Genomic DNA, 72,089 nt, shown 5'->3' with positions numbered 1-72,089 from the left:
AAGCCCCACCTCTCTACCAGAAGGCATAGCCCCATTCCGTTCCCCTAAAATAGTGTAAACTGGGATTATCATAACCTAGACTCTAGGTCAGCACCCTTGCTGTTCATGTCCTCTGAAACGATCTTCTTGCTGTCCATTATGATTGAGAAAAGTTCCCGGCCAATCGGGACCACCCATCCGTAGGACGGACCCATGGCCACATCCACCGTACTTTCCTCAAGTTGTTTGAGTTGTCTAATTACCTACCACATTTAGTTGGACACGCATCAAGCAGCTTCCTTAATTAGCCCATTAGGCACCAGTTCCTTCACGTAATCTTAGCACTTGACATAGAAAAATAGTGTCAAACAAGTTCCTTTTCAACAGTTTATCATATTTATCTTTGGAATACATTTATAAAGTCTAGCCCGTAGGCTTATCCATAATCTGCCCGAAGGCTATCCAGCAATCCACAGGGATTACTAATCCAAGATTCCGCCCGTAGACTAGTATGCGGGCCTCGAGATCCAATCCCGAGTCATGTTGGCCTCTTGTGCAGGGCCCGGAAGGCAAGGGATTTATGGCCAGAGCTTCCCTGGCACCCAAGCGTCCTCCTGCTCCAAGTAGCGCTCAACCGAGAGACCTCACGCTGCGGGTTCGGTCCACCTTCTCGGCGTAGCTAACAATCCCCTTGGTTAGGGTCAGGCAGATAGTCGGGGGTAACTGAGGCTGCCTCTCCCTTCAGGCCTTCAACTTGAAGCATTAGATATCTTTTCATCTTTTAGTTCATTGAGCAAACAAAGCAAACAGTGCTCTCTAAACTGTTACAACAAGCACAATCATTTCCAGTGGTCGTTAATTTGGCCAACTGCTAAGGAGCGAATCTTTCTCTCTGAATGCTTCCAGCATTCGATCCGGGATCAATTGCGACTTGGCAAGATCCCCAAGGGATTGTTTGTTAACCCTTATGTTCTTGGGTTAGGGTTGTACCCTATTAATCCAACTGAACCAATACCTTAAGTTCTATTAACAGAAAATATGTTGCTCCAAATTATTGATTGGTCCTTTGCTTCCAAGCAAATATCTAATCCCCTTATCTTGGTCACTTTTCCCAAGAAAGGTACTATATCAGGACGACTACTCATCCTCTTGCAAGATAAACTTGTGCAAGAATCTGCCAATCTCATTCCAAGGAATTGGCCACTCTCTTGTGATCAAATCAGAAGATCATGCGACTCTGCAATTTGTTGTACAAGTGTCGCATCTAATCCATGGGACTATTTTACCCATTGAACGGTGTCTTCGAATCACGGAATCATGACTGGATAAGAATAGGGTTTAGGATGTTTTCATTTCCAATTCATTTCCGATTGCACTAGTCCAATTCCATCAGTCCTAGGGTTCCAACTCCATCTGAGTTTCATCTTTTTAATCGAGCGATCCTTAGGGTAGAACACTAGATCGTTTCTTGCAAGTATGTCCTATTGTCCCTACATTCTGTGAATGTGGACAAGACTTTAGGGTATGAGAGTTTCATCTTTGCAATAAGTGCGACTAGGTCACATCCTCAACGTGCTAAATCCTAGTTAGCACTTGGGATATGTTGCATCGATTTAACCATTCCTAAGCGAGACCTTTGTGGTTCAGGTGTTTAGGGTAAAACAATATACTTGTCTATTTATGAAGATATTGTCTTGATCAAAGAGAAGAAAAACTAGTTGCATTACGATACCATACACGATTCACTGCCTATGTATGATTAGATTTACAACCCTTAAATTTTCTAGTTAAGATCAAAGTGTATGTTAAGTTGCGGCACAATTTCCATTGATGCATTCACGATTCATGCTGCTAAGCTTTTAGGGTTTATGTTAAAATGAACCATGCAGCCTTTTTCTAATTTCATTTCTGAATGAATTATTCGTATGCTGAATGAGCATTACACAACCTTTCATAACTACTTACGTAATTGATTGAGATTTATGCCAACTGACTAGATTTTAATCTACTTCATGCAACCCTAGAATCATTTCCATGCCTTGCAAATTCCTATGGTTGTTAGCAATCTTCTTTAATGAATCCTTGCGAAGAAAGAGATGTCTAATAATGCAACATGCGATTTTATCTTTCCATGCATAATCGAAGTGTACAACAATAATTTCGACTTTGTAAAGATGATCATTAGTTGATCTAAATTCGTTACATTGCAATGCATAAAAATAACTTGCTAACAATGCATAGACATCTTATGTCCTTCTTTCATTCGTTTCTTTGAAAAATTACAAATGATTGATTCTTCGATTGTGAGTTATTTCCTTTAAAATAGCCAAAAGTGCATCCTAATTCCATTAATTATCCATGCACAATTGCAATATTTCAACGTAAACCAAAATTAGGAAGAAAACCTGGACTTGTGGATTCGGTGAAATGTCCACATGAATGTTAGGAGATGATCCTCCTGCGGTTGCGCCTTGTGCCTTTTTAGGGGCCATCGTGAATTCGACCTCCTTGCCTTGGCCACAGACTTATGATCTTGGTCCATCTCCCTCACAAGCGCAATTTCTTTTGAGATTCGGCTTCCTTGACCGATGCATCGTCTTGCGGAATTGGGCTTTGGAAGGCCTTATAGGCTTCCACCTCGAAGCTCGGAGGAAAGAGAAGTTAACTTTAGGAGGGTTCAATGGGAGAGCCCTTAAACCCGGCAAAGAGTTTGGGCTTGTGATGGGTACAATGGGAAAGACTTTAAATCCCGGTTATAATGGGCTTACATGAGTCCACGGGAAGGACTTTACAACCGGCAAAATGGCTTTTGGGGAATGTAAGGGAAAGGGGACTTGGAAATTCCGGATATAATAGGGCCTTCATGAAAAGGGATACAATGGATTTAAAAGACTTGTGTGGGAAGGGTTTTAAAAGGAAACTCGGGGGTTTAAAATGAACTTGTGTGGGGATTTCAATTGGAGGCTTTAAAAGGAAACCGGGGTAAAGAGGCTTTGTGGAAATGCTAAGAAAAGGGTTTTAAAACTGGCTAGTGCGAATCCACGAGAAGGGGGTTTAAGAACCTGGGCTAAGGTGGCTTTATAGGGAATGCAGGGGGGGAAAGACCTAATCTTCGGGGGGTATAAAAAACCGCTTGAGAAGGCAATAGAAAAGGGGGCCTAGAGAGCCCCCCCCTTAGAAGCTTCCAAGAAGCTTCCAGGAAGCTTATGGGGGGAACATGATGAAGACCACGTGGACAAAGGGATGAAGGCAGCCGATTTTGCAGCTGGCGGCGTCACACTAGAGGTGGCAGCAACAGGGAACTTCTACGGCAGCTCCTCCTCACGGCGCAGCCTCACGACTCCCCTATTCTGCAGCAGCTTGGTGCAATCTTCTCTTTCTCATGCCCTCCTTTTTCCTACCCCCCCACAGGGGATTTTTATAGGTGAAGGGAGGGGGACCTCCCCCCCCCCCCCCCCCCCCCCCCATGCGGCCTGATGCATGGCCTAATCCCCCCACAACCTGCAGCACTAGCGCTTAGTCATCCCCGCCTACTCCCTCTCCTCCAGCATAGCCTTCGGCTGGGGGAAAAGAAGGGTTTATAAAAAAATTTGCCATAAATCTATCAATTATCCTTTTGACCTCCTCCCAAGAGGAGGTTCACATGTAGATATGTGGTTTTTTATTAAACCTTAGTCTCAATTTTTTGCCAGTGGAGGGTCATGTTGTGTACAACATAAAGATCGCACTATTCGTATTTTCAATGCCAGAATTATCATTGCATGAGACTCGTGCAGCTCGTAATATTTTTCAACAAAAATATTACATTCTCTCCCCCTTGGAGGAATCGAGATGTCCTCATCTCGAGATAAACTAGGGATATTGATGGTTGAGAGTGCTTTCATCCATCCAAATGGCATCCTCCTTGGCTTTCAAACATCCTTTGTATTGAGCAAGCCTAACCTGGCAATCCTCGTATTCAAGCCACTTAAGTAACTCTTCTTTGGGCGTATGCAAATGAAGACCATGTATCCTTCCTCATAGATTCTATCTTGACACTTCAAATCCGCGTATGCCTTCTGTCTATCCTTGGTAGCTTGGATGTCCTCTCTTATTAACTTTACTTGGTCATCCATCTCTTCCAACATCTACCTTGAAGCTTCAACCCTCAAGGTTGGATCTGAGAAGTTTAGGAGACTTTGACAGTCATGACCATACAATGCTTGAAAAGGGGTCATCTGAATGCTTTGTTGGTAAGAAGCATTGTAGGCAAATTCAACCAAAGGCAAGTATTGAATCCACCTTTTTGGTTCACGACAGCAGTGTGCCCTTACCATATCCTCGATGACTTGATTGACTCGCTCCATTTGGCCATCAGTTTAGGGATGGTAAGTTGTACTAAAACAGAGTTGAGTCCCAATGGCTTCAAAGATAGCTCTCCATAAATGTGATGTGAAGAGAGAATCACAATCACTAATGATTCTCCTGGGTAGCCCATGTAGCTTGAATATCTCCTTGATAAACAATCTTGCAATGCTTGAGGCTTTATAATTTGTCTTTACTGGAATAAGGTGTGCAACCTTAGTAAGCATGTAAACCACAACCATGATGGAGTTGTATCCTCCCTGAGCTTCGGGTAGGCCAATGACAAAGTCCATACTGATGAATTCCCATTTCATTTGGAGAATGTCGAGTGATTGTAACTTTCCTGGCATTTTGACATGTTCGGCTTTGATATGTTGACAAGACAAGCACTCAGTGACATATTTGAGAATGTCACCTTTAAGCCTCTCCCAATAGTAGCTCTTTCTAACTGCATTGAGAGTCTTGGCATAGCCAGGATGTCCTAAGAAAGGGGAATCATGAGCTTCCCACAATATCTTCTGCTTAAGTGACTGGCTTGCCGGTATACATACTCTCGTTCTATAGTAGACAAGTCCACTATTGATAGAGAATTCATGATACTTAGCATGTAGCTTTTGGTCCTGGTTCTTGATAGAGATCCCCCTTAGCATCTTTTGATAGGATGAATCATGGCATGCTTCTTCTCTAGCTAGCTCAAGTATTGGGTTGTTTGGCATGGACACCTTTGTGGCTAGAGATCTAGCTGTTGATGGATTTTGCAAGATTAGAGAATTAAGGAATGCCTTGCGACTGAGTGCATTGGCAACTACATTCTCCTTTCCCTGTCGGTATTTGATTTCAAAATCATACTCCTCTAGCACTTCAATCCACCGACGTTGCCTCATGTTAACCTCATTCTGCGTAAATATCCACTTGAGACTTTTATTATCAGTCACTAGAGTAAACTTGTTACCCAACAGGTAGTGTTTCCAAAGCTTTAGAGCATGGATGATAGCTAACAGTTCTAGATCATGGGTAGCATAATTCTTCTCATGGTTCTTCAGTTTCCTTGAAGAGTAAGTCACAGGATGACCTTCTTGCATGAGCACACATCCTAAGGCAAGCGTGCTAGCATCAGTTACTACCTCAAACTTCTTACTGAGGTCTGGAAGTTTTAGGATAGGTGCTGATACCAAACTTTGCTTCAATCTATTAAAGCTAGATTGTTCGGCAGCTGACCATGCAATGGATGTTTGCTTCTTCAGTAAGTTCATTAGAGGTGCTGCAATCAAAGCATAATTTTTTATGAAGTCCCTATACCATCTTATCAATCCAAGAAAACTGTTTATTTCTTTGACAGTTGTTGGTATTGGCCATTCTAGAACATCTCGGATCCACTGAGATTCCTTTCATTGATATTCAATCTAATGTTTGAAGAATGCACACTTCTATGAATCCCAGATATTCAATCTGACGTTTGAAGAATGCACACTTCTTCATCTTAGCATACAGCTTGTGTGCCCTCATTGTCTCAAGGACAATCCGAAGTTGGGGTTCATGATATTCTTCCTGTTTAGAATAGACTAAAGTGTCATCGAAGAAGACGAGTATGAAGTCATCAAGATATGGCCTAAAGATATCCTGCATTAACCTGTTGAAGGTGGCAGGCGCATTCGTAAGCCCGAATGACATGACTAGAAACTCAAAGTGTCAATATCTTGTGTTGAAGGCCGTCTTTGGGATATCTTCTTCCTTGATCCTTATCTGATAGTAACAAGACCTGAGATCAATCTTGGAGAAGATCTTCGCACCTTGAAGACAATCAAGAAGCTCATCTATTCTAGGAATAGGGTACTTGTTATTAACAGTTGATTGATTCAACCCTCTGTAATCAATACACAGTCGAAGCGTTCCATGTTTCTTTTTCTGGAACAGTACTGGAGCTCCCCATGGTGAACTGCTAGGACGGATGTAGCCCTGATCTAGCAGTTGCTTGAGTTGTTCCTTCAGCTCAATTGCTTCCAGGATGGACATTCTATAAGGTCTTTTTGCAATTGGTGCAACTCCTGGCACTACCTTGATCTCATGATCCACTTCTCTTTGAGGCGGGAGTTTTGTCAACTCTTCAGGAAATACGTCCACGTATTCCTTTAGCCATGAAGGTTCTTCACTAGATTCCTACTTCTAATCTAACTTATTGAGCTTAATTAAGTAGACAAGTAGTCCCTTTCTGGCTCCCTTTATAATCCGAGATGCTTTGACCAATTGAATTTTTGCCTTTCCAGCCTCACCTTGAGTTGTGACCAATTCCCCTTCAAAGTTTCGAAAAGAAATTTGGCCCTTTCCACAATGAATGTAGGCGTCATTAGGTTTAAGCCAATCCATTCCGAGTAGACACTCATGGATACCTAGGTTCATGACTTTGAATTTGATCAAAATCGTCTTTCCTCCAGAAAGAATTCCACCTTAGCAGTTTGCCTGGTACAAGTGACCTCACGACCATTTGCTAATTCCACAAGCAAGGTAGGTGCTTCTACTATGGATATTCCTAATCTTCTTGCACAAGCTAGTGAGATAAAGAAATGTGTACTGTCACAATCAATCAAGGTCTTGAAACCTTTACCTTGATAGTCCGACAATGTCTGAATCACCGAGGAACTGGCGATTCGGGCCATTCTTGTGTAGAGCGGCATGGACTGTCGCCCTTTCAAACTCTGCTTCCATGGTCGGATCTTCTTCTTCGCACATTTCCTTGTTGGCAATGCAGGTGGTTCTTCCTCTGCCTTGGGTAGCGGCTCCTTGGCCACGGCCAGTTCCTTGGAAAGGTGCTTGGGGATGTCCTCCTTCAAGCTTGGGATATTGCCTCTTGAAATGATCGGGCTCGTTGCAGTGGAAACAATGGAGGTTTTGATCATTGTTTTTAGTAGGGACAAAGTTGTTGACATTATTAGTCCTTGCTCTCTTTCTTTGTCCCCGATTCTGACCTTGAACTCTCTTCATTTGAGGCCTTTATGCTCCTCTATTTGGGTCATTATAAGACCAAGTTTTGTTACTTCTTGGCCTAGCCTGCACCTCCTAAATTATAGACGCACCTGGAATGAGTGCATCCTAAAGATCTGATGGGCGCATAGATTCGAGACAGATATTCACTGGTGGGTTTAAACCAGCACAAAATTTTGACACCTGCTGTGTCATGTCCATCTGTGGCATATACTTAAGAAGTGAGATGAATTTAGAGTAGTATGCATCAAGAGTGAGTCCCAGCTGTTTCAACTCGTAGAACTCATTCATTTTCTGCGTGCGATACGCAGGTGGTAATTATCTTCCTTGCACAGCTTTCTTCAGTTTTTCCCAAGTAACGGATCCTTCCGCGATCCCTTGATCTCTGCACCATTGTTTCCACCAAAGCCTGGCTTTGCTGGTGCAGCTTGGCGAGCATAGCCTAGTTGGCAGGTGCAGTACGGCTGCTTCAAAGTAATCCTCCATGGATTCAATCCAAATTTCAGCATCCGCTTGGACAGTCCTACCTTTCCCATCAAATTCAGGTGGCTTAATCTGCTTGAGAAGAAACTTCTTCTCCTGGATTACGGCAGTACTTGATGTACGAGGCGAACTAGGAATCTATACCTAGGGTTGTGCCTGGATAAAGGACTCTTAACATTATAATTTGCTAATCATTATGATTTATATTTCATACCCAATTCAGCTATCAACCAAGAATCCTAGCCACTTAAATTTTTATCAATTCTCATGGACAAAACATACATAGATAAAAAGAAGTCTTATTGCATTTATATGGATCTAGCCCTTTCAGAGTATAATATTTCCTGAGATGATAGGACAACTATTTACATTTAGTTTGGGGAGAATAATGTTGTATTACATTTATCTACGGGAACTGGATAATAGTATGGTTTTGGGTCATGGATCTTTAGGAATCGATAAGTCATTGGAAGATTAGGGTATCCTTTCCTTTGGAACTCATTCTTCTCATAGTGCCCCAACACCTTGATCCTGTTGGCGGGGATTACACGGGTCACTTCCTCATATACATATGATTTTAGCTCAACCCTCCGACCTTGAATATGTAAAGTTGAGTTTACGTGAGCCTCCACAAAAATGAACAGCTTCACCGTCCTCAGGTCTAGGATGGATTATAGATACCCATCCATCTTCGTTCCACGTACAAAGGCGATGGATTATAGATACGATCTAGGATGTTCATCATTTCAACCCTTTATCGATAATTCGAGGAATGCATCACAGTCGTAAACATGACTCAGAACACTAAGAACCTATTCCACACTTCATAATTCTGCAAGACATCATCGAAAGTAAGGAAATGTTTGGAACAACAACATTTGCTTTACTTCTTCTTATCAAGATTTCTTAAGAATAAATCCTTCGTTGGTTCTCGCTCTTATACCAACTGTAATGTGTCCACCTATTCCCTTTAGGACACATCTTAGCAGCCCATCAGAAAAGAGGTCTAGAAAGCTCCACTCGGCACTCCCATGGAATGTCACAGGGTTTGCGATCTAGGACTTTCCGCATCTACCACGTAGCGGAAGTATTCTGGCCATTCCCAATTAGGACCGCCAACCTGAATCAGGGTTTTTCCTAATGGTCATTTCCTAAACGACAACTAGCGTCGAACCCTTAGCGAACTACTTTACACAGAAACGCCAGGGCCGAAGCGGTATCACGTTGCACTTGGTTCAAGGAGAATGGGAAACGAGAAAGATGCAAAGATCGACCTCTCTTCCATATGGCATAGCCCCATTCCGTTCCCCTAAAACAGCGTAAACCAGGATTATTATAACCTAGACTCTAGGTCAATGCCCTTGCTGTTCATGTCCTCTGAAAGATCTTCTTACTGTTCATTATGTTTGAGAAAAGTTCCCAGCCAACCGGGACCACCCATCCATAGGACGGACCCATGGCCACATCCACCGCACTTTCCTCAAGTCGTTTTAGTTATCTAATTACCTACCACATTTAGTTGGACATACATCAAGCAGCTTTCTTAATTAGCCGGTTCCTTCACGTAATCTTAGCACTTGACATAGAAAAACAATGTCAAACAAGTTCCTTTTCAACAGTTTATCATATTTATCTTTGGAATACATTTATAAAGTCCAGCCCGTAGGCTTATCCATAATCTGCCCGAAGGCTATCCAGCAATCCACAGGGATTACTAATCCAAGATTCCGCCTGTAGACTAGTATGCGGGCCTCGAGATCCAATCCCGAGTCATGTTGGCCTCTTGTGCAGGGCCCGGAAGGCAAGGGATTTACGGCCAGATCCCCCCTGGCACCCAAGCGTCGTCCTGCTCCAAGTAGCACTCAAGGGAGAGACCTCACGCGACAGGTTCGTTCCACCTTCCCGGTGCGGCTAACAACCCCCTTGGTTAGGGTCAGGCAGACAGTCGAGGGTAACTGAGGCTACCTCTCCCTTCAGTCCTTCAACCTGAAGCATTAGATATCTTTTCATCTTTTAGTTCATTGAGCAAACAAAGCAAACAGTGCTCTCTAAACTTTTACAAGCACAATCATTTCCAGTGGTTGTTAATTTGGCCAACTGCTAAGGAGTGAATCCTTCTCTCTGAATGCCTCTAGTATTCGATCCGGGATCAATTGCGACTTGGCAAGATCCCCAAGGGATTGTTTGTTAACCCTTATGTTCTTGGGTTAGGGTTGTACTCTATTAAGCCAACTTAACCAATGCCTTAAGTTCTATTAACAGAAAATATGTTGCTCCAAATTATTGATTGGTCCTTTGCTTCCAAGCAAATATCTAATCCCCTTATCTTGGTCACTTTTCCCAAGAAAGGTACTATATCAGGACGACTACTCATCCTCTTGCAAGATAAACTTGTGCAAGAATCTGCCAATCTCATTCTGAGGAATTGGCCATTCTCTTGTGATCAAATCAGAAGATCATGCGACTCTGCAATTTGTTATACAAATGTCACATCTAATCCATGGGACTATTTTACCCATCAAACGACGTCTTCGAATCACGGAATTATGACTGGATAAGAATAGGGTTTAGGATGTTTTTATATCCAATGCATTTCCGATTGCACTAGTCCGATTCCGTCGGTCCTAGGGTTCCAACTCCATCCGAATTTCATATTTTTAATTGAGCAATCCTTAGGGTAGAACCCTAGATCATTTCTTGCAAGTATGTCCTATTGTCCCTACATTCTGTGAATGTGGACAGGTCTTTAGGGTATGAAAGTTTCATCTTTCCAATAAGTGCGACTAGATCACGTCCTCAACGTGCTAAATCCTAATTAGCACTTGGGATATGTTGCATCGATTTAACTATTCCTAAGCGAGTCCTTTGTGGTTCAGGTGTTTAGGGTAAAACAATATACTTATCTATTTATGAAGATATTGTCTTGATCAAAGAGAAGAAAAACTAGTTGCATTACGATACCATACACGATTCACTGCCTACGTATGATTAGATTTACAACCCTTAACATTTCTGGTTAAGATCAAAGCGTATGTTAAGTTACGACATAATTTCCATTGATGCATCCACGATTCATGTTGCTAAGCTTTTAGGGTTTATGTTAAAACAAACCATGCAGCCTTTTCCTAATTTCATTTCTGAATGAATTATTCGTATGCTGAATGAGCATTACACAACCTTTCGTAACTACTTACGTAATTGATTGAGATTTATGCCAACTGACTAGAGTTTAATCTACTTCATGCAGCCCTAGAATCATTTCCATGCCTTGCAAATTCCTATGGTTGTTAGCAATCTTCTTTAATGAATCCTTGCGAAGAAAGAGATGTCTAATAATGCAACATGCGATTTTATCTTTCCATGCATAATCGAAGTGTACAACAATAATTTCGACTTTGTAAAGATGATCATTAGTTGATCTAAATTCGTTACATTGCAATGCATAAAAATAACTTGCTAACAATGCATAGACATCTTATGTCCTTCTTTCATTCGTTTCTTTGAAAAAATACAAATGACCAATTATTCGATTGTGAGTTATTTCCTTTAAAATAGCCAAAAGTGCATCCTAATTCCATAAATTATCCATGCACAATTGCAATATTTCGACGTAAACCAAAATTAAGAAGAAAACCTGGACTTGTGGATTCGGTGAAATGTCCACATGAATGTTAGGAGATGATCCTCCTGCGGTTGCACCTTGTGCCTTTTTAGGGGCCATCATGAATTCGACCTCCTTGCCTTGGCCGCAGACTTATTACCTTGGCCCGTCTCCCTCGCACACGCAATTCCTTTTGAGATTCGGCTTCCTTGACCGATGCATCGTCTTGCGGAATTGGGCTTTGGAAGGCCTTATAGGCTTCCACCTCGAAGCTTGGAGGAAAGAGAAGTTAACTTTAGGAGGGTTCAATGGGAGAGCCCTTAAACCCGGCAAAGAGTTTGGGCTTGTGATGGGTACAATGGGAAAGACTTTAAATCCCGGTTATAATGGGCTTACATGAGTCCACGGGAAGGACGTTATAACTAGCAAAATGGCTTTTGGGGAATGTAAGGGAAAGGGGACTTGGAAATTCTGGATATAATAGGGCCTTCATGAAAAGGGATACAATGGATTTAAAAGACTTGTGTGGGAAGGGTTTTAAAAGGAAACCCGGGGGTTTAAAATGAACTTGTGTGGGGATTTCAATGGGAGGCTTTAAAAGGAAACTGGGGTAAAGAGGCTTTGTGGAAATGCTATGAAAAGGGTTTTAAAACTGGCTAGTGCGAATCCACGAGAAGGGGGTTTAAGAACCTGGGCTAAGGTGGCTTTATAGGGAATGCAGGGGGGGAAAGGCCTAATTTTCGGGGGGTATAAAAAACCGCTTGAGAAAGCAATAGAAAAGGGGGCCTAGAGAGCCCCCCCTTAGAAGCTTCCAAGAAGCTTCCAGGAAGCTTATGGGGGGAACGTGATGAAGACCACGTGGACAAAGGGATGAAGGCAGCCGATTTGGGAGCTGGCGGTGTCACGCTACAGGCGGTGACAGCACGAAACTTCTACGTAGCTCCTCCTCACGGCGTAGCCTCACGACTCCCCTAATCGGTTGTAGCTGGCGCAATCTTCTCTTTCTCACGCCCTCCTTTTTCCTACTCCCCCCCCCCCACAGTGGATTTTTATAGGTGAAGGGATGGGGACCTCCCCCCCCCCCTCTCCCCCCACGCGGCCTGATGCATGGCCTGATCCCTCCACAACTGTTGAGATATCGAGCTCCACTCGTGATACGCCAGGGTGACCTTTGTGTATTTATGTCACCGACTTGTCAATTGTTTGCAGATGCGGTTGGTACACCGCCCATGAATAATAGCTACATGATAGCTATCCTTATTTACTCTAGTTCGTGGCTCAGTTAGTATGCCACCTTAGTTAGTTGAGTTTGGTTTGAGACCCATATATAGGGTTCTTCTATTTCTTTGTATGAGAGTCCTTTTTGGCTTACACAACTAAGAAGAGAAAAATTGTTTTCAGCCTCCATCCTTGAGTGTATTCTCCCATTTGTGCAAGCAAGAAAGCTACAAGTGAGACTCCTTCCTTCTCTCCCACAATCTTGACATGGTATCAGAGCCTTGTTCGTGGTAAGGAGCTCAAGAGAGCAAGCCAAGCTCGTGGTGGTCTGGTAAGAGGAGTAGTGTTGCTTTCATTTTCTATTTTGGGAGCAGATCTCTACAGGTAGCACAGCCGGAAATTGCAGGAGTGCATTGTCTCAGGTTGAGACGCCCTTCGCGGTGAAGCAAGAGGGCAATATGCTGCGGGAAAGGGCTTTAGCCCTAGGCGACCCTGTTTTTTTGATTTGAGGCCATTTCGGGCCCTGTTTTGGAGGCGGAAGTTTTCTACACGCACTCAGGAAAAGGCCCTGTTTTATGCTGTGCGACCACTGTTCTACAGGTCGGTGAAAAGTTATTGTAGAAATTGCATCGTATGCTTGTGCGCAGAGACATTGGGAGTTTCAGAATCGTCCTTGGTTCCTGTTTATGCAAAATCGTCACTAGGAAGTGACTGTGTGGTCAAATACCACTTTTGCCAGTTTTGCAAATTTGCCCTTGTGAGGGTGAAGCTGAGTTTTTGCAGTGACAGAATTTTTCGCAGTGTTCTGTAATGGCATCTGATTCTCTTTCACAGATTGTAACTGAAAAGCTTGACAAGAACAATTTCTAGGCATGGAAGTTTAGAATGATGAATTTCCTTATGGGAAAAGGATATTGTGAATTTGTTGCAGGAAATGAAGAAGAACTAGTTCTTCCTGATGTTCCCAATCAACAGCAAATGCAGGCATTCAAAGCATGGCATGAGAGAGCCAGGAAGGTTATGTACTGGCTGTCTATCAGCATTTCAGACTCTATGATTGTGCATATTCAGGATGCAAGTATGCCAAAGGAGGCATGGGATACTCTGTCAAAGATGTATAGCACAAATACGTAAGCCAGGAAAATGCAGCTCAAGCAAGAGTTGCACAATGTGCAAAGAGAAAATATGAGCATCAATGACTACCACATGAAGGTGAAGAAGATTGCAGATGCACTTGCTTCCATTGGGTCGCCAGTGGAAGATGATGATTTAGTTTCTGTGACCTTGAATGGTCTAGGAAAGGATTATGCACAGTTTCGGACATCCATTTCAGTTCGTGAAAGATTTTCTGATTTTGAGGAGTTGATTGCTCTTCTAATTTCTGAGGAGCAGAGAAATGGTGGTGCATCTTCTTCAGGAGGAACTTCAAAAGAAACTGTCTTCTACTCAAATGCTAGAAGAGGTAGAGGCAGAGGTAGAGGAGGCCGATTTGGAGGCCGTGGTAGAAATCAGAATATGCAGCAAACTCAAGAAAACCAGTCCTATGGAGGAGGACGTGGTAACTCTAGAGGCAGGGGGAGCCAAAGAGGTCGTGGTGGATGGCAAAGAGGCCAAAATGCAAACAGTAATGTTGAATGCTACTATTGTGGTAAAATGGGTCATATGGCTAAAGACTGCTATAAAAAGCAGAATGACATCATGAATGGGAAACTGCAACAAGGAAAACAATTCTGTGACAAGTGCAGAAGAAAGCAACGATGTGTGGTATGTTGACTCAGGTGCATCAAACCACATGACAGGTCATGCAGAATGGATGGAGGATGCAAGGAAAATGGAAAAACCAGGATTTGTGGAGACTGGTGATGATACTGCACATCCGATTGTGCAGATTGGAAAAATTCATTTGTCTATGCAGGATGGGAAAAAGAAATACCTGTCCGATGTATTTCATGTCCCGAATATCACCAAGAATCTGGTTTCTGTCGGTCAAATGGTTGAACAGGGCTTGCAGGTCAGATTTAATCCTCATGGACGCTTTGTTGAGGATATGAAAAATAAAGGTCACTTGATAGCAAAAGGAAAGAAGAAGGGCAGAATGTTTACGTTGGATGCAGACATGTCTGAATTGAGTGCAGCAATGTTTGCACATGGGACTGGTGTAGTTGCAAATATTGATATCTGGCATAAACGCATTGGTCATGTTAATGTACAACGACTTCAATCAATGCAGGCCCAAAATATTGTTGCAGGATTGCCTAGATTCAAGGTTGCAGAAATGCATAAGGTATGTGAAGCCTGTCAGTTTGGAAAACAGGCAAGGAAACCATTTCCTAGACATGTTCAAGAGAGTAAGAAGCCATTGGAATTAATCCACTCTGATGTGTGGACTACTAAAGCTGCATCTCTTGGAGGCTGTCATTATTTTGTTACTTTTATTGATGACTATAGCAGAAAAGTTTGGGTGTATTTTATGAAAAAGAAAAGTGAAGTTTTTGGGCATTTCAAAACTCTTAAAGCTATGGTTGAAAAAGAAACAGGCCTGCAAATAAAATGCCTAAGGTCAGATGGAGGGGGAGAGTACCTCTCAAATGAGTTTGCAAGGTTCTTGCAGGAGCATGGCATAAAGCAGCAATATTCATGCAGTCATACCCCACAGCAAAATGGAATTGCAGAAAGAAAAAACAGACATATTGGAGAAGTGTCTCGTGCCATGCTCAATGAAAAAGACCTGCCAGATTTTTATTGGGCTGAAGCAGTTGCTACAGCAGTCTATATAATGAACAGGACTCCTACTGCAGCAATACATGGAATGACTCCAGAGGAGAGGTATACTGGTAGGAAACCAGATATTTCTCATTTGAAAATTTTTTGTTGCATTGCCTATGTACATGTGCCAGATGAGTTGAGATCCAAGCTGGATCCAAAAGCTGAGAAGTGCATCTTTATTGGTTACTCTTTGCAGCAAAAAGGGTATAGATGCTATAACCCTTCTACTCGTAAGTTTACAGTGAGCAGAGATGTTGTTTTTGATGGGATGAGTAGCCGGTATAAACCAGTAAATGTGATTGATGATGTAGATGCACAAAATGGTAATGTTGCACAGAATTCACAGTAGCAGTCACAAAATATTAGTGGACCTGGAGCGTCCTCTAGCAGTGGTTCACATTCTTCGCCATGGATAGGCAGATTGAGATCAGGAGAATCTTCTCAAAGTAATGCAGATAGTGGTATGCAGGTATCACGAAAAGGAAAAGAGAAGGTTGATCAGCCCATGTTTGATGTGAATGCAGGTCACTCTTATGTGGATGGTGAATCCAGTTTAGAAGCATGCATTGATGTAGGGGACTTCTGTGAGCTTTATCTAGCTTCCACTTTAAGAGATTGAAAGCTTAGATGAAGCTTTCATGGTTGCTTATGAAAAATCCTTCCACTTTGAGCTCCATGTCTTCAATCTCAAGAAACTTGACTAAGACTGTAGGTGGGTCTTGTGATGTAAGAATTAAAAGTTTCTTGAAGCTTTGTGAGCTAATACTGAATGCCTATGGCTACTCTTTGCTTCCATGGCAAGGTTTGATCCAAGAGATGAGGAATGTCAAGAGGGAAGAAGGAGAAGATCAATGCAAGTCACCTACCATTTGCTCTTGGGATGCATGATTCAAGCACTCTCAAGTGAGGGAAGAGAGGAGTAGACCAGTGAAGGGAGATGAGCCCTAAAGCGGAAGCATGCAACCGGAATCAAGAGCTATGATGGAAGGAGAAAGATCAAGAGAGAGAGACTTAGAACAGAGCATTGATGATGACTTGGGTATTCCTTCTATTGTTACACCTGGAGTAAGGAAGACCAAGGATGTTTTGAGAGCACTTGGGAGTGAACCCACTTTGCGCAGGTCTATCAGAGTTAGGTATCCTGTGGATAGGCTGAAATATGATGGATTTATAGCCATTCACTATGCATATATGGTCAAGGTGATACAGGAACCAGAACCCACTTCTTTTGAGCAAGCCATGGGAAAAGAAAAATGGGAGAAAGCCATGGATGAAGAAATGGATGCCTTGGAAGCAAATGCTATATGGGAATTGGTACCTTTGCCTAAAGGTAAGAATGCAATTGGCTGTAAGTGGGTTTATAAGGTGAAGCACAATGCAGATGGTTCTGTGAACAGATACAAGGCAAGATTAGTAGTCAAGGGGTATACACAAACATATGGCATTGGCTATGAAGAAACATTCAGTCTGATTGCAAGGATGGCAACCGTAAGAGCAGTCATTGCTATGGCTGCATCAAAGGGATGGTCTTTACATCAGATGGATGTAAAGAATGCCTTCTTGCATGGTGATTTGCAAGAAGATGTCTATATGGAGCAGCCACCAGGTTAAAGCGTGCTGAGTTTGTTTGCAGGTTGAAGAAAGCCTTGTATGGCTTGAAGCAAGCACCTAGAGCATGGTCTGACAAGATAGGACAGTATCTTGTCACTATTGGCTTTCAGATTTCCAAGGCAGATTTCTCACTTTATGTGAGAAAAACAGAGAAAGGTATTATGCTACTTGTCATTTATGTTGATGATTTGATTATGACAGGTGACAGTGATGAAGATATCCTTCATGTGAAAATGCTATTGAAGCAGAAGTTTGAGATGAAGGATTTGGGAGAGCTGCGTTATTTCTTGGGCATTGAGGTGATTAGATCACCAAGTGGGATACAGCTCTTGTAGAGGCAGTATGGATTGGACATGCTGTCCAAATATGGGATGACAGGCTGTAAGCCTATTTCAGTTCCTTTGGAGCAGAATGTGAAGCTGAGCACAAACGCAAGTGAGCTTCTGGAAGACCCTACTATGTACAGACGCATAGTAGGAAGTTTGATTTATATGACTATTACCAGGCCAGATTTGAGCTATGCTGTTGGATTGGTAAGTCAGTTTATGCAGGCTCCAAGGAAACCGCATTTGGATGCGGCTAGACGCATACTCAGGTATGTGAAGTCCACATTGCAGTATGGACTATTTTATGAGACTGGGGTTCAGATACAGCTGCATGGATACACTGATGCTGATTGGGCTGGTAGTATTTCTGATAGACGATCTACCAATGGATATGTGTTCTCTTTTGGGAGTGCTGCACTCACTTGGAGCAGCAAGAAACAGCCTACAGTTGCCTTATCGAGCATAGAGGCTGAGTATAGGGGTGCAGCAATGGCTGCATGTGAGGTAGCTTGGTTGCATAAGCTACTTTATGATATGCATCAGTCTACAGATGGGCCAGTTGTCATTTATTGTGACAACATGAGTAGTATACACTTGGCAAATAACTCAGTCTATCATGCTAGAACAAAGCACATTGAGGTGCATTATCACTATGTGCGGGAGAGGGTTTTACTAGGTCTTATTGATCTAGTTTATGTCAGCACAGAGGATCAGGTAGCTGACATATTTACGAAGGCATTGGGCGCAGAGAAGCTGTGCAAGTTCAGAGACCTGTTGTCAAGATTGTGGGAGAGAAGGAAGGAGTCTCGCTTGAAGCTTTCTTGCTTGCACAATGGGGGAAGACACACAAGGGTGGAGGCTGAAAAAACAGTTTTTCTCTTCTTAGTTGTGTAAGCCAAAAAGAAGTCTCTTACAAAGAAATAGAAGAACCCTGTATATATGGGTCTCAAACCAAACTCAACTAACTAAGGTGGCATACTAACTGAGCCACAAACTAGAGTAGATAAGGATAGCTATCGTGTAGCTATTATTCAGGGGCGGTGTACCAACCGCGTCTGCAACTAACACGTCGGTGACATAAATGCACAACGGTCACCCTGGCGTATCACGAGTGGAGCTCGATATGTCAACACTCCCCCTCGAGCTCAATCCCAATTCCTGCACACCAAGCAGGTCTCTGAACTTGCGCAGCTTCTCTGCACCCAATGCCTTCGTAAATATGTCAGCTACCTGATCTTCTGTGCTGACATAAACTAGATCAATAAGACCTAGTAAAACCCTCTCTCGCACATAGTGATAATGCACCTCAATGTGCTTTGTTCTAGCATGATAGACTGGGTTATTTGCCAAGTGTATACTACTCATGTTGTCACAATAAATGACAACTGGCCCATCTGTAGACTGATGCATATCATAAAGTAGCTTATGCAACCAAGCTACCTCACATGCAGCCATTGCTGCACCCCTGTACTCAGCCTCTGTGCTCGACAAGGCAACTGTAGGCTGTTTCTTGCTGCTCCAAGTGACTGCAGCACTCCCAAAAGAGAACACATATCCACTGGTAGATCGTCTATCAGAAATACTACCAGCCCAATCAGCATCAGTGTATCCATGCAGCTGTATCTGAACCCCAGTCTCATAAAATAGTCCATACTGCAATGTGGACTTCACATACCTAAATATGCGTCTAGCCGCATCCAAATGTGGTTTCCTTGGAGCCTGCATAAACTGACTTACCAATCCAACAGCATAGCTCAAATCTGGCCTGGTAATAGTCATATAAATCAAGCTTCCTACTATGCGTCTGTACATAGTAGGGTCTTCTAGAAGCTCACCTGCATCTGCGCTCAGCTTCACATTCTGCTCCAAAGGAACTGAAATAGGCTTACAGCCTGTCATCCCATATTTGGACAGCATGTCCAATCCATACTGCCTCTGCAAGAGCTGTATCCCACTTGGTGACCTAATCACCTCAATGCCCAAGAAATAACGCAGCTCTCCCAAATCCTTCATCTCAAACTTCTGCTTCAATAGCATTTTCACATGAAGGATATCTTCATCACTGTCACCTGTCATAATCAAATCATCAACATAAATGACAAGTAGCATAATACCTTTCTCTGTTTTTCTCACATAAAGTGAGAAATCTGCCTTGGAAATCTGAAAGCCAATAGTGACAAGATACTGTCCTATCTTGTCAGACCATGCTCTAGGTGCTTGCTTCAAGCCATACAAAGCTTTCTTCAACTTGCAAACAAACTCAGGATGAACAGCATGCACATAACCTGGTGGCTGCTCCATATAGACCTCTTCTTGCAAATCACCATGCAAGAAGGCATTCTTTACATCCATCTGATGTAAAGACCATCCCTTTGATGCAGCCATAGCAATGACTGCTCTTACGGTTGCCATCCTTGCAACCGGACTAAATGTTTCTTCATAGTCAATGCCATATGTTTGTGCATACCCCTTGACTACTAATCTTGCCTTGTATCTGTTCACAGAACCATCAGCATTGTGCTTCACCTTATAAACCCACTTACAGCCAATTGCATTCTTACCTTTAGGCAAAGGTACTAACTCCCATGTAGCATTTGCTTCCAAGGCATCCATTTCTTCATCCATGGCTTTCTCCCATTTTTCTTTTCCCATGGCTTGCTCAAAAGATGTGGGTTCTGGTTCCTGTATCACTTTGACCATATATGCATAGTGAATGGCTGTAAATCCATCATATTTCAGCCTATCCACAGGATACCTAGCTCTTGTAGACCTGCGCAAAGTAGGTTCACTCCCAGGTGCTCTCAAAACATCCCTGGTCTTCCTTACTCCAGGTGTAACAATAGAAGGAATACCCAACTCATCATCAATGCTCTGTTCTGAGCCACTGGATTCACCATCCACATAAGAGTGACCTGCATTCACATCAAACATGGGCTGATCAACCTTCTCTTTTCCTTTTCGTGATACCTGCATACCACTATCTGCATTGCTTTGAGAAGATTCTCCTGATCTCAATCTGCCTGTCCATGGCGAAGAATGTGAACCACTGCTAGAGGACGCTCCAGGTCCACTAATATTTTGTGACTGCTGCTGTGAATTCTGTGTAGCATTACCATTTTGTGCATCTTCATCATCAATCACATTTACTGGTCTATACCAGCTACTCATCTCATCAAAAACAACATCTCTGCTCACTGTAAACTTACGAGTAGAAGGGTTATAGCATCTATACCCTTTTTGCTGCAGAGAGTAACCAATAAAGATGCACTTCTCAGCTTTTGGATCCAACTTGGATCTCAGCTCATCTGGCACATGTACATAGGCAATGCAACCAAAAATTTTCAAATGAGAAATATCTGGTTTCCTACCAGTATACCTCTCCTCTGGAGTCATTCCATGTATTGCTGCAGTGGGAGTCCTGTTCATTATGTAGACTGCTGTAGCAACTGCTTCAGCCCAATAAAAATCTGGCAAGTCTTTTTCATTGAGCATGGCACGAGATACCTCTCCAATATGCCTGTTTTTCCTTTCTGCAATTCCATTTTGTTATGGGGTATAACTGCATGAATATTGTTGCTTTATGCCATGCTCCTGCAAGAACTTTGCAAACTCATTTGAGAGGTACTCTCCCCCTCCATCTGACCTTAGGCATTTTATCTGCAAGCCTGTTTCTTTCTCAACCATAGCTTTAAGAGTTTTGAAATGCCCAAAAACTTCACTTTTCTTTTTCATAAAATACACCCAAACTTTTCTGCTATAGTCATCAATAAAACTGACAAAATAATGACAGCCTCCAAGAGATGCAGCTTTAGTTGTCCACACATCAGAGTGAATTAATTCCAATGGCTTCTCACTCTCTTGAACATGTCTAGGAAATGGTTTCCTTGCCTGTTTTCCAAACTGACAGGCTTCACATACCTTATGCATTTCTGCAACCTTGAATTTGGGCAATCCTGCAACAATATTTTGGGCCTGCATTGATTTAAGTCGCTGTACATTAACATGACCAATTCGTTTATGCCAGATATCAATATCTGCAACTACACCGGTCCCATGTGCAAACATTGCTGCACTCAATTCAGACATGTCTGCATCCAATGTAAACATTCTGCCCTTCTTCTTTCCTTTTGCTATCAAGCGACCTTTATTTTTCATATCCTCAACAAAGCATCCATGAGGATTAAATCTGACCTGCAAGCCCTGTTCAACCATTTGACCCACTGAAACCAGATTCTTGGTAATATTCGGGACATGAAATACATCGGACAGGTATTTCTTTTTCCCACCCTGCATAGACAAGGGAATTTTTCCAATCTGCACAATAGGATGTGCAGTATCATCACCAGTCTCCACAAATCCTGGTTTTTCCATTTTCCTTGCATCCTCCATCCATTCTGCATGACCTGTCATGTGGTTTGATGCACCTGAGTCAACATACCATACATCATTGCTTTCTTCTGCACTTGTCATAGAATTGTTCATGTGCTGCACCATGAACAAATGCTCATTTCTGTCATCACCCTGTCTACTAGAAGATGCATAATTCCCTTGTTGCAGTTTTCCATTCATGATGTCATTCTGCTTTTTATAGCAGTCTTTAGCCATATGACCCATTTTACCACAATAGTAGCATTCAACATTACTGTTTGCATTTTGGCCTCTTTGCCATCCACCACGACCTCTTTGGCTCCCCCTGCCTCTAGAGTTACCACGTCCTCCTCCATAGGACTGGTTTTCTTGAGTTTGCTGCATATTCTGATTTCTGCCACGGCCTCCAAATCGGCCTCCTCTACCTCTGCCTCTACCTCTTCCAGCATTTGAGTAGAAGACAGCTTCTTTTGAAGTTCCTCCTGAAGAAGATGCACCACCATTTCTCTGTTCCTCAGAAATTAGAAGAGCAATCAACTCCTCAAAATCAGGAAATCTTTCACGAACTGAAATGGATGTCCGAAACTGTGCATAATCCTTTCCTAGACCATTCAAGGTCACGGAAACTAAATCATCATCTTCCACTGGCGACCCAATGGAAGCAAGTGCATCTGCAATCTTCTTCACCTTCATGTGGTAGTCATTGATGCTCATACTTTCTCTTTGCACATTATGCAACTCTTGCTTGAGCTGCATTTTCCTGGCTTGCGTATTTGTGCTATACATTTTTGACAAAGTATCCCATGCCTCCTTTGGCGTACTTGCATCCTGAATATGCACAATCATAGAGTCTGAAATACTGATAGACAGCCAATACATAACTTTCCTGGCTCTCTCATGCCATGTTTTAAATGCCTGCATTTGTTGTTGATTGGGAACATCAGGAAGAACTGGTTCTTCTTCATTTCCTGCAACAAATTCCCAATATCCTTTTCCCATAAGGAAATTCGTCATTCTAAACTTCCATGCCTGGAAGTTGTTCTTGTCAAGCTTTTCAGTGACAATCTGTGAAAGAGAATCAGACGCCATTACAGAATACTGCAAGAAATTCTGTCACTGCAAAAAACACAGCTTCACCCTCACAAGGGCAAATCTGCAAAACTGGCGAAAGTGGTATTTGACCACACAGTCACTTCCTAGTGACGATTTTGCATAAACAGGAACCAAGGATGATTCTGAAACTCCCAATGTCTCTGCGCACAAGCATACGATGCAATTTCTACAGTAACTTTTCACCGACCTGTAGAACAGTGGTCGCACAGCATAAAACTGAGCCTTTTCTTGAGTGCGTGCAGAAAACTTCCGTCTGCAAAACAGGCCCCGAAATGGCCTCAAATCAAAAAAACAAGGTCGCCGCAGGCTAAAGCCCTCGCCCGCAGCATATACTGCCCTCTTGCTTCACCGCGAAGGGCGTCTCAACCTGAGACAATGCACTCCTGCAATTTCCGGCTGTACTACCTGCAGAGATCTGCTCCCAAAACAGGAAATGAAAGCAACACTGCTCCTCTTACCAGACCACCACGAGCTTGGCTTGCTTTCTTGAGCTCCTTACCACGAACAAGGCTCTGATACCATGTCAAGATTGTGGGAGAGAAGGAAGGAGTCTCGCTTGAAGCTTTCTTGCTTGCACAATGGGGGAAGACACACAAGGGTGGAGGCTGAAAAAACAGTTTTTCTCTTCTTAGTTGTGTAAGCCAAAAAGAAGTCTCTTACAAAGAAATAGAAGAACCCTGTATATATGGGTCTCAAACCAAACTCAACTAACTAAGGTGGCATACTAACTGAGCCACAAACTAGAGTAGATAAGGATAGCTATCGTGTAGCTATTATTCAGGGGCGGTGTACCAACCGCGTCTGCAACTAACACGTCGGTGACATAAATGCACAACGGTCACCCTGGCGTATCACGAGTGGAGCTCGATATGTCAACACCTGCTTGGTGTGCAGGAATTGGGATTGAGCTCGAGGGGGAGTGTTGAGATATCGAGCTCCACTCGTGATACGCCAGGGTGACCGTTGTGTATTTATGTCACTAACTTGTCAGTTGTTTACAGACGCGGTTGGTACACCGCCCATGAATAATAGCTACATGATAGCTATCCTTATCTACTCTAGTTCGTGGCTCAGTTAGTATGCCACCTTAGTTAGTTGAGTTTGGTTTGAGACCCATATATAGGGTTCTTCTATTTCTTTGTATGAGAGTCCTTTTTGGCTTACACAACTAAGAAGAGAAAAACTGTTTTCAGCCTCCACCCTTGAGTGTATTCTCCCATTTGTGCAAGCAAGAAAGCTACAAGTGAGACTCCTTCCTTCTCTCCCACAATCTTGACAGTCCAGCACTAGCGCTTAGTCATCCCCACCTATTCCCTCTCCTCGAGCACAGCCTTCGGCTAGGGAAAAAGAAGGGTTAATAAAATTTTTTTGCCATAAATCTATCAATTATCCTTTTGACCTCCTCCCAAGAGGAGGTTCACATGTAGATATGCGGGTTTTTATTAAACCTTAGTCTCGATTTTTTGCTAGTGGAGGGTCATGTTCTATACAACATAAAGATCACACCGTTCGTATTTTCAATGCCGGAATTGTCATTGCATGAGACTCACGCGGCTCGTAATATTTTTCAGCAGAAATATTACAGAATGAGCCTGACAGACACCTCATAGTTGGTATCAGAGTGCACGTTAGTATAGAATACGACTTAAGCTTAAGAAATAATTTGAGTCTCAAACTCTAATATTAACACTATATAAATTTCCTAAGGCTTGACTTGGAAATTGTTAAAAATTTCTAAGAATTTTGCACCCACAATAATTCCCAACAAAGCTCAAGAGAAAATGAATATTTTGAAGCAAATCAAACCTTCGAAATTTGATAGGAAGGGCAAGAATGTGGAAGCCGATGCAGAAATTTGGATCAAATCTATGGAAGATTATTTTACTACTCTATTGGAATTGTCCCAGCCAACCAAGCCATGATAGCTAAGCTAAAATTAATTGGCAAAGATCAACTCTAGTGGAAGCAGTGGTGCCAAGATCAAGGTGTCCCTGAAAATACCATTACTTGGGATTTGCTGAAAGATGTAAGAGGAAGATATTTACCTCTAGCTTATTGCATCCAAAAGATGAATGAGTTTTTTAATTTGAAGCAATTGGGACTGACCCTGGAAGCATATTACACCAAGTTTGTTTCTCTTCTTAAATATGCACCTCCCATGGATACTGTTCAACAAGTGTCCAAGTTCTACAATGGGTTAAATTATTCCCTGAGCACTCATTTGGAATCAGTGCACCCAATAGACATCCAAGATGCTTTGATTTGAGTTGCTCTTATTGTGCGGGAAGTACAATCAAAGCTTAACAATAATAAGTTCTGGAGCTATAATAACCATAACAAAGGAGGATTCAAAGGTCAAGCAAAAAGAACCCAAGGCCAATTTCACCAAGGTCAAAAGAAAAGGGCAAAATCCAATGCAATTGGAAATTTTGTTCCTACTCAGGGAAACAAGGATGGTATTAGGTGCTTTCACTATAATGAGCCATAATATTTCAGGAGAGATTGTCCAAAGATTGGTATAAACCATCGCTAAGGCCAATTTTGAGATCAAAGAAAAGCTGCCTGAGGCCATGGTGAAGTAGCTATGGCAAGAGGAAGAACATCAAATATTACCCTAAAAGAGACTAATAGGGAGGAAGACCCTACTATGGAATAAGATATTGAAAGAGCAACTGTTCATGCTGCATTCCACATGAAGGGTCCAAATCGTCAATATTCGGTAATACTATAGACACTATCTAGTCACCAAGGTAAATCATTTAAAGTTTTGATTGACTGTGGAAGTACACACTCATTTGTTTCACCCAAGTATGCTAAGAAGAAAGGAATAAATATAGTAAATGCATCAAATCTGATTTTGGAATTAGCAAATGGAAATGAAGTACTTTCTACATAGCAAACTACCAAGGTAGAGTTTAACCTAGGAGGAAACATTTCAAGTATGAGGTTCAGAGTAATGAACTTAGAAGGTAGAGTTTAACCTAGGAGAAAACCTTTCAAGTATGAGGTTCAGAGTAATAAACATAGAAGCTTATGAATGTTTACTAGGAATGTACTAGTTGATTCCCAATGATACTTATATCCATTGTGGAAAAGGTCATGTCACATTTCAATATTTGAACAGTGAAATAGCAACTACACAAGGTGAAACAGGGAAACCTAAAGTTCAATTAGTAAAATATTCTCTAATTGTGAAATGCTTGAAGAAAGGATTACCTAAAATCAAGATGGTCAGATAGAAGAAGAACCATCATGGTTAAAAGAGTACGGTGACATATTTCTTGAAGAGCTAATTGAGTTACCTCTGGAAAGAGAAGTTGACCATGAGATCAAACTTATTCCAGGAGCCATTCCAGTGGGGCAAAGGGACCTGATAAAATGTCTATTCTTGAAGCCATCAAACTAAAAGAGCGACTCAAACAACTACTAGAACAAGGGTATATTGGGCCAAGTAGTTCACCATGGGAAGCCCCAATATTATTCCAAAAGAAGAAAGATGGAACTCTCCATCTTTGTATCGACTATTGAGGGCTAAACTAGGTAACACTAAAGAATAAGTACCCTATCCCAAGGATAGAGGAGCTTCTTGATCATCTACAAGGAGCAAGGATCTTTTCTAAGATTAATCTTTGGTTAGGATATTACCATATCAGAGTCAAGAATGAAGATATTCCTAAAACAAAGCAAGAATATTTTCTAAGATCGAATTCATTGTGATGCCATTTGGGTTGAAAAATGCTCCAGCTACCTTCAAAAGGTTAATGCATGACATTTTTAGACCTCATCTCGATGATTTTGTTCTTGTATTCATAGTGTTTGCTAAAGGTATATTAGTAGATCCTGCCAAGGTCAAAGATGTCCAATATTGGCCACCCCCAACCACTGTCAAGGAAGTGAGAAGTTTTCTAGGTCCAACAGAATGGTATAAGATATTTATCAGCAACTATGCCCAAATTGTAGCACCTCTTACAAACCTAGTCAAAAAGCAAGTTGCCATTATTTGAACGCCAATTGAACAATCTAGCTTTGAGCAACTAAAGAATAGTTTGGTAACTACTCCTATCTTAAGGCTACCTGACTTAAGCAAGGAATTTGAAGTTGTCAGATATGCCAACTCTTTTGCATTGGGATGCGTACTAATGTAATAAGGTCATCCTGTAGCTTACTCCTTGCAAAATGAAAGCCTATGAGAAGAGATATGCTACTCATGACATGGAATTATTAGTTGTGATTCACGCTCTCAAATTATGGAGACATTACTTGCTTGAGAATAAGTTTTCCTTAGTCATAGATCATAAAAGTCTTAAGTGGATTTTTACTCAGCCTAATCTTAATATGAGGCAATGATGGTGGATCGAAATTTTGTAGGACTATGACTTTGAAATTAAGTTCAGACCTAGTAAAGAAAATATAGTAGCAGATGCCTTATCTGTAAAGCCTTCCTTGATATGCAAAAACTCTTAATGCTGTCAAGACAAGATACTAATGGCAAAGACTCAAGGGTGATATGCTGAAGTATGCCACTGAATGTATAAATTTCCAAAGGGTAAAATTTGAGTGTGTCAAGTTACAAGGAAAACTCTAACCACTTAACATTTCCTAGATGAAATGGAAGTTTATTAGCATGGAATTTGTAGTTGGGTTACCTTCTATGCAAGGAGGATATAACTCAATAATGGTAATAGTGGACATGCTAAAAATGTCGTTCAACTTATTCCAACAAAAACCAATTATAAAGCTTTAGATATTGTAAGAATTTTTGTAAAATAGATTTTTAGGTTACCTGGGTTACCAAAAAGGATCATCAGTGATCATGATTCTCTTTTCACATCACATTTCTGAAAGAGTTTATTTGAAGCCCTTGGAACCCAACTTTGTTTCAATACTACTTATCATCCACAAATTGATGGGTAGACAAAATGAGTTAACTAGGTGATTGAGGATATTTTGCATGCATATTGTAGCAAGGAATCTAAGAGGTGAATTCAGTACCTACCCTTAGTGAAATTTGCTGATAATGCCTTCTATGATCGAGGTATTCAGATGACTCCATTTTAGGCACTATATGGTCAAGATTGCCTATGCCACTTCATTTTTCCAATCGTACTCTAAGGGTAGAAGCTTTGAGAAAATTGTTAGAAGAAATGGATGATCAAATCAAGATTATCAGACAATATATTCAAGGTGCTAAGGACTGATAAAAGGCGTATGCTGATCTAAAAAGGCAAGAATGAATCCTCAAATAGGGAGACATGGCCTTCATCCTTGTCCATCCAAAGAAGAGTTCTTTGTCTTCAGGAGAATTTAAGAAGCTAAGTCCAAGATATTGTGGACCCTATAAAGTTCTCAAGTGCTTAGGACCAAGCACTTACAAGATACAAGTCCCTAAGAATATGAAAATTCACAATGTATTTCATGTTAGCTTATTGAAAGCATACGTAGCTAACCCTAACCATATCCTTGATGATCAACAAGTTGTAATACCTAACCAAGGAGTCCTTGAGCTACAACTTGACATAATAATTGATGTAAGGGAGAGAAAATTGAGGAGTAGAACTCTTAAAGAATACATTGTCCAGTAGAAGGAATATCATGAAGAAGATGCAACATGGATAAATGAGAATGTTCTTTATCAACAATATCCATAGTTTCTCTCAAGATGAGGACATCTCAATTTCTCTAAGGGGAGGAGGATGCAATACTTTCACGCAATTAAAAGTCAATTGGTTAGTTCAAAAGCTAATTAGTTAATTAATAAGTTAGTAAGGTTACTAGCTAAAGACTAATTGAAGTAAAAAATTTATCTAACATTAATATCTAACTACCATTTAAAAAGTTAAATGAATAAATAAATAAAATCGAGGATCGTAACCCAATATTTTTTTTCAAATTAACAAGGATTGTAGCCACCCATCATGAACATTACCATGTGAATGAGAGTTATGAGCCATATTAGTCATTAGTGTCAATGTGTATAGTATGAATGATCCAAAAATATTAGATATTTGGACAAGACTAGCATATTTTACATATTATTCATTGTAAATATCCTATAAAGATATGAAAATTTCTAGAACAGGATGTCATGTAAGAAAAGCAAGTAGTGTTTTAAGCTAGTTTTGCAGATCTAATACAAAAAAAAGAAGGATTGGCAAAATCGCGCGTGTTGCAATCACAGTTTATAGGCTGTAAACAACACTTCAATCATGGAGAAGAAGAAGGAATGATCTGGAAGATTTCTAACCAAGCAAGTGTCTTGGGGTTTTACCCCCCCTTTCGAAGCCAACAGAACTATCAGATTTGTGTTTTGAGCATCAGACTGCATCTTAGAAGTTTCAGATCAATGATTTTTCCAAGATTCCCTCCACAAAGAGCTCTTCTTCTCAGCCAAAACCCATCTTCTCTTGTTTAGCTATAAATATGAGGCATGGGGAGCAGTTTAGAGAAGCACAAGGAGACCCCGAGAGGCTGTGAGAGAGAGGTAGAGAGCGGGCTGTAGAAGGATACCCCTCCAAGAGGCTGGAAGAAGGAGCTTGAGAGAAAAGAGAGAGAGAGAGAGAGAGAGAGAGAGAGAGAGAGAGAGAGAGAGAAAAGTTACCCTGAGAGGCTGCGAGGGAGAGAGTTAGCTCAATCCCCCCTATCTCGGTCTTCAACTAAGTCATCTTCTCTTACGCTCTCCCATCTTAAATTCATTCCTCCTTCTTTATATCTCGAAATCCACTTGCGAAGCATGCTCCAAAGTGACGAGGTGAAAGGACCATGGTAACTACCGCAACCGGTCAAGGAACGGGTATTGCCAGAGATACGGGAGTACCCGAGGTTGCCGGAGTTGCCACTACCAACAGAACATCGGTTGTGACGAATGCAAGTGCATGCAAAGATGAAATTCCCAATGTTGTCGTGCTAAACCAGGTTATTTATTGCTAGGTTATTATTTCACTACATAAAATAATTACATAAAAACATTAGCTCTATATTTTACACTTACATGAATTGACAGATCATCTAGAAAGCATACTAGTATACACATAAGCAATTAATCAGTATGATTTGTAGTTAGATTAATTGAGATTCTAAATCATGGAATCATGATGCAAATAGTTGCAAGAGATTATTGCGCATATGACTTTATGCGCACTTGAGATTAGTACAATAACTCGATATGATTATTGTCAAATGCAACAAGGTTAAGTGTCACTTAAAAAGTGAAACTCTATTTAAGGATTTGTAAGTCATCTCGTTAAGTTATTGGCACAATATATTTCTTTAAGGAATTTTGCTTATGTTGGGTAAGATAGCCCAAATAGGAAATTCATGTCTTGCTTAACATACGGTAAGAGATGTACTCAACACTTCTTTATGGGGAGGATAATTCTCATTAGAATGTAAGGTCTGCCTTGGCTATGGAAGCTGTGAATTGCACGATGGTGTGATTGTCATTGCATCGTTTGATATTCATTTGAAAGGATTGTTTGTGTTTGCTAGAATCTAGATCTTTGATTGAAAATATTAACAAACAGGATAAAAGGAAGGATCGCACTAGGCTACCCTCAAGCTAGCTACGAGACCCTACTCCAAGGGGGTCATAGTCATCACTTCGTGAGGCTTGGACCAACTCCGTTATAGCGAAAGGTCTGTCCCTAGGGATAGTCTTGAGTCGTAGGAAATGTGGGTGCCATAGGGGGCTCTGGCCGTAAATCCTCATTGTTCCTAGAATTTGATGAGCCTCTTGGTGACCCAGGATGGGATCGTGAAACCCTAAATACTAGTTACATGGGTGGAACCTTGGTGGGAAAAATACCCTCGTGGAATTCTGTGTATCTTCTGCAGGGTCAAAAAGATGGAAATTGTAATAAGCTTCCAATATAATATAGAAGTTTGTTTTATTCAAGGATTTTTTGAATTGTATGCATGTCGGTGAGATAAATTACATGAAGGAATATGTGATTTAATGGACTAGTTAAGGAAGCTGGTTGTATATATTCCAATAAATGTGCTGTAGGTAATTAAAAAACTAAAGATGATTCCATCATCAAAGGAAAGCGGGTGGGCGTGACCCCTGACATGTCCGTCCAATGGTAGGGTGGTCTGTCCAATGGTAGGGTGGTCCCGCTTAGCTGGGAGCTCTTCTAAATCAGCAATAGAAATAGGAAGATGATAAATTGACCAACTAGTCGTTAGATAGAACCAACTTGTATTGTTTTAGGGGGCCGGAATGGGATTTTGCCTATGGGCAGGAGGGTTAAAATACCGCACTCCCCTTTGTCTCCCATTCTCTTTGAACCAAGTGTAATGGCAAGTTCGCTTAAGATCGAGTAATCCTATAGAAGTGAAAACTCAAAATTACTAATGCTACTGGTTGTTAGGAGACTCATCTGATTTTAGGAACCCAAAAATTCAGGTCAATCCTAGTGGGTTCAACGGCCAGAACACTTCTGTTGTGATGTAGACTCAGTGGGGTCTAAGTGACAAATCCCATGATATTCCAAGAGAGCACCGAGCGGTGTCATTTGGAAAACCTAATGATGGACTACATAAAGGTGCGCCTTGGAATGAGCCTGGTGGATGCCTCACACCAAGGCAATTAGATAGATGGCTAAACTAGTGTCATGCTCCATGAGATCAAAGGGTGATGCACATGGAGCACTGCATGTACATATAGTCCATGCCCCTATGCCATGGAGCAACATGGGCTAATCACCTATTAATCAATTTTTGGTAGTTCTAACCATGTTGTGTGCCCATTAGCTGATGATCCAAAGACACCTAGGATAGGTCTACTAATCCATCAGTATAGTACAAGTGAATGATGAAGATGCTCACAAAGTCTTCTATGACTTGGAGCTTGAGATGTAGCACTAAGAAAATATGCTCCACGTTAAAGACCTTTGAGAAGTCCTCAAAGATATCATCACACTAGCTAGTGAATCATGTGTCATGGATTCACTCATTGAAGTGCACTTGAATATCCATTGCAATAGGTAGGAGGGATGTACTAGATGTGAAGAGATAAAGAGAGGGTTTGTGAAATGAAACAAAGAAATCAAAAGTAAAATACATCTATCATAAAAACCCCAACTTTTAAAGAAAAAGGGCATTCTCCCCTCTCTCTTTCTCCCCCTCCCTCGGCACATGGATGTGTATATGCATCAGCTTTCCAAAAAAAAACATGTTTATTTGTTTTTTTTAATAACTATAAAATGCAAGAATACACAAGTAGTCCTATTAGGTAATTATGAAGGGGAGGCACATTCCTCCCCTCCCCATCAGTGGGCATGTTTCTTCTTATGTCAATTTAAAAATGCATGTATACACATTCAAAAAATACAAATTAGCAGAGGTATCTCTTCTTTCTCGATAGACATTTAGGTGCATGTGTATTTTTGAAAAATAAGAATATGTATAAACATGTTGAAATAATTTTAAATAATGTGCATGAGTATAACAAGTTGAAAAATAACAAAAATTTATAAGATTGCAAGTGTAGGATATTGCAAAGTACTTGTATTCCATCAGCCAAAAATGCAAGTGCTTGTATTAATTGTAAGCAAAAGATACTAAAAATTACTTATGTTATATTGCAAGATATTGCAAAGCACTTGTATTCCATTGCAAGCATAGGATATTGTAAGCTTCTTGTGCTCTATTAGCCAAAATTTTAAAATTTACAATTATTGGAAATACAACATTTGAAATCGGAATATTTAAGGAGACTCCACAATTTCTAAGATGTGTCAAGCCAAACACTTTCAAGTAGTAATTGTACTTTGAGCTCTCCGCTTTAGATATTCCTTCCTACCATCTTATTTGAAATCAGATGTTATCCACAATTCCAATATCATGTGTGTCTTAATTAAGGCACAACTATTCAACCTTCAACATCCTCCATCTACAATGCTTGAATAACAAGTATAAAGTTTGACTTACAACAAAGTACTTGTATTTGGAAAGGAAAGTTAGCTAGGCAACAAAGTGTTTCAATATATCTCCTATTGCATATGCTTTCACCTTAAAATCTCCCTTCATGCTTAGATGCATATACACCCAAGATGAACAATGATATGTGTCAACGATCAAGTTCCTTTTCTCATCTTTCCTATTGCACACTTCCATTCAGAGAATATTTTTTCCTCTCTATACCAGTATGACCTATGTAATTCATGTAAAGCTTTATATGCTAAATCCTAAATGTTAAGCATTTTAATAAAGATCAACAATCACAATTATTTTGTACAAATCAACCATGGCATCACGAGGTATACAACCTTTTGTAATCAGACCCACATATTGGAAGAAAAACATATATCCTTATGTACATCATCACAAACATAGATTGAATTTGAAACCATCACATTTATCATCATGTTTACACAAAATAGAATGAAATGAACACCACATAAATAATCAGAAAGAGACTTCATTGTGTTGAATAGATTGGGTCCTATTGACTCAATACATTGCATGACTACATGGGTAATATCACAGAGTAATAGTTACAAGGATGCAACCAAATGATATGGAGATCCGAATGGACACTATTGATTGGAAAATTGATATGTTCTATGAATCAAATTATGTGATTTATGGCTAGTATAACACAAGAATTATAGCCAAGTGGCATGTAGATCCGAATAGGCCCAAGGGATTAACACTTTAGAGAATCTCTGAACCACGACCTCTAGAACACCCAATCCATTTGGCACAAAAGGAGAACTCACCATAGCAAACTAAATCGAGAGTTACGTACTTTACCTAAATTCAATATTGCACATGCATGTTGACAAAACATATTATCTCAATAAAAGTGAAAAATAACTACTCAAACACGTGAGTTATGGAAACACAAATATAGGGAAAATTTACCTATAAAGCAGTTTGTAGAAAATTACATGGAATATACGATCTACCATGTGTTGAATACTACAAGAACACTTGATTGTATAATTATGATAATCAAAACCTATTGAAGATGATAGATATTGAAAAACATCAATTCCTCATAACTAAAAATATCTAATCAATCATATAAATTTTGGAAACACATATGAGGGCAATTAAAATAAGAATCGATATTAAAACATATTGTACAAATAGTATAAAAGAGAAAACATAGAGGTGTGTGTGTACACACACAGAGAGAGATGAGCACCTATACAAGCTTGCCAAGTTTATCTCTGCAATAAGATAAATAACAAGAGTTAGTATTGACATAAAGCTCTATTGGAAATAGTGACAGATAGAAAACACAAAGATAGAGGGAGAGAGAAATAGTACACTTATGTAATCTCGACGAAAGAAATCTCTATAAGAAGACAATAGCATGAGTTAAAACTATTAGAAGAGAAAAACACCGAGAAGAATAATGAAAGACACAAGATTGACCACAGAAACAATGCACAAGATGTAACCAGAAATAGGAATCCACTATGACAAGACTACAATGGTTAAGCACTAGCTCACACACTCCACAAGCTCCCTTTCTCCACACCAAGAACCTACAAGTACATGAATGGATAATGGACTGGCCACAGTCCCTCCTTTTATTGACTAAAATAAAGGAGTTGTCCTACTACATAATAGGCTGACCAATTATCAAATAAGGAATAAAGAGAGTGCCCATAAATAAGGCCATGGGCACTGTGAACCTATGATATGACCACTTCTAACACCCTCTCTCAAAGAACACGGGAACAAGTAATGAATAAGAGCACCTATGGTGAACCATGGATACTCTAGTAGTGTGCACTGCATCGGATGCACCTCAATAAGAAAGAACCTTAAAGGACAAGTCCAAATGCCATAATCCCTCTTTGAAAGTAAAGTAGTTAAGCTAACCACCTTGCATCTCCTATAGCTACACAAACTCCATGGATAGCTCAACATGAAACCAAGATTCCTCCACTAGAGCATTAGTATGCCCTTTGGGTCCCCTCATGCAAGACCACACGAACACATCATGTCACTTATCCTAGCATTAACTTGGTGCTGGACACACCAATCCAAAGTTTGGATCACTAGAAGATGTGTACTCAATGAAACACACCAAATCCACCAATACGAAAGAGAATTAGCATGCCCTCTCTCCACCCTTGCACTTGCACCTTCTAGCTAGTAGCATGTGAGGGTGTGAAATATCACTAGAGTTGAGAAGAACCATCCACTTAAGCCATTAGTAAGCCCTGAGTGAACCAAGATGATGTAGACATGTATGCAATCTCATGCTCTACCAAGCATGACCATGATATGCACCACACAAAGTAGCAACACGTCTTCTTATCTTCCTTCTCTTCAAATGTGACACTATGCCATAACATTCCTTCTCTTCCCCTTCACATACATGACTGCCACTTTTCCGCATCATGATGAAAGCAAATATTCCTCCAAAGACTAGAGCAAGCCAACATGCTCTCTGAAAAGCACTTGTAAGCACCATATGCAAGAAAAGCTCCATGAAATCTGTTAGAAGAATGAAGCATAAATCACAAGGGCATCAATAGGATCATAGTCAAATGAAATGAGAATGAAAAATTACTTGCATGTTACCTCAACTTGGTAGAGAGTAGCAAAGGGGGTGTGATTAGCCTGCAAAGACTTTAGCTCAAACAAATAAAGCAAAATGGAATCAACAAATCACACAAGCATAGTGCATGAACCAAAGCTTAATGCACTCTATATGTGAACAAGGGCTTAAAGGAAAAAAAAAACGTGTGTTGATTTAAAAAAAACATAGCAAGATGACAATGTTGCAATAGTGGCAAATGCAACCTTTGGGTGGCAGAACAACACTGAGTCAAATGTAAGGAATGCATTGTTGAAGAGGTGATATCAGCAATGACAACAAGAACAATGCAAGACAGCCACCCAACTCAACGCAAGAGAAATGCTTATGTAGGAAAAAATGCAAGGTTACATCAATTTGTAGTTAGTTGGCATTTGGTGGGGCTAGAATAAGCTCATGCCACATTATGGCTAAAGGAAGACAAATGCTATCAAATGGCAGTAGCCACTTGTGCAAGCATAGCAAGGCAATACACATCACATGCTAGCAAGCCAACATATCAACATAGACATTGGCATGACACACGTCAACTTCCACACAAACGTTGGCAATGCAAATGCCACAATAGTCGACTAACCCAGCATGACTAATGTAAGCAAGCAAAAAGTCAACCAGATAACATGGACCAACAAAATGCAAGCCTACACACATTAGTCAAAACAACATCAAAAAACGAGATGAAAATGACAATCAAACATAAAAAAAATGCAAAAACTACGAGGCCTACTTAAATCTCATTCACTCAATCAAACATCCTTCACACAACCTAAACATTTGATACCATGTTAGAAGAGAAAAGCATGCATGAGAATAATGAAAGACACAAAATCAATAAAAGAGACAATCCACAAGATGTAATCGGCAATAGGAATCCACTATGACAAGAGTACAATGGTTGCATGCTGGCTCATACACTCCACAAGTTCCTTCTCTCCACACCTAGAACCTAGAATTACATGAAAATATTATGGACTATGGCCACACTGCCTCCCATTATAGACAAAAAAAAAGGACTTGTCCTACCACAAAATAGGCTAGCCAAATACCAAATAAAGAATAAAGAGAGTGCCCATAAATAAGGTAGTGGCCGCCTGTGAACATGTAATATGACCACTTCTAACAAAAACCACCTTCAAGATCTACCAAAAAAAACACAAAAAAAAAACATGAAAGTGGGAGAGAGAGAGAGAGAAACATATCATTATAAATTTGAGCAAGGAAGTCTTCTATAACCCTTTATAGGGCCTGTGCAATCTAGGTAACCTTTTTCATTAACTACTCAATAATACATACAATCTATAATCTATTTTTGGACAAACCTTTGTTTGCTTCTTGATAAAAACCTCAAAACCTACATACTAAAATGTATACTTTGTACACTTGAGAACAATCGACACAACCAAAACAACAGTATACCTGAAATTGGCACCAACAGCCTTGCAAGCTATAACAAATCTCAAAATAGTGTCAAATGGCCAAAAAATTGATGCAATGGCCTTTAAGAGATGATCTATACACCATTTTTCTTGCACACCAAATCTCATAGAAATATGTGATTTGTGCTTTGTTCTACTTTCATTTGCTCCGCATGCGCTACACAAGGGAAAGAATGAGAGAATATTAGAAGTTTTTACCATGGCTTGCTTGCTCGAATCCTGACTCCATTACTCCAATATCCAAAACAGCTTTTAACATAACTCCATGAATCATGTGGTGGAAAGCTTTCTCAAACTATCGTATCGAACACATACAATACATGCAAGGAGAAGCTCACTCAAGTACACAAGAATAGATATGGAAGCAAAATAGTTTTCTTGTTGGATTTTTTCCTTCTTCCACACAACATATAGAATATACACAAAGTATAGATAAGATATAATATAAAGAAAAGTGGCATACTTATCAATTCAGACATTGCACAATTGACTATACTAGTCAATTAGTGCTATAATTAGGTTAGGTATATGTAATTGCAACTAACCAAATACAATAAGCGATGAACCAATGGCCATGTGAGGGCCATAATGACCATTGGCATGATAAGTATAGATGTGTGGACCCATCTAGCTAGGTGTTCCATCATCAACGTCTACATGTGTTAAGCTTGACATCTCAATATCTCTCACTTTGCTTATGGGACAATACATATGCCTCTAGCACCAATCTACTAACAATCCAAAGATGATGCTTCTTCTTCTTTAGAGTAGGGATCAATTATGATGGGTTAGCAGTGGATTACACCTTTAATGATAGTAAAGTGGAAGGACTTTTCTCTGCCTCTAGTTATGCTATTGCTCTAAAAATACCGCATCATGGCTCATTATGATCTCCTTTGTCTTATGGTCATATAATCTATAATCATTTTTCTCATCATTGAAATCCAAGAAGATATGTTTGGTGCTTTTTGGTTGTAACTTGTTCTTATTCTCATCCAGAACATGCACATAGCATCCGCACCCAAAGGTTTCAATATGCAAAAAATATGGTTCTTACTACCAATCTAAGCCTCATCAAGTATTTTCCATCAAGAGCCTTACTATAGCTTTGATTTAATATGAAATCTCTAGCACTAGTATCATTGAGACACAAAATCGGTTATGCAATCACTTTCCCTTAAGCATGTACTTTGGCATTAATCCTTAAGAGTACTTAGTTCATAGATGTTGTTCCTCCTTTCACCTTTTACTAACAAGCTTTCTAGGATTATCTAGAATTTCTGCACTTCTATCCTCATGAGGGTGTTTTGCACTACTACCGACCATCATGGTGATGGACTCTTGTAGAGGCTATATAGAATTGTGTTTAATACCTAGTATGAGTCAATCATTCACTCGCATTGAACTGAGAAGCAACATTTCTCAAAGGCAGTTGTGTGAATAACTCAAGCTTTGCTTGATCCGTATTGTTGTCTCCCCCTCTTTACTTTTCAAGATATCCATTTGACTCATCAACAAGAAAGCTTTAACACCTCAAGCATTGATGCTTGAGGAGTTTTTTGCACTGTTAATAAAGGAGGAATTGTGGCTTAAAGCTTGAGAAGAAAGGAGTAGTGGAGATACTACATTCCCCACGAGTGCGAAAGAAAAAGATGACTGCTCAATGATAACTTTTTTCTCCAAGTGAGTCACCTTAAAGATTTTCGAATAGTTCCCAACTATATATATCATGGAGCTCACAGAACTTTGGGACATTTTGATGTTTTTATGAAATAGCTCTAGTTCTAAATGCAAGGTTCAGAAAAGAGTGACAATGAGGGGCTAATAGAGCGACACTCAAGGATGTATTGCTTTAAGGTCTTACATTAAACTTATATGTAATATATGAAAAAAAAAAATTGTATCATAATGTGAGTGGCTAAAGAAGTTGCATCTTGTTTTCAGAAATTCCATTGGGGTGGGAGGTGTGTTGTCTATTGGCCCTTTTACCATTTTTACCTTCAAATCGATGATCAATCGTCTCTCTCTGTGGCTCTCTCTAAATAAATTTAAGGAAAATAAAGTTCCATGGCCCGGATGAATAATTGGATGATTTATGGTCCTGACGAGAGGTTCACCTTCTTATAGCCCATGAAGGTTGTAGGTTGTCTTGATTGACATATCATATTATTAACCTTTGCCAATAAAGTAGGGAATATTTGCTTTACTACTGGGTCATGACACTGAGTTGAATCCCTGCTAAGGGGATCATTGTCTCGATTGGAGCCCTAGCTAGGGTGCATCTCTAATGGGACCAAATTTAGGGGTCCCTGATAACTTCCAAAACTTGAGACAAAATTCATTGTGCCTTGAGTTAGCTGCTCCATCTAACTTGTAGGCTAGAGCTACATAGGTTTCCTTTTTGGCCATATGGTCAAATAAACCTTACTCGACATTTAAGTTAGGGCTCAATTGGTGTCAGGACACACGCACAACATGGCTCCTTTTCATATCAAGTATACCATGCTATTTCTAGGTTCTCGTGAGCTACAACTATCCTAACAGGTACGAGGCACACTGTAACAATCGTTTAGATGCTTTTCAAGCACTAATGACAACTTTAAGACTAATTGCATCCTACATATATAACAACACCATCCTCGAACAATAAGCACCAACTTTAAGACTAATTAGGTAGCTAATCTAGCCTACACGAACAATAAGCACCAACTTTAAGTTTGTTAATATCATAATAATGCGAGTAAGGTCCCAGTTAAGCGAGGATCCATAATCGTTGAGGTTTTGCGCTCGCTTCGACCCCTCCTATCTACGCGTAACACAGCCGGGGTACCCCTGAGAGAGCAGAGGCTTGTTACGGTGCATCGAGCTTGCTCAAACCCGTAAGCACTGCGCTGCCGCGCAAGATGCTCTATATGGACGCGCAGGCGGATGCGCTTCCTCTCTCACGACTATACTTGAACAGGATCTGTTCTATAGTTCGTACCTCTTGCCTGGACATTCCAGTACAAACAAGCCCTGCACAGCCCGGAAGACGAGGCATGGCTCGGCCGCCAGAGCGCGAATAGTTTGTCGCCGCGGGGATGAGAAGGGCTCGCCCTTCCCTTCTCCCGGGCGCCTTGATGAACGTCCCACTGTGCGCATTCCAGCCGGTGGTGAAGGCTGTCGGGCGATCTGACGGGTCTCCTCTTTTTGCGGGCTCGCACTCAATACTTCAACTGCTATTGTAGGCACTCAACATTACAAAGGATTAATCAAGATGAGGGGGAATTCAAATCTAATGTATAATCCAATTCAGGCAAACTATTCTTCCGCCATTCACCATGTGCTTCATATCCATATATTGTCATTGGTGGGTGCTTTAAAGATCTTTCCTATATTTTGCGGGGCGCCTTGACGAACGTCCCACTGTGCGCATTCCAGCCGGTGGTGAAGGCTGTCGGGCGATCTGACGGGTCTCCTCTTTTTGCGGGCTCGCACTCAATACTTCAACTGCTATTGTAGGCACTCAACATTACAAAGGATTAATCAAGATGAGGGGGAATTCAAATCTAATGTATAATCCAATTCAGGCAAACTATTCTTCCGCCATTCACCATGTGCTTCATATCCATATATTGTCATTGGTGGGTGCTTTAAAGATCTTTCCTATATTTTGCGGGCTCGCACTCAATACTTCAACTGCTATTGTAGGCACTCAACATTACAAAGGATTAATCAAGATGAGGGGGAATTCAAATCTAATGTATAATCCAATTCAGGCAAACTATTCTTCCGCCATTCACCATGTGCTTCATATCCATATATTGTCATTGGTGGGTGCTTTAAAGATCTTTCCTATAGAGTATCCTTCCTGCTTCATATCCATATATTGTCCTCGGTGCTTTAAATATCTGAGTATCCTTCCTGCTCATGCAGCAAATGCCTTGGGGCTTGTATCGCTTGGTCAGAAGCTATCTTTTTCATTGTGCTGCTCCTTCCTTCCTTGACAACGCTTTGCATTACCTTTGGAGGAATCCTTTTTATGCCCAAAATGTTCTTCCACCATTCACTCTATGCTTCATACCCAGATACATTCATTGGTGCTTCAAAAATCTTTTTCCTATATAATATCCTTCCTGCTCATGCATGAGCAGCAAAGGCCTTGGGTCTTGTATGCTTGGTCAAAAGCTATTTTTTTCCCCTTGCACTACTCTTGTCTCAATAACTTGTTAATTTACCTTTGTAGGAATCGTTTTTATGTCCATCACACCTTGTGCATCTTGTAGCGCACCTTCCATTTTGTGCTCATCACAACAAGTACATCTACAAAGAAGAACGTCTTGCCCTAGTTGATAGAGTTGACCAGTAATCATCTGATCGGTTCCAGTTCTTGATTAGAAGACGGATAACACGCACCTTTTCAATGGGTCTCTTTGACAGTCCCCTTTCTAATATATAGATGATATCGTCTTCCCAATGTGCTGTAAGATCTGCCTTTATTTAAGAGTTCAGATTCTTAACTAGACTACTTTCGTGGGCTAGAAAAGGAAGACCCTTCTAAAGCCATCGTCAATCTATCCTTCACCTAATCAGAGTTCTTCCAACTATCCTTAAGATCTTTGCGCCTATCATCTGTCTGAATCACCATCTAAGCTTCACAGTGGAAGCGCACAAGTGAACACAGCCATCTTTGTATCAGTTGGTTTGAAATTAAAGCAATTTTTGTTCTTCTCACTCCTTGCTCAGCGTCTATCCATTGTGCCGTGTAATTTCTACATGGTATTAGAGACCAAGGGTCTCTAAGGAGTGAAGAGTACGCAAGAGGCGAGGGCTTCAACAACGAAAATGAGAAATATTATATGTTGCATTAGGTAGCGATGCTGGCGCATCAGGTGGTGGTGGTGTTGTACTGAGAGTTCAACAATGAGGATTCGTCCCACCAACCTTCGGTGAAGGCAAGTTAGATGGTACAAACTACACTTTGTGGAAGTTTAAAATTACAACTATACTTAATTCTTATGTGCTTTTGGAGATGGTGTTGCTGGGGATTGACCTAGAATTTTAATCCATCCCGACCCATCAGATTCAATTTTCATGATATTTTCAAATGCATATATTTTATTAGCTTGAAAATAAAGGAATGCGGATGCATTGTGTGTCCTAGTTACAAGTTGTTTTGACAATGTTTTGACCTTGATTCAGCATACAACCAAGGCATCAGAGGCTTGGAACGTACTGAGGAGTTAGTATGACATGTAAAATCAAACAAGGATTTAGAACTTGGAGAATCAAGTAGCAGCATAGAAGTTTGCCGAAGGAGACACAACTGAAGTATTTATCACTCAGATCAAGAATCTCGGCGACTAGATGGTTAGTGCTCGGATACAAAAGACTAGTGAGGAGCTAGCTCGGAGGTGTCTTTAGATTTGTCCACTAGAGTTTGATGGATTGATGACCATCCTAAATACTCACGTAAGACCCCAAGCTTTGATGTTTGAGGAATTTTTTGCACTACTAATGGATAAGGAGTCGTAGCTTAAAGCCCAAGAAGGTAGCAACAGTGGGAGATGTTGCATTCTCCACCAATGCGAAAGTCAAAAGTGGTTCCTCTACCAATGGTGACAAAAAGAAGAAGGGTAGTGATAAAAATTTTCAAGGAGAGTGCTTCTATTGCAAGAAGAAAGGACATGCAATTGCAGATTGTCGTGTCAAGAATGTAGATGAAAAGAATGGCACCGGAAGACTAAAGGGAAGGAGACAGTCAATATAGTTTGGAGTTATTAATGGAGCAATCATTGAGAAAATGTATTCCTCGGCACAAGAAATATCTACCACTAACTCATGGGTATTGGATAGTGGCGCCTTTGCAAGAATCCATCACTATGATGATGATGCAAAATGCCCTACTAAGGGCACATGTACTATTTCCTTTGTTACTTGAAATTGTAAACTAAAAAATCTTTCAAAGATATTGTATGTTCCAGATATTAAGAAAAATATGCTATTATTTGCTTCTGTAACTAATCTTGGCCATGAGGTGAGATTCACTAAGATAGGTGTAATTATTGATAGTGTTTGCAAAGTTGTCAAAAAAGGAGAAATAAGGAACAACCTATATGAGGTAAGTGCTCATATAGCCACCACTGGTGTTGGGACAAGTAAAATTTGGCATGAAAGATTTGGTCACATTGGTATTGTAGTGTTAAAGGAGACACATAAGCAAGGTATGGTTGCTCACCTACTTGTAGTAACTAGGAACCATGTGAAGCTTGTATGATGGGCAAGCAATAGAGAAAGGCATTTCCACAAGAAAACAAGAATAGATTGACAGCTCCTCTAGAGTTAGTGTATATTGACTTATGTAGTAAAATACCTATACAAGCCTTGGGAGGATCTTCTTATTTTATGTTGATCGCTCGTCGATGACTATACTAGGAAGATGTGGGTATACTTCCTTCATGATAAGACTCAAGCTTTTGGTAAGTTTACAAAATGGGGTAAAACTTGTTGAGAATGAAATATGGAAAAGTTTGAGGGAGTTTAGAACAGATGGTGGTGGTGAGTTCAACTCAAATAATTTTGAAGAATTTTGCAAGAGAAAAGGGATTAAGTGTCAATTGATGACGCCTCATACACCTTAGCAAAATGGCATTGTAAAACATTGAAATCGCACTATTATGGAAATGGCAAGGTACATGCTTAAGGGCAAGGGAAACGGTGTTGGGCAGAAGCTGCTAATACTGCACTCTACATTCTCAATTGAAGTTATACAAAGGCTCTTAAGGGAAATGCTCCTCAAGAGGCCTATTCTGGTAAGAAACCATCTATCTCACATTTTATAACATTTGGATGTGATTGTCATGCACATGTTCCAAAGTATAAGAGAATCAAGTTAAATCCAAAAAGCACAAAATGTATATTCTTAGGTTATAGTGATAAGCTGCTTACAAATTGTATGAGCAAGAGGAAAAGAAGATCATAGCGAGCTGTGATGTGGTGTTCAAGGAGTAGCCATATACTGTGGAGGAGGAGAATATAATTTCTTCCACTTTATTATCTAGCGAAGAAGTAGTCCACTATATGAACCTATCCTAAGAGTTGTCCCTACCCTCAAGGAAGGAGGAAGCATCATCTTCAAATGATGAAGAAAAAGTCCACCAACTTGCAATCACGCCATTAGAAAAGTCATTTCCGCCTTAAGTTTGTAAGTTGAAGAAGGCATTGTATGGGATGAAACAAGACCCTCTAGCATGATACCAATGGATAGATGAATTCTTTTTATGCTTGAATTTCAAAATATGTGCCTCAGATTCTAACTTGTATGTTTACAGTCCATCAGACTGTAAAGGCTTTGAGCTCTAAGTTTGAAATGACAGACTTGGGCTTGTTGCACTACTGTTTGGGGATTGAAGTCTAGCAAGAGTCTAGAAAAATCTTCATCTATCAAAAGAAGTATGCATGGGAGATCTTAAAAGGATTTGGCATGATGGTGTGTAAGGAGATAGCTACACATATGGGGGTCAATGTGAAGTTATTCATTGAGGATACATCAATACTAGTAGACATTGGGAGGTATAGTAGGTTGGTTGACAACCCCACCTACTTGTGTAACACCAAGCCACATATTAATTTTGCTATTGGTGTTTTAAGCAAGTTCTCAAACAAATCACGAGAAAGTCATTGGAAAGATAGAATACGAGTGGTCAAATACTTGAACGGAAATCTTGCCTATGGTATCACATACAATTTTGAAAGTGCTCTTATGGAGAACCATGACTCAGATTGGAGGGCAAGTGACGAGTGGTTCTAGGAAATTAATTTTTGGATATTGTTTCTATTTAGGTTCAAGAATATTTTCTTGGATCAATAAGAAGCAACCAACTATGGCATTGCTTTCTACGAAAGTAGAGTACAAGATACCTTGCTTTGTTGCATGTGAAGTAGTATGGTTAAGGAGGAGGATCCTATGGCATATCAGAGTACAAGATGAAGATCCAACCGTGCTAAGATGTGACAATCAAAGTTGCATCACCATTACCAAAAATCTAGTTTTTCATGCATGCACCAAACACTTTGAGATCCAGTATCACTATGTGTATGACTTGATCGAGGATAGGATAATAGAGTAGGTCTATTGTCCAATGGAGGATAATGGAGTAGTTATCTTTACCAAAGCTCTTACGAAGGATCTCCATCAAATTCATCTTTAGAGACTCTGCATTGGGTTGAGGATGTAGTTTGAGGGGGTGTGTTAGATATGCTCAATACCCCATCCTCCTAAGGTGTTACCAATGATCCCTAGTGCTCTAAGTTGTAAAACCCCCATTATGAGGAGAAACCATGCGTAAGCATAGACATTGGTTGGATCCTGACTTGTATACCAGATAAGGCCTATTGTGTTAACGTATGGCAAAAAGGTGACCTTTGTGGATCTAGCCTTTGGGTTAGATAGAGTATTTTTGTTGGCAGTAGCTGGAGGCACAATGCATTGAGTTGCGAGGTGTGGGGGGTTATCACAGACCCCTATTTTGGGGTATGGGGGTTGTGAATGTGGCCCCTAACTGGGGGCTCGATGGTAAAGCAAATATTCTTTGGAATATTCCCTGGCCGACTAAGGAAGGTTCATAATATGTTCGGATAGGCGGACCGGAATACCTTCCCAAGCTATAAAGGGAGACCCTTCTAAAGCTATAGTCAATCTATCCTTCACCCAGTCAAAGTTCTTGAAAGGTGAGAAGGATTGAAGATTTCATGAGAGAGCTATGGCAAGAGAACAAGAGCAAGAGAGAGAGAGAAAGAAAGAAAGTTATATTAACGTCTTCTAAAGACCAAAACTGGCCTATGAGACAAACTGTGATACAACTGATGAGGTCCAGCTATCCAAAATAAAAGCGCTGAATAAAAAGCTAAAAACTAAAAACTGAAAATACGGTACTGTGAGTGTGATAAGTGTCGTGTATGTGTATGTGTGTATGTAGCTCTGGTACTCCAGATAATGGCTACAAAAGGGGAACAAATGTCGGTTGTAATAGGGGAACAACTGTCGGCTGTGATAAAGTGGTGCGATGTGTATATGTAACAGATGCATGGAGTTATATTATCCTGGGATGTAGTAGCAGTCGTCAAAGTCGCTAATAGTAGGTGATCCCAATGTGGGAACTCCAACAGTCTCAATTTGTGACCGACATGCCCTTTATTCATCTGTCACTAAAAGAATAAAGAATAAAGTGATGGTGACGGGCGCTCGCCGCCTCCAGTGTGCATGCACGAGTACTGTCAGTGTAGTAATATACGGGTGGCTAGATGGAGGCACCTTTATCCCCAACAACCTCCCACTTAAAGGTGAATTTTTCCCAGTGAGGAGTGAAAAAGAAAAAGAAAAGACAGTACAATAGGATGAGAAAATGTGCCATCTCATCCCATGCCCATCAATCTCTTGAGGAAGGCAAAGCGCTCTGTAGAGAGACTTTTGGTGAGCAGATCTATAGGATTCTGGTCAGTCAAGATCTTGACAAGGTCAACAGACTTGTCCTCAACGACCCCATGTATGAAGTGATACCTCACCTCAATGTGTTTCATCTTCATGCATGGAAGACCGGATTATTGGCTAATTGAATAGCACTCATAGAATCCGAATGCAGTGTAGGAATAGCATCAATACCAAGGTCATGAATCAAACAGCCTAACCATATGGCTTCAGTGGCTACAACATACTCATACGACTCAATGGTAAAAAGAGCCATACACTTCTACACCTTGGACATCCAAGCACCTCCAGCATAGGTGAAAACATAGCCAGAAGTGAGCTTCCTACTATCTGCATACCTTATATATTCAAAGTCAGTGTACCCACGACTCCTGTATCCTAGCTGCCATAGCATATGCACATATCTGCAGTGCCCTTGAAGTACCTCACGATACCCTTCACGGCATCCCAATGCTTCTTGCCAGGTGTAGCCATATAGCATGCCACAAAAAAGGCAATATCTAGACGAGTAGCTATCATGGCATATATGAGACCTGCCCACTGTAGATGCACAGGGAATCTTGGCCATCTCGGCCCTCTGCTCATCTGCCTGCAGACAATTGGCATGTGATACCTTCACATAAGAAGGCAATGAATAGCCAATAGCATTCATGTCCTGCATGTGGAATCACTCAAGGAGTTTATGAATGTACTCCCTCTGTGACAAGTAGAGGAGTCCTTGATTCTTGTTGCGTCTAATGCACATACCAAGTATGTGAGAGGCATGTCCTAGATCCTTCATCTCAAAGCTCTTCTTGAGCTGAGCCTTAAGAGCATCTAGCTCATCATGAGCTTTTCCTGCTAATAGCATGTCATCCACATAGAGTACTAAAATAAGAAAAGATCCATCACGGGATTTCTTTTGTACAAGCACGGATCCATAGCACTATGGCTATAGCCCTGTGACTACATAAAAGCATCGAACTTATGGTACCATTCCCTAAGTGCCTTCTTTAAGCCATAAATACTTTTCTTCAACCTGCACACCAGGTGCTCCCTGCCAAGCTCTGTAAAGCCCTTAGGCTGCTCCATGTAAATCTCATCATGAAAATCTCCATGTAAAAATGATATCTTGACATCCATTTGATACAAGTCCAAGTCAAGTTGCGCTACTAAGGCCAAAACCCAATCATCTTAACCACATGAGAAAATAATTCATCAAAGTCAACTCCATGCTCATGTTTAAAACCCTTAGCAACAAGTCTTGCCTTATAAGCCGGCTTCGGATGTTGGCTTGGGGTGTCCACGCCGAGTACTCTTCAACTTGTACACCCATTTGGATATAGTAGAGTCTTCTTGCCACTAGGCAAGGAAACCGAATCCCAAGTCTCATTCTTATGCAAGGGTTCTATCTCAGACTGCATATCCCTCTCCTAGGAGTGACAATCACCTTTGCGCATAGCATCATCATAAGTGAAGGGCTCTCTTGCATCTATAACTAAGACATAACGCATCAAGGGCTGAAATTGTCGGGGGGTTTCTATCTCTAGTAGAACACTGCATTGCAGGCTCTCCAGCTGGCTGTACAAGAGCTCGTGGCTCCTCTTGAAATATAACCCTGTGTATCTCCACTATCTTCTCAAGCTACCTATGCATCTTGCCTTCAAGGAAGACTACATCATCGCTGCGTATGACTTTCTATGCCTGCATATCCCATTGACGGTAACCCATATCTCTTGCATATCCATAACCAAGGAATATGCATTTAACACTCTTAGGATCTAGCTTGTTATGCTTGTCCTTGAGCACATAGCAAAATACCTCACATCATCCAAAGACATGTAAATGCACATAGGAGGGAGGCTTTCGTGTCCATACCTCCTCTGCAACTTGGAAATCAATGGCACTATAGGGCGATCTATTAATGATATGCACGACAGTTGTAACTACCTCAGCCCAAAAGTGTTGGGGTAGGCCTGCATAGCTAAGTATATTACGAATCCTTTCCCGGATGGTCCTATTCATCCGCTTAGTCCTACCATTCAAGGGAGGAGTGTAGGGGGTAGTCGATTGACACTTGATACCCCTCTCATCACATAATTGCTCAAAAGCATATGAGACACACTCACCCCCATTATCTATCCTTAGGCATTTCAACTTATGCCCACCAGACTGGTTTTCTGCCAAAGCAAGTCATCTCTCAAAAACTTCCAATACATTGGACTTCTGCTTTATGGGATATTCCCATAATTTATGTGAAAAATCATCTATGAAAGTAACAAAATACTTCCACCCATAGACTAACATGGCATGGGCCCACAAACATCAGAATGAACCAAAGCCAAGGGATCACTCATGCATGACATACCAAACTTCTTATGCATAGACCTAGTCTGCCTCCCATAAAGACAATGATCACGAGAATCAAAATGAGAATACTCAAGGAGTGGTAATGATTGTAAACCAGAAAGAATTTTCATTCCCTTAACAAACATGTGTTCCAAACGGGCATGCCAAAGAGATACATGAGGCAAAGAGCCCACAGACAAAGCATGATCAACTTTAAATCAAAAAACAACTAAGGTGTAGAGGCTGCCAACCTTGGCACCTCTCAATAGCACAAGCTTGCTAAGAGTAATCTTTCATGCAGAGTCTCCAAGAGATACATGATATCCTGCATCATCAATCTATCCAACGAACATGAGACTGCGTGTCAATGTAGGTACATGATATACATCGTGCATAACAAAACGGTTGCTAGAAGAAAATTGTAGCCTAACATCACCAATACGGACAATCTCAAGACACTTGTCATCACCCAAGCACACAGAACCCGAAATAGAATGGTATGAATGGAACCACCCTCGGCATGTAACATCTTCTGTAAGCATATAATCCCCATCACTATCCTTGGGTTGTATAACATTGATCTCTTTAATTATATTGGAGTAGACATCCCCTAAGGTGTGACAAATCCTACAGGTGATGCAACTCCACCAGAACGATGAGACGAAGGCAGTGCATCGGTGCTTCCACAACAACCACCTAAGCCACCCTCTCTCAAACCTACACGAGAGCGAGGAGTAGCACGTGTATCTCGAGCCGACCATAGGCTCACCACATCCACATCTTTGCAGCATCCCCCAGAACCACTCCCTTCATCAGGCCTAGGTCTGGAGCGTCAACCTCATCTCTAAAAACCGAAGCATCAGAGTGTACTAAAGTAGATCTAACCGAACGGCCTAATGGTGCCTGAGATAGCTCTTGGTCCACCATATCTCTTAATTGAGCCATCTGATTTGGAGACATACGTGTGAATATCTCCTGCAACTCCTCGTCACTCATCCCTCGACTCATATTTTCAAAGGTCACCTACACAAAAAGAAAGTGATGGTAGCATAATCAATATAAAGATTCAAGCAAAGCACGGTCCCATGCCAATGTCTTGGCACAACTCCACATACACTGGAAGGTTGATAGACACGTCACCACAAAAGAACGAGTCCACCTCATTCCCAAAGAATTCTCAACCTCCTATCTTTCCGTCATCGTTACTGGATTCTATCTCCTCTACAGACTCCAGGTCATCTTCGTCCTCGTCTACATTGGGGATTGTCAAGTTTTAGGAAAGTAAGAAGAACCTTTGCAAATTCATGCTCATGTTGATCACCCAGTAGGGATGGGGAGGGTCTCTGGTGATGAGAAGAAATAGAGAAAGACAAAGACACAAGGAGAACATGTTGTTGACAATGATCAATAGTCTTCTAACATTGAGGATCAATAATAGGAAAATGATCACAAGATAGTTGATGACAAATAGTTGCCATTGATGATTAACTCCAGGTTGATTGTGGTGGCATGAAGCACTTTGTATTTGGTGGTGGTTGATGGTGGGAGTGGATGGATACAAGTGTGACACAACACCATACCCGATTAGAGCTAGGTGGTTCCCTTAGAGGGTGGTAATGGCAATCAAGCAATAGGAAAAAAAAATCAATGATGGCTTCATGTGAGGGTTGAAGCCAGCAGGTAGGCTTTGATAAGAAAGGGGGTTAACCCTCTTTATGGTTAACCCTCCTACAAAGGCAAATTCAATTTTTATTTTCTTAAATTTTTCAATTATAAATAACATTTCAAAATACTTCCTCAAGGGCCTAATTTCTCCCATGGTCTCATGCAAGGATCCTCTCTTTTGACATGGCTTGAGCCTATTTTTATATACAAAAGGGTCTTTCCCTCCTCTCATTTCTCTTATCTTACAAACTATTTCCCTTCTCACATGTCCAAGACGTTTTAGCTACCTTGCTTTCTTTCCTCTTGGATTGTTCTTGCTCACATGTGAGGAGGCTTCTTTAACTTGATGTAACAAAGAAAAATTCAAATAAGAATTGTCCTTTTTCCTATCTTTGTCTAAAACTGTCCTCTTATTCCTATATATGACACATTTTCATGGAAATTCTATTAAAAAAATTGTTCTACATTAGCTTTTTTTAAAATCACTCTATGTTTGACTAATAACGAGCAAAGATGAACTATTCCCATGCTTTTTTGGAGTTGTAACTAGTGTACCCCCTCCTAATGCACATTGCAACACATGTGAGCAACTGGTCACCACAATGAAACCAAAATGTTGCTACAAGCTCAATGTCAAAACCAATAGATACACCCTTATTCTTTCAAGGACTTGATGTATAAAATTTTACATGTAAACTTTTTTTGATCACTCTATCTTTGACTAATAACAAGAAAATATTAACTATTCCCATGCATTTTGGAGTTGTCACTAGTGTAGCCCGTCCTAATGCACATCACAACACGTGATAAAATTTATGGTCAATGTGCCCTTGATCACTACAATGAAACCAAAATGTAGCTACAAATGTAGCTACAAGCTCAATGTCAAAACCATTAGATACACCATTATTCTTTCAAGGATTTGATGTATAGAACCATGACTATCTCTCAAATAGCCTACACACATACATACAAATCTAACGATTGCTCACAAAATCAACATCAAACATTGTTGCTCAAGCACTCAACTCGCCACAAAAGGATGATGATGAAGAGAAGAGAATAAATTATATGAAGCTTCACCATACATAAGTCCCTCACTCCACACACACTCTCCTACACTCCCTCTTTTTTTCATTCTCATACACTTGGACAATAGAGTAGCAAGAGAGATAGAAAGCTAAGTTAACACACACATGAAATTGCCTCTTCTATTCTTTTTAATCCTTTTTATACATGATTGTTAGGGTTAGGGTCTCCCTATTCCCTTAGTCATCTAGCCCACCTTGGAGCCATGTGACTAAATTTCCCTCCTTTGCATGGACATAGACCTTACTCTTAGTATAAAAGGTAATAATACATATCCTATTCTTATGGTGCCACTAAATTTTGCATACAATTTTCAGAAGAGGAATCTCGCTCTCCATGAAATATACAAAATGATTAATACAATAGTGTGTTTTTAAAAATTATGGAGGCCTTTCATAGTTGTAGTTAACACAAATCATCATAAACTTTAAACCCAACATTCATAGTGCTTTGCTCATTGGTGGAGGAGTAGTTAGGATGAACTAAAATAATCAAACTTGGCTTGAGTACCTTGAGGTAGTTGACTATGAATGGGCAGGGCTCAACCAAGCCAAATTAGCAATTCTATATTAAGTAGGAGTGAAATAACAAGCTATGACTCCTAGGTGAAACACCCTTGTCTAGGAAAGGATGTGGCTTTATTTATGAATCCAAAGCTAGCTTAGAGAGTGACCCATAATATATTCCTCAATCTTCTAAAACCCAATGCACCAAAGGAGACATTTTTGTTCATCTAAGGTAGAAAAGGTTAAATGAGGAAGGGGAGAAAATAGATAAGGTTTCAAAAGTAGGCAATAGAGAAAATCTCTTGATCTCCCTAAGAATTTCACAAAGTTTAGGAAAGAAGATCATATGTTGGTATTGCTAAGTGCCAAGCAATAAGGATAGGCCAGTAAACCAATCAAAGAACCCACCAAAGTAAAGAAAGTCAACTTGGCTGGTGAAGGGCAAAAGCCTCAACTCATGTTCATATGCAATAGCCTAACTAAGAACATAGATAAACATTATGATCTTCTTGAGAGAGTTGGATGCATTCTGGCAATTCTAGTTAACACATGAGTTGAATTTTAGAATCAATCACTCGAGACTTTAAGTCCTTCCTCTCTTACACACTTTTAAAGAATAGGTTTAAGGATCTTAGATTCAATCCCTCAAGATTTTCATTCATGGAGTTTGTGAAATGGTACATTTACAAAATAAGGAGGTTTCCCCATCTATTTCTAGGGATTTGTAAATTGAAGTCAAGGGAATATCCTTGGATTAGCATAGCCATTTTGGGCATGTCTTCTATAAACTAGTATGTGGTTAGGAGGTATAGTTGATGGCCTTTTTATATATCTAACAATGTAAGGTCATCATTGTTCCATTAATATTTATCGTATCAATAACCCTTTGTTCTTCAAATAGGATGGATTGGACTATCTTCAATTCTTCAATCCACCAAATTATTGTAAGATCAACTACAAGGTTTACCATTTGATCAAGATTGCTTGTGAAGGACTCGTGAGCCATTTGTCTCATGATATTCCTCTAAACCATCCCCATTAGATCTGAGTGTCCTGAGAATCTAATGTATTCTCAAGGATTGTCATCATGGTTTCTTGAAACTTAATCTTCGAGGATTGGAAATAAACTATAAACATGCTCTTGAATACCATGAACTAATTAATAAGTTTGGCCAACATCCTAAGAGATCATAGTGAAGAGAATTAAAGTGGATGTACAACAGAAGGAGAAATGGCATAAGATATGGAGGCTCAAGCAATCTTATTCTTCTTTATTTTCATTATTCTCATTCTCTCATTATCAATTGAGTACAAACAAAGTATCTCCCAAATGTGGTAGATACCTTTTAACCTTTAAGTTAATTTACACAAAGCTTCTACTTTATTTATTCATACATAGGATATAGACTTAGCATATATCTATTTCTCAACACTTCTCCTCAAGGAAAAAAAGATCTTGAAGATACAATAAATCAAGTGCACTTCTAAAGTACTCAAATTTATCTTTACCTAATGCTTTGGTAAAGATATCTATGACTTGGTCATTAGTTTTGACATGTACCAAGTCTATCTCTCCATCCATAACCTTCCCTCTAATAAAATTGTAGTGCACCTTAATATGCTTCATCCTTGAGTAGTAGAGTTGCTAATGCTATCACAATACATAATAACTCCACCATCTATCTCTATCCCCATATCACATAATAGTAATCTCAGTCATGTCTACTCACATGCTGCCAATGCTATATCCTTGTACTCTACTTCTATACTATATAAAAAAATTATGGGTTGCTTCTTTTTGCTCCAAATTACCATGGATAAACCAAATGAAAAATAATAATCAATGGTAGATCTCATATCCATGATACTTCCTGCCTAGTCTGCATCTGTGCTGTGTATCCACACAATGTAGGTTTGATCCCTTTCCGATAGATCAAGCCAAAGCTAACTGTCTTCTTCACATATCTCAAGATTCTCTTCATTGCATTCAAATGTGACTTGTATTTCTTTTGCATGAATTGGCTAATCACTCCCACTGAATAACTTATGGTTAGGTAGATCAAGCTACTAATCATCTTCTTGAACATAGTAATATCTTCCACATATTGTCCATCATCCACCATCTTTATGTTTTGATCCAATGGTGTACCCATTGGCTTACATGTTTTCATTCCATACTTCTCTAGCATCTCTGATGAGTATTTCCTTTCCATTAAGCAAACTCCATGTGGAGTGTCAATCCCTTCAATTCCAAGAAAGCAACTCAATACACCAAGGTCCTTTGTGTAAAAATTACACAGTGCAGCGAACAGAATCTGAGAAAGAGATAGAGATAGAGAGTACACAACAGGTAAGAGGAGAATTAGAAAATTTCTTTAGCTCCAAAAAACTAATACAAAGATGGCTCTATCCACCTGTGCGCTTCCACAGTGAAGCTTAGATGGTGATCTAGACAAAAGATAGGTAAAGAGCTTAAGGCTAGCTGGAACAACTCTGACTGGGCGAAAGATACATGATTGATCGCTGTGAAGGGGTTTAACTTTTATAGCCTGTGAAGGAAATTAGGTCGGCATGACGGACCTACCATATGAGCCTCCACTAGTCAGCCAGGGAATATTTCCCTTACTGTCGGGCTGGGAGTGCTGCCCCCGGATCCCCACCCCCCAGCCAGGGGCCACTTCCGCAGCCCTTGGACCCCAAAATAGGGGCCCTTTTAAACTCCCTTACCTCGCAACTCGATGCAATGTGCCTCGAGTTGCTACCATCTTAACTACTTAGTACAACCCAAAGATTAGACCCACAATGGTCACCTTTTTGCCATTCGGTCACATAGACCTCATCTGATATACAAGTCAGGACTCAACCAATGTCCGGGCTCACATTTGGATTCTTCTCATAATGGGGGCCTTAAAAATTTAAGCACCATGGATCATTGCTGGCACCTTATGAGGGTGGGGCATTGAGCATATCTAACACCCCCCCCAATGTCCACCATAGGTGAACTATCTCCTCGGCCCAATGCCGAGTCTTTGAAGATGAACTTGAAGCATATCCTTCGTAAGTGCTTTGGTGAAGATATCCACTCCATTCTCCTGTGCTGGACAGTAGACCAGCTCCATTATCCCATCCTCCATCAAATCACACACATAGTGATATTGGATCTGTATATCTTTGGTGTGTGCATGAAACACTGGATTTTTGAAAATGGCAATGCAACTTTGATTGTCACATCTCAGTGCAGTTGGTTCTTCATCCTGCACTCTCATATGCCATAGGATCCTTCTCAACCATACTGCTTCACATGCAACAAAACAAGCTACCTTGTACTCTGCTTTGGTAGAAGACAATGCCACTATTGGCTGCTTCTTACTAATCCAAGAGAAAATTCCTAAACCCAAAGAGAAACAATAACTAGAAAATGACTTCCTGGAATCACCGTCTCCTGCCCAATCTGAGTCACAATTCCCCACGTGAGAAGTTTCGGAATTGTATGTGATACCATAGTCAAGAGTTTCCTTCAAGTATCTGAGCACCCGCATCCCAGCCTTCAATGACTCTCATGAGGTTTGTTTGAGAACCTACTCAAAACACCAACAACAAAACTGATATCAGGTTTGGTATTACACAAGTAGATCGGACTGCCAACCATCCTCATGTACCTTCCAATGTCTGCCAATGCTGATGTATCCTCAACGGATAACTTTGCATTCACCTCCATAGGTATAGCTGTCTCCTTGCACTCAATCATGCCAAATGCCTTCAAGATCTCCCATGCATACTTCTTCTGAGAGATGAAGATCTTTCCTCGCTCTTGCCAGACTTCAATTCCCAAAAAATAGTGGAGCAAGCCCAAGTTTGTCATTTCAAACTCAGAACTCAAAGCCTTTCAAGTTTGGTTGATCATATCTTCATAGTCACCTGTAATAAGAAGGTCGTCCACATATAGAACAATCACTACAGACTTTTCACCAACCCTGTAAACATACAAGTTAGCATCTAAGGTACATCTTTTGAAGTTTAAGCTTAAAAAGAACTTATCTATCCGTTGGTACCATGCTCTGGGGGCTTGTTTCGTCCCATACAATGCCTTCTTCAGCTTACACACTTTGTTCTCAGAATGGGGGGCCTCAAACCCTAGTGGTTGAGCCACGTATACCTCCTCCTTGAGGTCACCATTTAAGAACATTGACTTAACATCCATTTGGTAAACTGGCCACTGCTTGTGGGCGGCCACTGCAAGTACTGTGCAAATAGTGGTCATTCTAGCAGTTGGGGAAAATGACTCTTGAAAATCAAACTCTTCAACCTATGAAAATCCTTGGGTAACCAGTCTAGCTCTGTACTTTTCTAAGGTACCATCAGCCTTGTACTTTACCTTCCAAAGCCACTTGGTGCCAATAACCTTCCACTTTGCTGGCCGATCCACTAGCTCCCAAGTGTCATTCTTCATTATGCTGTCATACTCGACTTGCATAGCTATTGGATTTGCAAGTGCTTCTTCTAAGTCGGTTGGCTCCTTTACTTCTCTCATAATCTCAGCCATCAAGGCCATATTGACAATGTGAGAAGAAGCCCTCCTTTGCTCCTCTATTCTCTAAGGCCTCGGTCCGTTTGCGTTCTCCTCAACAGATGTGGGCATAGGATTATTATGTTCATAGAGCTGCTTCACCCAATGCGGCAATGGCTTTTTGGTGGGGTGATGTCAGGTTGGTGAACTTTTTCCTCGTCATCTGAAGATGATGCTTCCTCATCCTTAAGGATAGGGACAACTCTCGGGACAGGTTCATAGTGGACTACTTCTTCGCTTGATGATAAAGTGGAAGAACTTGCCTTCTCCTCCTCCACTGTATGTAGTTGCTACTTGAACACCACATCATTGCTCGCGATGATATTCTTTGTCTCTTGGTCATATAATTTGTAAGCCTTCTGCTCATCACTATAACCCAAGAAGATACATTTTTTGCTTTTTGGTTGTAACTTGTTTCTCTTCTCATTTGGAATATGTGCATAACATTCAAATCCAAAAATTCTGAAGTGTGAGAGAGATGGTTTCTTATGAGTGTAAGCCTCATGAGGTGTTTTTCCCTTGAGAGCCGTTGTAGACTGCAATATTAATAGCTTCAGCCCAAAAATGGTTAGACAATCCCTTGCCCTTTAGCATGCATCTTGCCATCTCCACAATGGTGCGATTCCTGTGTTCCACAACACCGTTTTGCTGAGGTGTGTGAGGCGCCGTCAATTGATGCTTGATCCCTTTACTCTTACAAAAGTCTTTAAACTCCTTTGAGTTGAACTCACCACCACCATCTGTTCTAAATTTCTTCATAGTTTTCCCTATTTCATTCTCAACAAGTGTTAGCCATTCTTTAAACTTACCAAAATCTTGAGCCTTATCACGAAGGAAGTTTACCCACATCTTCCTACTGTAGTCGTCGACAATCAACATAAAATAAGAAGATCCCCCCAAGGCCCATGTAGGCATCTTTCTGCGCAAGTCAGCATGCACCAACTCTAGAGAAGCATGTGCTCTGTTCTTGCTTTCTTGTGGAAATGCTTTTCTCTGTTGCTTGCCCATCATATAAGCTTCACATGGTTCCTTCAATTCATTCATTGTAGGTAGGTGAGCAACCATACCTTGCTTGTGCATCTCCTTCAACACTGCAAATCCAATGTGCCCAAACATTTCATGCCAAAGCTTACTTGTGCCCACTCCAACGGTGGATGTAAGAGCACTTAACTCATATAGGTTGTTCCTTCTTTCTCCTTTGCCAATAACTTTGCCATCACTGTCAAGAATTTCTGCACCTGTCTTAAAACTCACTTCATGACCAAGATCGGTTATGGCAGCAACTGATAACAGATTTCTTCTAATTTCGGGAACATACAACTCATGTGAAAGCCTTTTGACATCATCATTTGCAACAACAAATGAAATAGTACATGTGCCCGCAGCAAGGCATTTTGCATCATTTCCAACTGTCACAGTGATGGATTCTTGTAGAGGCTACATAGAACTGTATAGACCTTTCTTGTTGGTCATGTGACGGGAGGCCCCACTATCCAACACCCATTAGTCAGTGGTAGATTCTTCTTGCACCGAGGAGCACACCTCCTTAATGGTAGCCATGAATAACTCCAACTCTGCTTCAGCTGTATTGGCTGTCTCTTTCCCTTTACTTTTAAGGGTACCATTCTTTTTATCTGCATTTTTGACACGACAATCTGCAATTGCATGTCCTTTCTTCTTGCAGTAGAAGCACTCTCCTTGAAACTTCTTCTTGCCGCCCTTCTTCTTTTTGTCACCATTATTTTTGGTGGAGGAACCACCTTTGTCTTTTGCATTGATAGAGAATGCAGCATCTCCATTGTTGCTTTCTTCTTAGGCTTTCAACCTCAGCTCCTCCTCTAGCAATAATGCACAAAACTCCTCAAAACTCAAAGCTTGAGGTCTCACCTGAGTATTAAGGGCAGTTCTAGTCCATCAAAATTTTGTGGACAAATCCGAAGACACCTCTGAGCTAGCTCCTCACTAGTCTTTTGTATCCCAGCACCAGCCATCTGGTCGCGTAGATTCTTAATCCGAGTGATGAATGCTTCATCTATCTCTCCTTCAACAAACTTCTCCACTGCTAGTTGTTTCTCCAAGTTTTGTATCCTTGCTTGGTTTTACGTTTCATACTGACTCCTCAGTACATTCCAAACCTCTGATGCTTTGGTTGTATACTGAATCAAAGTCAGAACACTATCAGAATAGCTTATAAATAAGGCACACAATGCATCTGCATTCCTTCATTTCCAAGCTCGTAGAAGATCTGCATTTGGAGGAATCATCACACTAGGATTTAATGGGCCGGGGGTAGGCTGTGGTTCTACATCAGTCCCCAGCATAGTCTCCAAAAGCTCATAAGAATCAAGGATAGTTGTACTTTTGAACTTCCATAAGGTATAGTTTGTACCATCTAACTTTCCTTCGCTGAAGGTTGGTGGACCTCAGTGTTTGAATAGCTGGTACAGCAGCACCACCTCCTGCACCGCTTCCTAATGTACCAAAACCGCTTCGGAAAGACGGCATTGTTCCTCTTTGCTATTGAAGCCTTTGCCTCTTACACACTCTTCGATCCCTAGAGCTCCCTGGACTCTGATACCATGTAAAAATTACACGGTGCAGTGAACAGAATCTGAGAAAGAGATAGAGATAGAGAGTGCACAACAGGTAAGAGGAGAATTAGAAAATTTCTTTAACTCCAAAAAACTGATATAGAGATGGCTCTGTCCATCGGTGCACTTCCACAGTGAAGCTTAGATGGCAATCTAGACAGAAGATAGGTGAAGAGCTTAAGGCTAGCTGGAATAACTCTAACTGGGTGAAAGATAAATGATTGATGGCTATGAAGGGGTTTAGATTTTATAGCCCGTGAAGGCGGTTAGGTCGACATGACCGACCTACCATATGAGCCTCCACTAGTCGGCTAGGGAATATTCCCTTTACCATCGGGATGGGGGCGCTGCCCGGGGACCCTTGCCAGGGGGGGCCAAGGGCTGCTTCCGCAGCCCCCAGACCCCAAAATAGGGGCCCCTTTTAACTCCCTTATCCCGCAACTCGATGCAATGTGCCTCGAGTTTCTACCGGCTTAACTACTCAGTCCAACCCAAAGATTAGACCCACAATGGTCACATTTTTGTCATCCGGTCACATAGACCTCAACTGATATACAAGTCGGGATGAATCAACCAATGGTCCGGGCTCACATTTGGCTTCTCCTCATAATGGGGGCCTTACAACTTTAAGCACCATGGATCATTGGTGGCACCTTATGAGGGTAGGGCATTGAGTATATCTAACACTTTGATGTCAAAGTCCTTGTGTAGCTCATGTTTTACATCATTAATTTCTCTTTCAACAATCTCTCTACACTAACCAAACTCCATGTGGAGTGTCAATCACTTCAATGCCAAGAAAGTACCTCAACAAGCCAAGGTCATGACCACAATGACCATTCCATCCACTGTATATCTAACATAAAGTGAATAATCGGCCATGCTTTGCTAAAATTCCATGCAACATAAGAACTTATAGATCCTCTCACACCAAGCTCTAGGTGCTCGCTTCAATTTGTACAATGCCTTCCTCAAAAATCACACATAATGTGGATATTTTGGATGTATGTACCCTTTTGGTTGTTCCATGTATACATCTTCTTCCAATGTACCAATCTCACTGTAGTCATCTTAGCCATTGGACTAAATGTCTCATCATAGTCTAATCCATGTGTCTATGTATAACCCTTTGCCACCAACCTTGCTTTGTATCTCTCCAATGAGCCATAAGATTTGCACTTGACCTTATGCACCAACTATACACCTACTTGCAACCCATTGCCTTCTTGCCATAAGGCAACTCAACTAGATCCCATGTCTTGTTCTTTGACAATGCATCAATTTCCTCATCCATAACATTTTTTTAACCTTTTCTTCCAACTGCCTCTTCAAAGCAACTAGGCTCTACATGATGCGAAACATAAGATACCATGTATTTATAATGCATCTTCATGATGCCATTATATGTCGGCCTATCAACTAGATGCCTCACTCTATCCAATTTTCTCAATTGAGGTGCACTAGACAGTGTCTCAACTGTTCTTACATGTGCTAAAACATACTTTCTTGCACTCTTTATCCTTGGAGTTCTAACATGTGGTATGCCAAACTCATCATCCATAGATTCATCCTCAAATTTTCACCCATAGTATTCTTTTATTGTGAAAAATTTACCCTCTTTGTGCACTCCTCAACATGCCATGCCATGGACTATAATTGCCACCACTTTCTTCATGGATTTGAGGTCTAGAAATATCCTCAATATGTTGATTTGTTTGACCATTATTAGCCACAATTTTGTTTCTATAACCATCATCATCACTACTCTCTCAACTACAACTTTTAGTCTATACCAAGACTCATACTCATTGAATCTTACATCCCTACTTATGTAGACCTGTTTAGTGATAGGATCATAGCACTTGTAACCCTTCTTCTCATGTGGATACCCAATAAAAATGATTTAACAACCTTTGGTTCTGTCTTTATACTCAAATCATTAGGGACATGCCTATAACATTCACAATTAAACACCCTAAGGTATGCAATGGTAGGTCTCCTTCCATACATATTCTCATATAGAGGCACGTGATGAGTTAAAGCTACAGGAGTCTTATTCATGATATGGATTGCAGTATGTATTGCCTCTACCCAATAATTCAAGGACATGTGCATTTGATTCATCATTGCCCTTACTACTTTTGCAATAATCATGTTCTTCCTTTCTACCGCCATACCATTTTGTTGTGGTGTATACTTGCATATAACCTGTCTTTTGATCCCATGATACCTCAAATAACAAGAGAAATCATTTGATTTATATTCTTCTCCATTATTTGATCTCAAGAGTTTTATGTAGCTCCCAAATTTATTTTCTGCCATGGATCCAAACTCCAAATTTTTTTCAAATGCTTCACTTTTATATTGCAAAAAGTACATCCATATCATCCTACTAAAATCATAAATGAAAGTGATATAGAATCTACATTTTCCACTCAAGAGACATTTTGACACATACACCAAATATCTAAGTGTATCATTTTCAAAGGATAACTACTCACTCTCCCCCTCTTTGGAAATGGGAGTCTAGACTGCATGCCAAACTCACAAGTCTCACATACATGATCATAATTTACATAACCAACTTGTGGAAGCCCACAAACTACTTGTCTAGATTTCATCTACTTAAGACTTTGCAAAATTTCATGCCCAATTCTTCTATGCCATAGTTTGATATCTTTATCTTATCCATGATTTATCTTAACATATATAGATATTTGTATGATAGGAGTTCTTGCAACCAAAGCAAATAACCTGCCTTTCTTTTTACCACAAGCAATAATCCTGCTAGGTTTTTCATTCCAAAAATCCTCAATGAGTCAACCATACTTGTTGAACCTTGCTTGCAACCCTTGATCCCAAACTAAAGCCTAACTTTTAGTGATGGTAGGTACATACAAAACATCCCCAATCTGATTTTCTGTCCCATCTGTAGTCACCAAGGGAACGTTGCCAAACAGCATTATCTTATGCAATGTGTCATCTCATGTAGCCACATACTCTTCAATTCGCATTTGTTTCTTTCTATCAAAACATTCCGCATGATGTATCATGTGGTTTATTGCTCTTGAATCCAAAATCTAGTCATCCTATTTAGGAGGATGCATACTACCAAGTGCATACTCTATAGTGAAGAGATGACCACTATGTGATGAATCATCTTTAGAACCATAGCCACCACCACTATATCCACCTACATAGTGCCCAAACTTGATTCCTCCCTCGACCCCTAAACATAGCATTCTTTTTATGAAGGAAGTCTTGCTCAAAGTGACTAAACTTCTCACAAAAATGACGTGCACCCTCTCTTTGTAGACTGGAGCATCCTCTACCTCTAGAGTAGGATCTCATGTTCTTTGCGGCATAAAATCACCACATTCAAAGGTACTACAACCACATGCAAGTCTATTTGCATGACCATATGATGATCCTCTAGCTCTAGATGAGCTACCATAGATTTGTCGAAGATATAATACACTATCCTGATTTGCATTCTTTCCACTCCTAAGATGCATTTAATGTGACAAATACCAAGTCATCATCGTTAACTTGTGAATTTATTAAAACATGATCCTTTGCAACTTCTTTTATTTCCGCCACATAGTCATTGATGTTTTTATTTCCACACCATGCACCATGCAGTCTCTACTTTAGCTATATCTTCGTAGTCTCCATCCCAAGCATCTTTGCATATGTACTAGCCTTTTTAATGTGTGGAATCAATGTCTTTGAGATACATATAGATATCCAATGCAAGACCTTCTTCCTTTTACTTGTCCAATCCTTGTATGCCCTTTTCTATTCTTTTGTGGGATCATCAAGAAGTTTTGGGCATGCATCTTCACATGTAATAAGGTCCCATAGACCTCTCCATATCAAGAAATGATGTGAACAAGTAGTAATGTGCAACTTTTTACATTATAATAGCTACAAGTTTAGTAAAACCAATAGTATATAATGTATCAAATCACTACCTAAGCATGTGAAAAAGTCCAAGCATCATTCACTCAAAACTGAGACAAAAAATTATTAAAAATGTCCATGAAAATGCACATAAATTTGAGTTCCAATGTTATGGCTATTACACATGTATCCAACTATTGTCACATACACCCATACATCATACCCATATTACACTTTTCCCCTTTAAATCGACACCCAAAAATGGCATGAAAATTGATCTTTTGACCACAAAACAACTAGTTTTGATATTTGTAGTGTGAAGAATCAACTTGTGAATCAATTTTGCAGAATAACTAGTTCAAAGTTTTCCAATGGGAATCCAACTTGGTGAAATACCTAGTTCCTCAGATCTTAGTGTGAACTCGTTAGATGGAATTAGTTCAGAAGGGGTAAGTGAGAGTAGAGTGTAATTTTGGGGAGGGGGACTTAGCCTTAACAATGATTATTATGTAATATTTTTAAAAAAAGCTTCAATCATGGTTCTTTTGACTATCTATCACATTCTTCAATGGCGTGATCCATGGCAGGTCTTATACATTGGATGACGAAATCGAATGTGCATCAACATCTTCTTATCCTTCTCACCCAGATTTAGAGCTTTAAGCTCTATTGAGAAAAAGCAATCAATTACACACCACAAATGAACTTCTCTTCCTCTTCTCTATTCACTAACAATCATAAGCCCTCTACTTCTCAACAAATAGACCATGTGCTTTGATTCACAAGCAGGCCCCCTAATTAAGCAAGTGCCTTGATCCCAAGCTGCCCATGTGCTTCTAGATATCAATACATAGACCAATTCGAAAGAGGCAGGAGGCAATGTAAAGATACTTGAAATAATGTAACACTTATTAGTTCTAAGCATGAAAGAGGAGAGGAGCAGCAAACAAACACAAAGTTGAAAAGATATTAATGGGGATTTCTCTCAATGCTAATCATGGAGCCTGGCATGTATAGCACAATTAGAGCTTGGAATCCTCATGAGGAATATGACAGGATACTACAGAGCTTGACGTGATTTGCATAGGAGAGAATTAATGTTTTTTTCCTCGAAGAGGAAGGTTTATATAGAAGATGGAAGAGGGGGAGCTCAACATGATTTTTACTTCTCACTAGATTTTAAATAAAAAACTCTTTTTAAAAATTACCTAGTTGAGCATCTCCTTCAAAAAAAAAATATTCTTCTTTTTGGCTTGCATTTAGGCTCTTGTATTTCTAAAGGAAAATAAAATTTCAACTTCTATTTATCTTTTAAAATGTTTTTTTTCTTCTCCTTATTTTTGTTGAGATGGCAAGCTCAACATGTGTGGACATTGATGATGGACCGTCTGGCTAGATGGGTCTGCACATCTACACTTAGCACGTTGGTGGTCATTATGATACTCACATGGCCACTGACTTATCACTTATTATATGTAGTTTGTTATACCTACCTATAGCTGGCAAATACATAGCGTCAGTCGATTAATGTAGTCGGTTATGCATTGTTTGACTTAATAGGCCACTTTCCTTTATGTTATCTTATCTATACTTTGTGTACATTGTATAATATGTGGAAGAAGAAGAAGAAACTAGCAAGAAAATGTTTTGGCCTCCATCTCTCTTCTTATGTTCTTGAGTGAGCTTCATCTTGTGTATACAGTGTGTGTTTGGCAGCCGTAGCTCAAGCAAGTCCCCCCACCACGTGATTCTTGACATGGTATCAGAGCCGCACCACTGAGAGAGGCCGATTTCAAAGGCTGAAGTGAAGGAGAAGAAGCAAGGTTCAAGCAAGCAAGCAACGGGTAAGAAGCTCTCTCATTCTTCCACTCTCTCTCTTGGATAGTGCCTGTGGAGGCACCGAAAGCATGGCCGAGCAAAAATCTCAGATTGCTGTGAGATTTGGTGTGCAATGCAACTCTGCAGCCTCACTGTATATTCTGCAGATAAGCCTTTTAGGGCTTGCCTGTAGTTATTTTGGGCGTCTGAGGCCATTTCAGGCCCCGTTTTAGAGCCGCAAGGTTGCGGACAACAATTTCAACGTACACTGTGATTTTGGCTATATTGTTTGAAAGTGGGTACAGATGTTATAGATTGCGAATCTGTAAATTTTAAGGTGTTTGTAGGAATAAAACATAAGGTTTATCTGCAAATAGGTTGCAAATTACATGTACTATTGAGCAATCAGTGAAAAAGGTTGCTTGGTGTAGTGCTGTGCACGTGTTGTGAAAGATTGCAGAAGCCTAGCTTGTTGTGCTGTATCCTTGTTTGTGATAATGGTAGAGAACAATGGAAATCCCATTATTGAGAAGCTCGACAAGAACAACTACCCTTCATGGAAGCTCCATGTGACGAACTTCCTCATTGGAAAGGGTCTTTATGAGTTTATCTCAGGTAAAGAAAAGGAGCCAGAGCTAGGTATCCCTCCGACTGCAGATGAATTAAAAGCATGGAAAGAGTGGAATGCGAAAGATAAAAAGGTCATGTACTAGCTATCTGCGGTCATTGATAATACTATGCTGGGACATATCAGGAATGCAAAAACTTCACATGCAGCTTGAACAATTTTTGAGAGCATGTTTTCAGTAAATACAAAGGCACGAAAGATTCAAGTCAAGCAAGGGTGGAATGCCTTGAAGAAAGGGAAAATGTTTGTCAATGAGTATGTGTTGAAGGTGAGGAGCATTGCAGATGCTTTAGCAGCGATTGATGTAATGCCGGATGATGATGATTTGGTTTCATCCACTCTGAGTGGACTTAACAATGAGAAGGCATGAAAATCATTTGTTACTTCAGTATATGTACGAAAGCCATTTCCAGATTTTGATGAGTTGATCTCTCTCATGATTACTGAAGAGAGCAATATGCAAGGTGATTCGTCTGAAAGAAATGGTGAACAGGTCCAAGAATTTTACTCAAGTTCAGGAAGGGGACGTGGTAGATCCTCTTCGGGAGGCCATGGTATGGGACGTGCTGGCAATAACCAGAAAAATAGGTTCAATCAACAGTTTGGTGAAATGCAGGTTTCTGGAGATAAAGGAAACGTTAGAGGTAGGGGGAGCTCTAGAGGAAGAGGTGGATGGCATAATAGAGGTTCTGGAAATTCTGCTATGATTGCCATTATTGCGGCAAAACATGCCATATTGTAGCCCATTGCTATGCAAAGAAGGATTATATTCGCAGTGGTAAATTGCAGCAAGGAAACTATGCATTGCCTTCACAACAAAATGAAGACAAAAATGAGCATCTATTTGTTATGCAGCATATGATGAATGCAGTTACAGGAAAGGGGACACATGATGATGTATGGTATGTCAATTCAAGTGCATCTAATCATATGACCAGTCATGTTGAATGGTTTGGAGAGATGCATGACTTACAAAACCCGTGTTATGTGCAGACGGGTGATGATTCATGCCACCCAATTTCACACATTGGAAAGATTTCCTTGTCCTTATATGATGGCCAGACAAAGAGTTTGACAGATGTATTATGTGTGCCATCAATTACAAAGAATCTAGTATCTATTGGCCAAATGGTAGAGCAAGGGTTGGAGGTCCGATTCAATGCAAAAGGTTTTTTTGTAGAAGACTTTAATGATAAGTGCAGGTTGGTCACAAAAGGAAGTAGAGTTGGCTGAATGTTCACTTTAGATGCTGGAATTCCTGCAATGGATGCTGCTATGTATGCTAAAGGAAATGGAGTAGTTACAGATATTGAAATATGACACAAACGTATTGGACATGCAAATATGCAAAGGCTGAAATTAATGCAATCCAGAGGATTGGTTACAGGGTTGCCTTCTTTTAGAGTTGCAGAATTGCATAAAGTCTGTGAAGCATGCTAGTTTGGTAAAGCAGGCAAGTCAACCCTTCTCGCATGATAGAGAAGTGAGGAGAAAAACACTTGATGTAGTGCATACAGATGTTTGGGGGCCTACATAGAATATATCTCTTGGTGGCAGCAAATACTTTATCACATTTATTGATGACTATTCAAGGAAGTTATGGGTATACTTCAGGAAAAAAATGATGTGTTTGAGCACTTCAAATCTTTTAAGGTAGCTGTTGAAACAGAAACAGGCTTAAAAGTAAAGTGCTTGAGATCAGATGGAGGGGGAGAGTACCTCTCTAATGAGTTCAATGGCATCTTGAGGACTCATGGGATAAAGAGGCAATTTACTTACAGGTATACCCCACAGTAAAATGGTGTTGCAGAAAGAAAAAACAGGCATATTGCAGAAGTTGCATGGGCATTAATGGTTGAAAAGAATATGCCCAAACATTTTTGGTCTGAGGTTGTCCATACTACTGTTTACATTATGAACAGAACTCCCACAGCTGCAATTCATGGGATGACTTCTAAAGAATGCTTTACTGGCAAGAAGCCTGATGTATCACACTTGAAAGTATTTGACTATGTTGAATACGTTCATGTGCCAGATGAGCTACGAAAGAAGCTTGATCCAAAGGCAGAAAAATGTGTTTTTATTGGATACTCTTTAGAGCAGTAACAGATGATTTTTGATACCAAGAAGTGCTTAAAAATAGCAAAAAATTACGAATATCAGGGGAAAAACAGACTTCGTCGAAGGCGGCGGTGGCAATCAATACGATTTTAAGCGGGAAGTCCCTAAAGTGCTAATGCTTATTTTCATGGAAATCAAACGGTGGCGGATGGCCGAGCTAGAATTTTCCTTGATGTAAAACGGCGTTCAGAATCCAACGCAAGTCTCAGATCTCCATTCCGAGGTCATTTGATCCCCCATTTAATCCTCGTAAGGTTCAGGGTTGTGAAGTGGCTTACTAGATCTGGAAGTCGAGAAGAGTGTGACGGGGCCCAGCTTTGTAGATTTCGATGCCACGGAACCATCCGTCTAGACAGATCTCGAATTCGATGTTGTTTGCCCCTCCAAAAGTGAAAACACTTGCCAGAAGTGTGAAAGCAAAATGCATGAGCTAGATAAGTTGATTAAGAGCTTAAAAGCTCTTAACAAAGAGCTTAAAGAGCCAAGAAGCCACAAAATGAAACGATGGGGGGGGGCATCAATTTTTTACGCCCCATTTTTTCCCCCAATTATCATGTTTTTTTTATCGGTGGAGGTAGGAGGAATCCTCTTGGCCGTGAGATGCTTCTATCCTTCACCCTCCATCGCCACAAACGGATCAAGGAATGATGCACTAAGCAAAGAGATAAAAAACCACTCTTTCTCTCTCCTCCCTCTCTCTCTTGCTGCATAGAGGCAATTCATGTGCAAGAAATCAAGAAGAAGAGGGGCTGAAGAATGCTTGTCCGACTGTGATCGAATTGCTTCAAGATGAAGACGAGGCTGAGGAAAAAGGTTCAGTCTGAGTGGCCTTTTCTAGGCTGAGTCCCAGAATTGGCCCTCGGCCCCTGTCACTCGCTGAAGAATGGTTGCTGGTTGCTCTATGGGTTTGCATCATGTTTGAGGGCTCTAACTACAAAAATGCAGAACCCTTAATGATTTAGAGTCATTATTAATTCTTTAAAACCTGCAAAATGTCATTTTTAATGGAAATTAATGGTTTTTTCCGGTTTTGAGTTGGGAGAAATGAGTGGAAATGGGATAAACTCAGAGAAAATGTTAAGTTTCAGTCAAAATGATAAGCAATACAAATAAATCAAAAAATACATATTTTCCATGAATAATAAATAGAAAAAATTAGTAAAAAATAGAGAAAATTGAGATTTTCACACTCAAAAATATGAAAAAATAATATTTATGTGCGTGAATGTTTGGCGAGGTTAAAGTATGAGATTAAGCCTCGGTTTTGCCTCATTCTTTGTGTTATAGTACGTGTTTATTGTTTTTTACATACAAAAATGACACAAAACGACCATTTACACCTATGTAACGCAACAACACGTAAACCGTGAGGGGGGAGGAAGTTTTTGCGACGATTGAATTGCTAAAACGATACAAATTCTGATTTTCCTCTTTGTGCATAGCATATAGGCGACTAGTAGTATGAAAGTTTCGGTGCTAGTCCCTAAAGTAGCGCAGCACGTAATGCTTAGTTAAAATTCATGAAAGGGCTGTTTTCCGTACCTCACATGGCTAGTTTTTTTAAATCATAAAATGGTTATGCACAATCGTCATACACCTTGCATCAAGCATGCTACGTGGTATCTCCTGGAATGCATTGCAATTGATTGACAAACTTTGACCAACACTGAGAGGACAGGAAACCCAAGTTGTAGGTTTAGACGGGTGCTTCTCTTGGGGAAATTTTTGTGAGGCAAATCAAAATCTCCTGGAACACTGAATTATGAAAGAGTGGAGTTTGTGCGAATGTTATATGTGTTAGCGATGCATCTTGGGGCTAATCCCTGAGGTGTAGGAGAGTTGTAGTGGAGCCGCTGCAATCGGCCAAGAGATGCTTCCCTATGTGTGTAATAGGAGGTATTATGCCTATATATTATGGGATCTCCCTCTGAGGAGAAGGGAAGGTGAATGTTGGACTACATATTGGATAAAAACGCAAAATCGTTATAAGCATTTATTGCAAAGTGAGTTTTAGACGCTCCTGGCCCGTTAAGCAGTTTTCTCTCCTTCTCTACAGCTAAAAAGCCTTTATCATGGTCAACTATAATTTTACAAATGTATATATATTTTGTTGCTGTTGTTTCTATTGTTATTGTGCCTACAAAATCATATTCATATTCTACATCAACTTCTAAATAACATCACTTGACTAATGATGAAAGAGATAAATATTCAGCCATTTTTCATAAATACCCAAAACTGTTTGCTACAGAATATCACCAATTCAAGGGTACTAACAGCATTGTGCACCATATCAACTTGAAAGTAGGGTATAAACTAGTGGCTCAAAAACTTAGGAGACTTGGTACAATTCAGGAAAATGTACTTAAAGTTACTTGATGCAACATTTATCTATCTTGTTGATGATGAGTTGTTGGTGTCTCCTGTTGTAATCAAGACAAAGAAGAATGGAAAGTGGAGAGTATGTGTTGATTTCAAGCCTCTTAATGGAGCGACTAACAGGGACTACTATCCTCTTCCGTTTCAGGATGAGATCTTGGATCAAGTGGCTGGTCATGAATTTTACAACGTTCATGATATTTCCAGATCAGAATAGCAGAAGAAGATCAAAAGAAAACAACGTGCATTACCCCATGGGGATGCTTATGCTATAGAGTAATGCCCTTTGGTCTGATGAATGCATATGCTAGCTTTTCAAGATGGGTTAGCTCGATACTTGCCGCTTTCATTGGGAAATCTTTGCGAGTGTTTATGGATGACTTTTGTGTGTATAGCTGGAGGGCATTACACTCTCAAAAACTTAATGAAGTTTTCTCTGTAGACTTGATGAGGATGGCGGTTAGCTGAACCCTGGCAAATGTAAAATAGCAAGAACTAGAGTGATACTCTTGGGTCATGAAGTGTCTGCTAATGGTATTTCACTTGAGCCTAGTAAAGTTGAGGCTTTACTTCTTATAGATTCTCCAAAAACTATAAAAGGACTTATGAGCTTTGTTCAAAAATTGAGGTATCTATTAAGATCATCCCATATGCTAGCTAAGTATGTATATCCTTTATAGAAAGCAACTCAAAGGGATTCTTTAGTAGGACTGAACTTGCATACCCTACAGTTTGATATGCAACAAGCAATGGATTGTTATGAAAAATAGATTGTGAAGAGAAGGGAATGGTTCAATACACAGCTAAAGAAGAATAATCTTGCAAAAGGAATGCTGGTTATGAGATATGACAGTAGCTTGGACCTCACTTTTCAAACTAAGTTTCAAGTTAGATGGGAAGGACCTTTCCTCATCAAGTAGAAGTTTGAAAATGGTACTTACTTAGATGGGACTATTAACAACAGTAGAATCAATGGATTCTGTCTAAAGAAATATATCTGCAGAAACCTGTAAATAAAGGGGATGTAAGTAATCTACATACTATATGTAAAGGGGATTCTGAGAGTAGATAACTCTTGTCTGGGACTCGCGTTTTACTTTACATGCTGGAGAAGAAGTAACATATGTTTTTTTGGCAAATGGCTAGGACTAAGGCAACAGCAAGAAAAGAGAAGATTGATCCTAGGGATTTAGCATCAAAGATTCATCAGTCTTCAAAGCCTCAGAAGCTCTCTAGAAAGTCAAAGCCAAGGAGAAGGTTTTCTCAAAATGTCAGGTGTCTAAGGGAGATTAGGAAGGCAGTAAATGCTCTTGACAATGCAATTCCAAAGTTTTCTTTTCAGAGGCTTGTCAGGGAAATTTGTGACAGATATAGTTTGGATAGTTTCAGATGGATAAGAACAGCTCTTAATTGTATACAAGAAGCCACAGAGGATTTTCTAATTGAGTTTTTCCAAGATGCCTACATTTGTGCTGCTCATGCTCATAGGCTCACACTCATGGACAAGGACATGGTAATTCTTAGGAGGCTAAGATATAGATTTTCAAAGGTCCTTGAGCCAATTCCCCTCACTAATATGAAGACATTTAATATCCTTAATGTGCCTCCAGCTAGAAGAAAGAAAGATGATTTTGGTGTCAGGGTTGAGGATGTCACCCATGAGAAGGATACAAGGCAACATGAGCTAAAGAGGAACAAGCAGATAAATGGAGAGAGTATAGGAGGTAAAGGGTTGAAGAAAGGGAAATAGAGCAACTAGAGTCCTTTGAAAATGAGCTAGCCACCCTTCTTGAAGCAGCTAATCCAAAAGGATTCAGTGTGTTTTGTTTCTTACCTGGTGACTTAGGCAAAAAAACTGAGGTTATCTCCTTTGATGCTGCATGTATTCAGATTCTTAAGGATAAAAGAAGAGAAGTAAATGACAGTCTTATTCTTGCTGGCCTAAGGTATGTCCATCCATAATTACTTATACTTTTTGATATTTTTTTAGCAATAAGATTTTTTTTGTTTATACTCACTATTTCTATGCCTTTTCTAGGTGTATAATGCATGAGTTTCCTTTGGATATACAACAAAAAATTGAGGTTTTTGATCCATCTATCTCATTCTTTATGAGGAATGAGCTTGATGCAAGTTTTATTGAGCACTGGCTCAATTTGATTGACTTCGATATTTTGGAGCTGCTTATAATTCCATATAATGAAAAGTAATGATTCAATATTCTATTAGAGTTTTTGAGATTTTA

At 40.2% G+C, this 72,089-nt stretch overlaps 1 non-coding gene across 1 annotated transcript; it reads left to right on the top strand.

Moving 5' to 3' along the window:
• The first annotated feature begins 39,727 nt into the window (after positions 1–39,727).
• On the top strand, positions 39,728–39,964 carry LOC148039117 (small nucleolar RNA U3). The gene has a single exon (XR_015690491.1). It is a non-coding gene; the product is annotated as a small nucleolar RNA U3 (small nucleolar RNA).
• Positions 39,965–72,089: the final 32,125 nt, after the last annotated feature.

This window comes from Lygodium microphyllum, chromosome 3, assembly GCF_053477565.2.
Source record: "Lygodium microphyllum isolate KBCC chromosome 3, Lygodium_microphyllum_v1.1.10, whole genome shotgun sequence".
NCBI classification, from domain to species: Eukaryota; Viridiplantae; Streptophyta; class Polypodiopsida; order Schizaeales; family Lygodiaceae; genus Lygodium; species Lygodium microphyllum.
This window is presented reverse-complemented; position numbering and strand designations above follow the sequence as displayed.